Below are 72,089 nucleotides of genomic sequence, written 5' to 3' on the forward strand. Positions count from 1 at the left end.
CCTTAAGACATAGACGTTTTATAACAAAGTATCTGAATAAACAAAGTACTCTATGATTCAAGTAATTCTTTTCATCACCTCCTTTTAATTAAAGCTGATTTGCTTCTTAAAGGGAGACTCAGATTTCTGGTTTCCTATTTTTTATTTCTCAAAGAGGGAACTTATATTATTCTCTCCACATGTGCCACATTATAGAGGGTGATAAATATATGTTGAATAAAATGGTTAACAACTTGAATGTCATTTCATCATGATTGATTGAACCTCATTCAGCTTGTTACCCCCAAGAAGCTATCAAAATGATTTTTCTTGAGTTTTCAAGCTTATATCCTTTTTCCTCCTTCCTTTTAAAATCTATTTCCAAGGCACTGTTTTAGCAATGATTCTTATCCCTGACCCGAATTATTGCAAAAAGCATCCCAGCTACATTCTTTGCTTCTTAACCTTATTTTCTCCAACCACACCACCATGCCAATGTATCATATAACATTTCTTCATTCCAAATTAACTAAACGAACATTTACTGAGCATCTGTAGCCTGGTATTGTTCTATGCACTAAGGACTTAGAAGTGAACAAAACAAGTACTCCCCACGTCTCATAGAACTTACTTTCTCAAGGGAAGACAGACAACAAACAAAGAATAAATATAAATTGTATTGGCAGGTAAAATTAACTGCTACTAAGAAAATAAAGCAGGGACTTCCCTGGGGGCCCAGTGGTTAAGGCTCCACACTCCCAATGCAGGGGGCACAGTTTCGATCCCTGGTTGGGGAAATAAAATCCCTCATGACTCACAGTGAGGCCCAAGAAGGAAAGAAAGAAAATGAAAATAAAGCAACATGAGGGGATAGAGTGTCAAGTAAAGTTATTTTGGTTGGGATTTTTGAAAAGGCCAGTCTAAGGAGGTAATAATATTCAGGCAAAATTCTGAATGGACACAAGTCATGAAAATACCTAGGACAGAGGATTAGCAGCTGAGCAACAGCAAGTACAAGGCCTGAGTGAGTGCACACTTGGTGGTTTTGAAGGACAGTAAGGAGAGACCAGTGTGGATGAGGCATGGTTAGCTGGGGAGAGAGAGGAATTGATGTTGGAGCAACAGCCTGGAACTAGGTCGTGTATAGCTTAATAAGCCATCCAAGTACTTTCCATTTTATTCTAAGTATGATGGGCAACCAATGGAAGGTCAAGAGCAGGGCAGTTAGGTTTTGGTTTACATTGTACGGTAGTCACTCAAGCCTCTAAGTAGGGAAACTGGAAGGGAATTGCAGGGGTCCAAGTGAGGATAATGGTGGTGTGGACTAGGGTGAGGTAATGGAGGCAATGAGAAATGGTCATATTTGGGGACTATTTTGAATTTAGCTCCCAGATTTGCTGATGTTCTGGGGAATCAAGGGCTCCTCCTTTGTTCATTTTACCTGATGCCGTGAGGTGCTGTGAGATCAGTTTTTGGTATTTTTAGTTTGGGCTGTGCCTCTATGTTAGACGTACAGGTGGAGATGTTGCTTAGGGAATTGGATGCAGGAGTTTGGAGTTCAGGGGAAAGTTGGGGCTGGAGATATAAATTTGGAAATCACCAATATATAAATGGTATTTAAAACTAAGCCATCGGGTGAGATCATATAGAACAGTGCTTTCCAATCATTTTCATGTTGTAGCCCACATTGAAAATCATACTGTTTGTACACTCGAAGAGGCAAATAGACAAAACGGCCTGAAGCCAGAGGTGATGACCCAGAGCCTCCAGGAATCACATGTTGGGAGTACTCACAATTTGTGTGTTCACAATGGTTAGGACAAGAGTGAAACAGCATGCCATGGGCACTCCAACAATTACAGGTAAAGAAGTAGAAGAGTTTTTAGCAAAAGCGACTGACTAGGAGTTGCAGGTAAGGTAAGAGGGAAACCAGGACCATGTGTCATCCCAGAAGCCAAGTAAAGAAAGCAGTTCAAGAAGGAAGGAGAATCAACTAGTCAGCTGCTGCAATAAGACTGAGTAACATGGGGATCAAGAATTGACTATTACCCGTTTTAGAGATAACTGATGCTCAGAGACGTTGCCCAAGGTCTGGGATGGGACCCGAGAGTCTACATTTCTAATAAGATCCCAGGTAATGTAGGTGCTGCTTATTCATGGATTGTGCTGAGTAGCAAGGCTCTTCTAGACCAAACTCTCCTTCCAAGTTCTTTTTTCTTTACTTTTTAAATTGGAAATACATTTTTAAAAGAACTGACTCTTAGATCTGGCAAAATTGAGATTTTTGGGGACCTTAACAATTACTATTTTAGTCTAGTCAGGAAGACGAAAGCCTGATTGTAATGGGTTCAGAAGTGTATAGGAGCACTATTTATAGTAGCCAAGACGTGGAAGCACCCTAAATGTCCGTCAACAGATGAATGTATAAAGACGATGTGGTATATATGTACAATGGAATATTACTCAGCCATAAAGAAGAATGAAATAATGCCATTTTTCACTGGATGGACCTAGAGGTTATCATACAAAGTGAAGTAAGTCAGACAGAGAAAGACAAATACCGTATGGTATCATTTATATGTGAAATCTAAAAAAAGTGATACAAGTGAACTTATTTGCAAAGCAGAAATAAACTCACAGATAGAAAACAAACTTATGGTTAACAAAGGAGAAAGGGAGAGAGATAAATTAGGAATGTGGGATTAACAGATACATACTACTATATGGAAAATAGGTAACCAACAAGGCCCTACTGTACAGCACAGGGAACTGTATTCAATTTCTTGTAATAACCTGTAATGGAAAAGACTCTGAAGAAGAACATAAAGAAACAAATCACTTTGATGAACACCTGAACCCAACACAACATTGTAAATCAACATTGTACTTCAATAAAAAAAGAACGTAGGAGATGAAGGAGGAGTGGCAATGCATTTAAGGAAATTTCCTGAAGAGTTTTATTTTAAAGGGGAGCCGAGTGATGGGGCAATACCTGAATGGAAATGAGTGAGGTTTTTTGTTTTGCTGCATTTTCTAAGGGACTAACAAGAATAACCCAGTGTTAAGGAAAAAGTGATATTTCAGGAAAAAGAAGGGATAATTACAAGAGCTAAGTCCAAGGGTGAGAAGGGGAGAAGATCCTCACCTGCACAACTGGACTACTGGGTCCATGTACGACCAGGTTACTTGGCCTTACATAGGAGTCTGGACAATTCATCTGTTTCAACAGGTGGAAAGGCAGAAACTGTGAATACAGACATAACTTGATTTGTAGATTTGTTGGTGGGAAAAATAAGTTCTTAACTAATTACTTTTACATTTAGTGAAATAAATAAAGGTATCAACAATGAACGAGTGGAGTAGGAGTTTAATATTATATTTGAGGACAAAGGAAACAGGGTTTTTCATAAAGTAGTCTCAGAGAATAAGAAGGTGAATTGGCTAGACAAATGTTGGAGATCCCACTTAAGCTCTGAGGTCATAAAGTTAAGATGAGAGCATTCTGTATGATTGTGTGTTTAGCTGCACCAGAGCAGGAGCAGAGCAGATGGAGAATTGGACTTAAACATGGTTTGCGTTTCGCCACTGAGTACAACAGGGGGACAGAACGGCGAGAAGCTGAGATTAGATGGAAAGGAGTGATTATGATTATTAACAATGGAACGCAAGCTAGGTAAAAAGAGGTATGAGTATATAGAGCGGGTGATGAACTGAAAAAGTTGGTGAGGTCAATGAATCGAGAGTCCCTGTGGGCTCAAAGAATTGTTAAAATCTTAGTGTTTGAAGCACTGAGCTAAAAGGATAGTAAGTGGTCCTTTCTAGAGAGTAGGATGCTTGCTATTAGGAGTGCTACAGACTGAATATTTGTTTCCCCTCAAAATTCATATGCTGAAATCGTAACTCCCAATGTGATTGTATTAGGAGGTGGAGACTTTGGGAAGGAATTAGGTCATGAAGATGGAGCCCTCAGGAATGCATTGAGTGTTCTTATAAGAAGAGACTCCAGAGAGATAATTTTTCTCTCAGCCATGTGAGGATACAAGAGAAAGATGACTGTCTGCAAACCAGAAAGAGTGCCTTCACCAAACACTGGATCTACTGGTGCCTTGATCTCGGACTTCCCAGCCTCCAGACTGTGAGAAATAAATGTTTTTTGTTTATGCCACCCAGTCTATGGTATTCTGTTATAGAAGCCTGACCTGATTAAAACAGGGAATGGGTGATGGTGGTGGTTGTTTTCATTGTTTGGCAATGAGAAGTTCTATGGAAGTAGGTTGCCAGGGTGGAGTAAAGACAAGATCACAGGCGGGAAGGAGGTCAGGGAGGAACCAAAATTTCAGGGTTTGTGATGAAACAGTCAGGTGGAAACAGAAATGACCAAGAATGATGACAGTTCATTGAGTCACGTGCAGTCATCTGAAAAGAAGTAAGGGATGTGTTAAAATCTGCAGTGAATAAAGAAAAGTGACCAGAAGGATCGTGGATGCCTGCAGTGTGGAGTGAAGGTTGATAAACCAATATAATTCTTCAAAAGAAGGTTGATAAACCAATATAATTCTTCAAAAGAAGAGAAATATTTTAGGCAAGGAGGTAAGAACGATTGTTAGGAAACAACAGAAAGGAGTAAAAGGGCAACTATCCCACTTTCAGGTCCAGTGATTTTCAAGATGGAGGTGGAAGCAGCCATCACTTGAGAAGGCTTGTGTGATGCTCTGTTCTTAGGGAAGTACAAGATTTTGGTTAGAGCAAGGTGGCTGGAGCCTTCAGAGAAGGAATTTGAGGATGGAAGGGACTTTGCTGATGACAATGAAAAGTTCCAAAGGGCATAGTGGAAGGACTTGAGGGTTAAGGAGGGGTGGAATTTGGGTTAGATTATTGGATGTACAGTGACAGCAAGGGTCTAGGCAATGCAGGAAGATTTTAAGGGCTTAGACTTCTTGTGATGATTTCAGTGGGGGAAGTATGGCATAAAAGGGATTTGGTAGGGAATTTGGTTCCTACTTTTCCAGTCTGATCTCAAGCATACTTCCCTGAAATCCTCTACCTATTCAATTTAACATCTTCCACACACTGATATACCTGTTGCTCTACCCTGATCCTTCTACACAATATGGCTTTATCACTATTCTCTCCTGCTTCCTCTAGAAAATTTCCCCATATTCTTACCAAGTCAGGATTCATCCCTTCACATACCTCTATAATTGTCTAATGTAATCTGCCACTTACCTATTCATTTATGTATAATATTTCTCGCACGATAGACTATGAGCTCCTGAACTGCAAATATAGGGTGGCTCCTATTCTCCAGAGTACCCAGAACTGTTGTCAAAGGTCAATAGAAATGTAATTAATTAAATTCTCCCCTTTATTCACCCTGAGGCCTCCAGACTTCAGCACTATATCTATGACGGTGATAAATAACCTATGGAAGACCCATGTAGAGGTAGTCCTGCTGCCTCTACCTCATTCTCTTCAATCCCAAACAAGTCTGGCCAGTGCCTTTTGGGGTTAGACAGCATAGAGCAGTGAAGAGTCATTTTTGATGTGTAAAGCATGGAAATACCCACACGAGATGCGAAAATAAAATACTGCCCAAGTTGGGCTGGAAATTGGAAAAACTTAGCATTTACATGGTCTTGTTTCAATATAAAAATACAACTATGGAGTATGGAAGCTAAAAGGCTCTGGTCTCATAGTAATGATTAGGGCCAAGAGTAACTTAATTTCACAAAGCTATTTTGTTTACCAATTTTAAATATACACATGCACACACACGTATGCTTATAAAAACTAATTTTTTATGTAATTAAAACTACTTAAGGACATTTTAAATCAATTAACTGTATCTGTTATTATTACAACAGGTGATCAATAGGTATAAATGTTCTGTTATAATGCAGTTTAATAGTATTCGTGTAATTTATGTGTACTGTAAATGAGAATATGATTTCACAATTTTAAAACTTTTTTCCTGCATAAGCATATTCTATTCTAACTTTGCTGAAAAGGTTTATTTTAAGATGTACCCATTTTATTTTTAAAAGTGTCCTTGTATTTTGTATTTCCTTTTCTGCTTAGTGATATTTAATCATCTTATTATAAACCTTTTATGTGATTTGTATGCATATTACTGCTTTTCAAAGTTGATGAGCTGTTCTCACTTTCTTTCAAACACACATAATAGTTTGATTTTAAAATTCTCAAATGTTATAAATATTTCCAAAAAAGTTCTCTGTGAAATTAATTTTTTTCTGTGGAAAACAGATGAATTTTAGCTTATTTAAGCTTTTCAACGATTGTCAATTAATTGCTGTGAATACTGCAATAGAGTACTACAAAGACTTTGAGGGTGGCACTGAGAGTCAATGTATTCAGATAATTTTATGGGTTCTGGGTGGAGAATTAAGTTATAGTTAAAATATATTGCTTTAAAAGTCATATACTAGGCTAAGAATGTATAAGCTTTCAGAGTGTCGTCTCTCTGGAGTTGGGCTGCCTCAGTTCAAATCCCAGCTCTACCACTTACTAGAAGTGTGACCTTCTGTGAGTTACTTCAGCTGTCTATGGCAGACATTATTGTTCATTATACAAAATGCATTCTCTACCTATTCTCCTCTGCCTTTTTCTGGCTGACAGAGCCTTCACACCCCTATAGAGGCCCAAAATACCAGTGCTTCTTGTGGCTTCCCTTGAAGTTAGGTACTGGCCTGTGATCCAGTCCTATCCAATGGGATGTAAAGAAAGCCTGCCAGAGATATCCTAGGACAGGTTTCCCTCCCTGTCAAATGGAGAATAGGAGGCAATGCAATGCAGTTCTTCTTTGGCCAAATACTGTTCTGTCTCTGATGCCTGAAGCTGTGGCAGCCATCTTGTGAACTATGAAAGGATAAGCCAAAGAGCCAACCTGAGGGGAACAAAGGAGAAAGAGCCTGGGTCCTTGACAGCATCACGGAGCCACTGGGCAAGTCCAGGAGCTTTTTATCAGAGTTCCTGTTACATTCGATTTTAAAATTTTCTCATTATTTAATCCATATTTTATAGGGCATTAGGCCATTCTGTTACATGCACATAAGAATATCTTAGTATACTCTCCAGTTCAATACTGGATAGATACAATGGTAGCAGATACCCTTGTCTTGTTTTTTATTTCAAGGGAAGGCTTTCAACATTTCACCATCATCAAGTTTGATGGTATCTATAGGGGTTTTTAGAAACCCTTTATCAGTAAACCATTCCTAGTTTCCTAAAAGCATTTTTTAAATTATAAATGGAGGTTTAATTTTTCTGCATCTATTGAAATGATCATATGTTTCTCCTTTACTTTGTTAATGTGACAAATCATATTAATTCATTTGCAGATTGTATCTAACCTAGAATTTTTGGAAACCCAACTTGTTTATGACATAATTAAACTATTATCTACTTTGGATGTTATTGTTGAATTTGATTTGCTATGTTCATCCATGTTTATAAATTAGATTGACCTTTAATTTTCCTTTCTCATAATGTCCTTGTCAGATTTTTGGATTGAAGATATGCTAGCTTGTTAAAACAAGTTCACAGAAGTCTTTTTCAAATTTGCTGGAAGAGTTTTGCAAGAGAGGAAATATTTCTTTCTTAAATGTATTTTAGAAATTGCCAATTATACTATGTGGGCTTGGAGCTTTCTTTGTAGGAAAAATTTTAATTTCAAATTAATTTTTTTAATAACTGTAAGAATATCCAGATTTTCTGTTTCTTTTTGGGTTAGTATTGGACCAAATATATTTTTCAAGAATGTATCTATTTCACCTTATTTATTACAATACTGGTATAAAATTATTTTTAACATCCTTTTACTATCTTTTTAATATGTGCCTGATTTGTAAAAATGTGCTCTTTTTATTCTTAACATATTATTCATGTCTTCTACATTTTTTTTGTAATCAGTCTTATTGCTTTCTATTTCATTAGTTTCTGCTTTTATATTCATTATTTCCTGCTATTTGCTTTCTTTGAATTTATTTTGCTATTCTTTTTCTAACTCCTTGAGATATATACTTAGATCATTAATTTCAGACTTTTTTCAAGTATTTGCCTTTAAGGCGGTGTATTTTCTAAGCATTGCTTTTACTACAAGTTTTAAATTTGTATTATTTTCATTCTCAATTAATTAAAAATATTTTCTAATTTCCAGTGTAATTTCTTCTTTGACATATGGATTATTTACAAGTGTATTTTTCATTGCCTAATATGTTGAGATTTTCGAGTTATCTTTTTATCATTTTTTTTAGCTTACTTGTATTTTGGTGTGAAAACATCATTTGAAATTTGTTGACACTTTGTTTATGGCCCAGTATATGTTCAATCTTTGTAAATATTCTGTACACAATTAAAAATAATGTACATTCTGCAGTTGTTGGGCAGAGTGGTACATCTATTTCCATTATGTCTAGATTGTTAATTGTGTTGTTCAATTCTTCTATATCCTTGCTTTGTTTAGTTTTATGTTTGCTTTGCTTTTTTATAACACTTGTTATAATTGTGGCTTTGTCCTTTTTTCCTTGCTGTTTTGTCAATTTTTTTCTTTGTATATTTTGAGGTTACATTATTAGTTTCATACGCTTTTACAGTTATTTTATCTTCCTATAAAAATGAGCCTTTTCTACCCTTTTACCTGACATACATGCTTTAGATGAATCTCTTATAAAGATATATGGTTGTATGTTTTAATCCAGTCTGACAATCTTTGTCTTTTAATTAGGGTATTTAATCCATTACTATTTAATGTAAACATTGGTTTACTTGAATAAAAATATGCCATTTTACTAAGTTTTTAAAATTTATCTCTTCTATGTTCCTTCTTCTCTCCTTTCTTCCATTATTTTGGATCAATTGTTTTTTATTATCTCATAGTTTTCCTCAGTTAGCTTGGAAATTTGTTCTACTATCTTTTATCATTCTTTAGTGATTATTCAGAGATTTCAAAATGCATACTTAACTTATCAAAGTCTAATCTTAGTTGATGCTTTTACTCCCTTCTGAGACAATGAAATGATCTTGGAATACTTTAACACCATTAACTCTGTTCCCAATTTATATGCTATCATTGTCATATGTTTCAATTCTATATATATTTAAACTACATAAGTCATGATAACTATTGTTTTATACAGTTGATATTTATTTACATTTACCCAAATTTTTACCATTTCTATTATTCTTTTTCCCTTCCTTAATCTCTTTCTATTTACCATCATTTCCTTCTTCCTGAAGGAAGTTTCAGGTTTCATATACTATGGATCTGCTGGTAATGAGTTTTCTCCATTCTTTAAATTTTATCTTTACTCTGGAAGGATATTTTAATTGGGTACATAATTCTAGATTGGCATATTAGAGGTTTCATACAATTGCGTTCTGGCTTTCACTGCTACAATTGAGAGATCAACTCTCAGACAGTTATTACTTTAATGGTAATCTCTTTTTTCCCTGGGTGTTTTTCTTCTTTTTAATTGTTTATTTTTTTCAATTTTACTGTGATGTATCCAGTTGTGGATCTCATTTTATTTATCCTGAATGCAGTTATATAGTTTCTTTTTAAAAAAAAAAATAGTTCTTTATTATTTATTTGGCTGCTCCGGGTCTTAGTTGCAACATGCGAGATCTTTGTTGCCGCATGCGGGCTCTTAGTTGCAGCACATGAGATCTAGTTCCCTGACCAGGGATCAAACCCAGGCCCCCTGCATTGGGTGCACAAAGTCTTAACCACTAGACCACCAGGGAAGTCCCTATATAGTTTATTAAACTTGTGATTTGTTGTCTTGCAGCAATTTTTGGAAAAAGTCAGCCATTATCTCTTCAAATATTGTTTCTGTCCATTTTCTTTGTTATCTCTTTCTGGTACTGCAACTAAATATAGATTAGATATTTGCATGTAATTATCTATTAGAATTCTTACATTCTTTCCTTATGTTTCTTTTCTCCTTTCTCTTTTGCCTCATATTTTGCCTTATTTCTCCATCTGAAGTTTGGATATTTTCTTCTGAACTCTTTTTTCAGTTCACCAATTCTCTCTTCATTTGTTTCTAATATACTTTTTAATCAATCCATTAATTTCTTAACTTTGATTGCTGTGTTTTTTGCTTATAAAATTTATATTTGGATAAGGATATTTTGTAGGTGTCAAATGTGCCATGTCATTTTTTTTTTGTAGTTTCTAGCTCTCAACTGAATTTTTTAAATTTTATTTTTTATCTCCTTGAACTTGGCAACCAAGTTATTTTAAAACCAGTGTCTTATTAATTTAATATCTGAAGCTTCTGGGGTTCTGGGTTTTTTGTCTGTTGTTTCTACTGATTCTCTTTATGCTAACTAGTCTCCCTATGTGTCATGTTATCTTTCATTGTGTACCACACACTGTATATAAAAATTTGTTTGTGAAATGATTTGAGACCTAGGATAAAGTTACCTTTCTCCAAAGAGGACTTTCCATTGGCTTTTGCCAGGCACCTAAGGATTTTAGCAATCCAGAATTACCTTTAATCAACTTCAAGAATTGAGATTTTCTAGGGCAGATAGATGTGAGGACTAGATAGCTTATGGTTCAACTTTGTTAGTTAAGTGTATATCCCTTCAGGGTCCCAAGCCAAAGTGTTCACCTGAACCCTCAACCTTAACAGGTCCTTGACTCCAACTTTTGTTGCCCTAGCCCTGTGAACCAATCAGAAGCACTCCTCTCAGCCATCTTTTGCAAACTTTCAAGTTCCAACAGGGAGATGTTCCCCTCTTCCTGTACACCCTTTCCTCACATTTCTCTGTTTCTGTGTTCTTCTGGATTGGGGGCTGTAATTATTCATTACCTCATCAGCAATCTGGTATGTTCAAGCAAATGTTTTGGGGGTTCCCCCCACCTTTTCTAGTTGTCTGAGATAAGTCTAAATTGCCTTATCTTCCATTTCCTAAAGCCACTGATACGCTTTCTGGGCTTTGATCTCCTCAGTTATAAAATGAGGAGAACAATTACATCTCTATCTTATAAATGAAAGAATTAAATGAAGTTATATAGGTAAAGTGCTTAGCAAAGTACTTACATGTAATAAGAACTCAGTAAATGCTAGCAATACTACTACTAATAAAATAAGCATAATATTATCCTGATTAATATATTTAGGAAATGTGTTTCTTTTTAGCTGTGATCAGTCCAAAACCAAACTATTAAGGCAAACAGAACTTTAAAGAAATGCTTTGTACTGACCAAACCAGATAAAAACCCAAGTCCCCAACATGCTCCCCAGATGTCTGGCAGCGTTCAATTCAAAGTCTTATGCCAATAATTCTATATAGTTTGCCAATCAATGATTTTACCGTAGACCAGAGGGAGAATTTATCCAAATCATAAACACTCACAGGTTCAAACAATACTTAGTGATCAAAAACACATACCCAAAAGGAAAATTGCTGAGCATAAAAATTCCATCTGGGTTAAGCTGTCTCTTTTCCTTTGTGACCTTTTTTTTAAAATAGTTTAGTAAGTTTCTGCTAATCATATCAGAATCTCCATTTAAAAAAATTTTTTTCCTGTACTTCAGTCAGGTGTATCCATTAGGATTATTTCAGTTGTGTGTAACAGAGAAACCTAATACTGCTCAGGACTGGAAGCACAGCTCCATAAAGTTATCCAAGGCTCAGGATCCTTCCAGTTTACAATTCTGCCATCTTAGGATGTGATTCTAATCCTCAAGGTCCGTATGGCTGCTAGAGCTCCAACATCACATGTATATTCCAGGCAGTTGGATTTAGGGGTGAGCACAGGGGCTAGAGGGAGAGAACTCCTTCCTCTCAGAAGGACTTCTTGGAGGATCCACACAATACTTCTGTTTACCTTTTATTGGCTGGAACATAGTCACATCATCACACGTAGACACAGAAGACTGGGAAATGTAGTTCTTTACCTATGCATAAGTGTGTTCATTCACTAAAGAGAAAGGGGTGAGTCAGCATTAGGAGTTAACAGTCTGTGCCTCAAAATGGACTGAGAAAGGGAATTGTGATGAATTTCCTGAAAGACTAAATTAATTTGTGTGAAAAGGTAATATTTTCCAGGTTACTTTAATCCCTAGTGCAACCAAGAGCTGGGTGTGGGCATCATGAGGAAAGGAATCAACTATTGCGAACTTGGGTTAGGGAAAAAAAATATTTGAAAAAAAAGACTAAAAATTTATAGGCAAAAAGAAAGAGGGAAAGAGTGAATTTCTGGACATTTTGATATAACTTAGAAAACCTGTAAATTAAATGTCAAGGTGGAATATTTTTGTACTATACCATTGGATGTGCAGGAATTTAAATCAGAACACCCCTAAAAGTGTGTCTGTCACTTGCATGATGAATACTTTCAGGAAAGGTCCTTAAACACTTTATTCTACCTCTTAATTAAAACATGACAATTTGATTTCTCACTCATGAAGTGTTTTCTCCAGGCCATGTCCAAAACAGCCCCTTGGCTGGCTGGGTTTGTGAGGAGTTACGCACAGCACCTGCTTCTGCTGAATTACATGGGACTCCAGCAGATTTTACCCAGTGATGTCAAAGGAAAATACAAGTTATTTTTCAAAGTAGGTTAGCATCAATATTTCCAAATAACTACTTGGTTTGGGGACCATCTACTTAAACTGTTTTCTGGGAATTCCTATTTTTGGTAAGCTCTCCTCCTGAGCGTCCAATTGTAATACATATTTATTCTGTTAATTTTCCAGTGACTGTTGTAAAATACATTAGTGTTGATCATTGGATCTAAATTCTAAGTGCTGTCATGTTTTAAAATACAAACCTACATTGTACAATGCCCCTTGCCTTCTTTTTCCTTCAAGGCATTCTTACCTCTGGCCTGGGCTTTAAAATATTATAGCTTATTATAATCTGTCTTTGATGCTGGAAACCAAAGTTAAGAAAAACCCTTTAATTCAACAACAACAAAAAATTCTTGGAGGAAAATTTGTACTTCTGTCTTAGTCTGTTTAGAAGCAAATGAAAGTTTAGCTTTAAGGAGGGAAGAGAGATAGGTCAAACTGTTCCTTTTGCCTGCTTGCCAGATGATGCTAACACATCATTGTCTTTTCTCACTCAGGCATAAATGCCTGAAAACTCCTTTTTCTTCTGCTTACCATTGCCTTAACCAGTAATACTCTTCTCAGACAGCAAGATACCTGAATGTCTAAACATTTATCTATACTAATACAGGCTCATTTCATGTGAAAGCCTGCCAGGCAGGAACTAGGCTGTCAGCTTCATCCCATCAAAAAGACTTTCAGTCCCCAGGACTGATGGCAGGTTCCAATTGTTAAGTCATTCTTGCTTGAACTGAATTTTAAAGTCAGGCTCCGACTGTTAAAGAATGGAGCTCAAAGAGGGTATTTAGCCAGAAATGTTGCAATTCTAAATATAATTCTCCTGGCTATGGATTTTGTTCTTGTCGTCATTATTTTTTAAATTTGGGTACTGAGCGAAACTCCAGGGCAACAAATAATGTGTAAGGGCAACCAATACTGCATAATAGTTCTTGTTTTGGTACATTTGCTTTGTAGTGATTTATTAAGGGAGACTGAAAAAGCCTGATTAAAATGCATAAACAGCGCTGAACAGTAAACAACCATGTCTAAGGATGAAAAAATGGGACCCACATGCTGTGCATGGAAATTGCCCTTAACAACATGGCCTATTGTTGAACAGATAGGAAGCCAAAGGTTGCTTGTAATCAAATTTGAAGTTTCCCATCACTTATAAAAGCAACACTTCCTTGTGCAAACATTTCAATTTGTTGTAGTTAAAAACTGCTTCCTGACTTAATCCTTATAGAAACCAGGAGTTCTTTTGACTGTTAGGTAGATAGAAAAATGTTGACAGAGAGCCCACAAGACTCGAAAAGACTAAGTGAAACCAAGTTTTTGTGTTGAGGGAGAAATAAAAACTAAAGACTCAACAGGAGCAAATTAAATCAGCAATAGAACTCAAGATAATTTTTTTGGTATTTCTTTTAACCAAGGAAAAAAGAATTTGATGAGTTGGCTAGGTGCTCAAATCTCTTCTATTTTCTCATTTAAAAATAAGACAAATTTTAAAGGAAAAAAAAAAATTTTTTTTAAACTGTCTCACTATAGCCTGAATCGAGCATATGGAAAAAGACTCGAAGAGAAAAGATCATTAATAATATGACAAGACTTATCTGATGGGCTGAATTACATACGTACAAATACTTATTACATAATAATAATTCCTAAAATTTATGATTTGAAGAATATTCATTGCTAATTGAAGAGACAAAAAAATTAACTGCTAAACTTTTAAGCCATATTTATTCTTCCACTGTATGGATATAGTAGAGAAGAAAGAATAATAAGTTCAGGAAATTTAAATAATTTCTTTAAATTATAATACAAATTTAATAATACTTGTATTATGATCTGTAGTATCTTAGTTAACATGAAAAGCATTTTTAAACGTTTTAATACCTTTTCCAAAGACATATAAAGAATGAACAAAAAAGTCGTCACCTTCCAGTCTCCAATATCCTTGTAGCACAATTAAAAAAACAATTCTCAAATCTCTTATTGTTAAGCAATCAGGTCTTTTTCATTTTCCAGTACTAACATTGTAATGAACATCCTTATACGATAATCTTTGTATACATTTCTAATTATTTCTTTGGCACAAATTCCCTCACATATAATTTAGAAATTGTGGAGCACAAAAATTTCACTTACTGAAAAATGGCCTTCCAGAAAAGTCTTACCAGTTTTCATCCTACCAGTAGTACATAAGACTGTATCAAAACCATTTAGTGTTATTTCTTTTTAATCTTTACCAAATTCATAAGTGAAAATGGCATCTTTTAATGGCATCTTAATACAGTGCTAAGAAATCTTGTGTCCAATAATTGTTAATGAGTTTTAGTTATAATTATGGGTATTGATATGTTTTATCTCTTGTTACAGATACAAAGGTGGTCAATACAAAAACTCCTTAAATTAAGGTAGCATTACCGTTGCTCTGAAGATACATGCTTAATTGTAAAATAAAATTAATGCTTCTATAAAGAACCTGAAATCACAAATTTATGGAGGGAAGATGTTCTTGGAAAGTAACCTATCCATGCCTCTCCCATTCCCTGTAACCATCACAAGCACTTCCCTTTACTTGGGAACAGAGCAGTGAGTCCAGAGAGGTCCAGGAATATTTGTTATCCCAGGAACTGGCCTGTGGACCCCTTAGATGTGTAGGGGAACATTGCAGCCTGTGATCCACAGAGCTGCCAGCTACAGGGAGAGAAATGCTGGTCTGGGCCAAGTGTGACCTCAGAGGCCAGGATCAACAACAGAAGGGGCATTGAAGGGGCTCTTACCCCACTTCAAAAACCAGAAAGTAGGCTTTTCAGTACATTAAAGAGAGACTGGGTACTTTTTACTAAAATCATAATTCCTCATCCGACGATAATTGCAATCATCTTGCTAAGCTAACTCCCTGCCTCTAAACTCTTGCCTCACCAAACCATTATTACATTGCTATAGATTTCTTATCCGGAAGCACAGGATGGATTATGCTCTTCTCAATTTAGAGTAAATACTTAGGCTTCCTACACCTCCACACTCTTGCCGTGAAAGAAAAATCTTAACTGTTAGCATAAGTTTGAGAGCCTTCTTCATTCAGCCCTACCCTACGTTTTTCAGCATCAACTCCATCTCATTTCTTTGTACATTCTGCGCTATAGACACTGGTCCGTTCGCCACTTCTCAAACATGCACTATGACTATCCATTCCTCCAAGCTTTTGCTCTTATTTACTCTTCCCTTAGCCTGGAATACCCTTCCTCCCTTCTCTGTTCACAAAATCCTATACAGATTCTTTCTATCAAAGTTAATCATTCCTTCCTCTGAAGTCTTAATGCACTCTGTTTGGCACGTTTCCTTCTGCCTTGTAATATTGATGGTTATTCACACCCCTGCTTTCCCCCTTAGATTATAAGCATAGGAGAAACGGTCATCGTATTTTACTCATGTTTGATTTCCCCAAAGCCTACCTTGCACAATAAATACTTCATAAAAAGGAAGTGCCTGCTCAGTAATTGTTTCGTGAATTGAATTGGATCTTTTAATTACCAGTTTTAGTTGCTTTCTATATAAATATGACAAGTTTATGAGAAAAAGACACTCCCCATTAGTTCCAAAGTAGAGTTGCCAGGTAAAATGAGAACATTCAGTTAAATGTGAATTTGAATTTACAATTCACATTTAACTGAAGGTCCTATATTTTTATTTGCTACATCTGGCATCCCCAATCCAAAGACATGCCAGTTTCACCACTGTCAGGGTTAACTTCTGGGCAATAGGGAATTAGTGTGGGCATAAATCTGTTTGTATCCAACTCTACTGTAGCAATATGTATATAGCCACCATGAATCCCCTTCATGTAAGGGGAAGGTAATATTTTGGGAGAAAAAAGAGCAGAAGAACAAAGGTAGTCATTTATAATTTGATCCTTATCGTCTCACAATGATAGTGGCTATTTGAGGAACCCAGGGGAATAATTTCATGTATTAATATAAATTCTTCAAATAGCTAGTTGTTCTGATCAACAAGATAGCCAAGGTAAACATTTGAGGTCTTTGAGACATTCTGCTTTCTTATCCTCACCCAGGACATTTCTTCATGCTGCCCTTGGTCTCTTTCATTGTCTCTGTAGCATCCCAACCACAATGGGGTCATTGTATGGGCACTGCTTGTGCCAACCTTTCATGCTCGGCCCTGAGGGGCCATGTTTACCTCAAGTTATTTGATAACATCCTCTCACCTTATCCCTCTCCCACACTTTTCACCCCACCTCTTCTCTTTTCTGGTTTCCTAGGCAACAGTTCGTTAGTCTAATAATAAACCAATGCTTGCCATTGTACAATGAGATCAATAGAACCGTCAGGATTCTCCTTTGCTCCCAGATAACATCTGCAGTTTAACACTAACCTTCTGGGGACAATTTCTGGCTCTCCTTAAATTCTCTGATCAAAGAGGGTTGGAATTTCCTGTAGGGGTGGGCGATGTCCTCTGTGAGGAAATTATTTTTTGGAGAGAGAAACCTTGCAGTATCCTTCAAATCGAATTATGTGAGCAGCTGTCTGCTGATGAGTTAAGCAGAATTTCTTATTTGCCGAAGTGTAACTAGTATGTTCAGACCTCACCATTCCAACTACAAAGTAATTTCCTATTTATGCACATCACACCTAAGTTGAGCTCCCAGTTGCCCATAAGGAACTTATTGCTCCTCAGAAGTGTGCTGTCATCACCATCCTATAGGCCATTAGAGAAGAAACCCTTATGATCTTCAAGCCTGGCCACTGTCCAATCTCTGTTCCTCTACTTCTGCAGAAGAAAGCTCCCAGGAGCCCATGGCTTCACCGGAAAAACACTCCTACAGAACCCCAGACACATTTAAAGCAATACAAATTGTTTAATTGCAGAGAATAAGTTTCTGGCCGTGCAATACACTGAAAAGTAACTGTCATCAGGATAAAAGCCAGTGACTTTGGCCGCTTTAGCAACTGCAATCTAGTCAATCACACAAACTATTAAAAGATATGTGAAGGACCCTGTAGGGAAATTGTGACTGCTGAATTAAGCAGAACAAAGGCCACACTCAGATTTTCAGCGTGACTTCTGTTGCAAGAGTGAACAGCCTTCTACCTGTCAGCATATTTTTCCACACTTTAAAGCTGTGAAGGCCAAGATGTATGTCGTGTACTCCTCAGGACTCTGTTTGCTGATATCTGAAACCGATTGTAGCTAGCTTTTAAAAAACAAAAATAAAGGGGGATGTATTACAGAGGGATGTAATGATTCAAGGGACTTCAGGAGAATTCAAGGGAATTCTCAGAATTCAAGGGAAGACGGGGCTAATGGGTACTGAAAATAGGAATCTCAGGAATTCGAGAATCTCAGCTCTCCTTCTCTCTGTGTGTTGTTTCATTCATTTTTCTCTTTTGTCATTAGTTTCCTCTGCTCCCTTAATCTTCATGGCAGAATATGGCTTCCCACCATGTTGTGGTCAGCACCATAAAGAAAATAAAAGCTTTTCTTGAAGGATAGGGTCATAGTTCTCAGCATGGCCACCAGGGGCCCAGCCTCAGTGGAATGGGAGGGAAGTAAAGCAGTCATTGTAAGCTGGGCAGACACTACACAAGGGATAGACTCAAAGCAGACACAGCTACTATTTTCCCTAGTTTCCTGTGACCAACTTGGAAGAAGGAATGGCAGAAATGTTGGATATCTGGTTATATGCTGATGTTAGACTTGTGATAGAAGAAATTCAGAGTGATAAAAAATTGTAATTCTCAAAATGCCATGTACTTAGTAAATATCAGAAACTCCTATCCCATAAGCCTAACTGTTCATTTATTTGTCTTCTTTAATTGCTAAGCAGGACATCTCTTAGAAATAGAACTTAGTTGAATTGGTTTAAAATAACATCATTCTGTTTGGGCTTATAAAGGTTTTTTGCTCTAAAATTATTCATGATTCACCATTGGCAGAGTTCAGACCTCCTGCCTGAGTAAGTTTCCTCAGTGCAACCAGATTTCATTCATATACTCTCAAAAGAAATGAAAAGTAATCTGACAAAAAGTAACCTTTGAATGTCATTCAGCTTTGTGAGGACTAGCAGATAGGAATGAAGCCCTACTCAGTGCTACCTTCATTTTTACTCTTTTCTTTGATGCCCCTTTAACGCAACGGTCATACTTTCCAGTCACCTCTTACAGTCATTTCCAAGGCATTTTTGTTCACCCTTATCATTAAAAAATTAGTACATTCTTCCAATTTAAGTTTATTTATTTACTAAAATATTATATACATAATATTATAATAAATAATGAAACCTTTAAAATGCGATCGATACTAAATGTAAGTGGAAGTTATATTTTCTTCCCATACACCAATGATCACCTTGTGCACTGGTCTACTCTCACAGGACAGTCAGTTAGTCTGAGCTGAGTTGTTCTTAGTGCATCAGTTTGGGTGTCCTAAAGAGCAGTCCTGAACTTAAGTATAAGGTGTTCTTGATAATCATATCTTAAAGTGAATTCTCCAAGGCTCAACTTTCCATTGTGTAAGTGCCGTGAAAAATTATCTGTTAGTGCCAAAAAACACAGAATTAATATAAAAGCGAGCAGAATCAAACAAGCAAAGCGAATTTTCTACAAAATGAAAAATTTAGAAAAGACGTGCTGGCCCAGCTGGGCTTGACAGTAAGGCTACACACACTGAAGCAGTTAGAACAGGGCTTCAATCTGTGATTGACTGAGACACACAAAACCTAGCAGGGAAGAAGGGAAGCCAGTTGGATAATGCTGCTCTCCAATGATCAAGTTCTCTTGCTTTTTCTCTGCATTCCTTCCTTTGTCTTCTCTGCAAATACTGAGACCCTGAGGTGATATTGACCCTGGCAGAATGTTTCAGGCCAAAAGAAATCATAAGATATAGTAACATGTAATATAATAAACGAGCAGTCTTATTCTTGAGTAAAACCTCTCTCACAAAAAAGAACAACCAAAATTTAACAATAAACTGAAAATAATATTTATTAAGATAATGGCAGGTAAAGGATTCATATCTCTGATCTATAATAAATGCATATAAATTAATGAGAATAGTAAGGCCTTCCACCAAATAAATCAGGAAAGGCTAGTCACAAAAGAATAAATGATAGATTGGCAAATATGTGGGGAAATGTTGAATTTTTATTTATTTTATTTTATTTTTTTGCGGTACGTGGGCCTTTCACCGTTGTGGCCTCTCCCGTTGCGGAGCACAGGCTCCGGACGCAGACTCAGCGGCCATGGCTCACGGGCCCAGCTGCTCCACGGCATGTGGGATCTTCCCAGACCAGGGCATGAACCCGTGTCCCCTGCATTGGCAGGCGGACTCTCAACCACTGCGCCACCAGAGAAGCCCTGAATTTTTATTTTTTAAAAAGTCATCTTATTTGTTAAATACTTATTTTTTTTAAGTATTTAAACAAAATATTATTTACTAAATTAGCAAAGATTTTAAACTGTCATAAAGGTACTGGCCAAAGTGGTAAAATGAGCACTTGAATTCATCACAGGTAGAAGTACATATTAACCTTACCCTTTGGAAACCAGTTTTTCAAGACAGAGCAAAAGCCATAAGATATCTATTTCCTTTGATCTAGTAACTCCTTTTCTATTCATTTATCTTAGGGTAATCAAAAACCAAGATATAGAGACCAGCATGTTTACTGATACATTATATAAAGCATTGGAAAAATTTAAAACAGCAGATTATTAGACAATATGAAAGTAGATAAGCAAATTATGATATATCTGCATGATACGTCATTGTTCAGCTTTTAAATTTTTGTTTATTAGGGGAGTTTGGGGTATGCTGGCTGCTTATGTTAAACTCATCAGTGAAACAGTAGGATATGCAGTTGTCCTAAGTAACGACAACAACCAAAGGCTCTAGGTAGAAATGGACAAAAACTCTATGAGTTATTTTTCTTGGTCAGTGGATCTATGAATGATTTTAATTTCTTTCTGTCATTTAGTTTCTATATTTATATGTCTTTTCAAATTTATATTCATGTAACAAATATTTATTAAGGACCATGTTCCACATACTGTCCTAAGTGCTTGGGATAAAGCAATGACAAAAACAAATTTTCCACTCTCAACAGGGTTGCCAAATTTAACAAATAAAAAATACAAGACATCCAATTAAAATTGAACTTCAGCTAAACAAAGAATAATTTTTTAATATAAATATAGTATTTCATCTGGCAACTTTAACTCTCAAGGAATTTAATTTAGTTGGGGATAAATTTCCTATAAAGAGCATGAATTAATTTTTTAAATTTATTTTTTGTGGGAAAATAGACATAACATAAAAGTAACTTTTTAACCATTTTAAAGTGTACAATTCAGTGGTAGCAAGTTCATTCACAGTGTTGCACAACCATCACTGCTACCCAGTTCCAGAACTTCCTCATTGCCTCAAAGGGAAAATTCTGTACATATTAAGCATTCACGCCCCACACCCCCCTCTCCAGAGTGCCTGAAAACCACTAATCTGCCTTCTGTCCCTATAGACTTGCCAGTTCTGGACATTTCATATAAATGGAATCACACAAGATGTGGCCTTTTGTGTCTGATGTCTTTTAGTTAGCATGATGTTTTCAAGGTTTATCCATGTTGGAGCATGTATCAATATGTCATAACCTTTTTTAAAAAAAGATTTATTTTTGGCTGTGTCGGGTCTTAGTTGCGGCACATGGGATCTTCGTTGAGGCATTCGGGATCTTTTATTGCAGTGCGTGGGCTTCTCTCTAGTTGTGGTGGCGGATTTTCTCTTCTCTAGTTGTGGCACACAGACCCCAGGGCACATGGGCTCTGTAGTTGTGATGTATGGGTTCCAGAGTGCGTGGGCTCTGTAGTTTGCGGCAGGCAGGCTCTCAGTAGTTGTGGTGTGCAGGTTTAGTTGCCCCGTGGCATGTGGGATCTTAGTTCCCTGACCAGAGATCGAACCTGCATCCCCTGCATTGTAAGGCGGATTCTTTACCACTGGACTACCAGGGAAGTGCCTGTCATTCTTTTTTTTTTTTTTTTTTTTTCCGGTACGCAGGCCTCTCACTGTTGTGGCCTCTCCCGCCATGAAGCACAGGCTCCAGATGCGCAGGCTCAGCGGCCGTGGCTCACGGGCCCAGCCGCTCTGCGGCATGTGGGGTCCTCCCGGACCGGGGCACGAACCCATGTCCCCTGCATCGGCAGGCGGACTCTCAACCACTGCGCCACCAGGGAAACCCCATGCCTGTCATTCTTTTATGGCTGCATAATAATCCATTATATGTGCATACCACATTTTGTTTATCCATTCATCTGTTAATGGACAGATGGGTTGTTTCCACCTTTTGGCAATTGTAATGTATGCATTAATTTTATATTTTAAAAAAATAAGTTTTATCTAAACTATAAAAACCATTAAGGGATAATGAAAATCTGACTCAGAGCTTCCTCTATGTCAATGTTATATGTTTAGATAACTCTGAGTAAAGTAGAGGACCAGGCAATATTCAAACACAGAATCATGTCTTAAGCAAAGTAAAATAAAATGTGGCAGATACAAAGAAGCATAAAATAAAGATTTTGTCATCAGGAAGCTTATACCAAATTCTGGGAAACGAAAGTCAAAAGTCCAGCATTTAATCAAAGCACGGCTGCACTGCCTCTCAGTCAGAAATAGCTGAGTTTAGATTACCAATTCAGGGCTGCTCCTAGAACAATAAGTAGAGCACATCACATCTGCCTGATTAAAAAGCTTATCAAAAAAGAAGAAAACCAAAAAAAATGTGCTTCCCAGGAAAAAGAAACTGAGACCTTTATCCAAAGACAAATCACATTTTCCAACCATTAAAGCCACATAAGTTCAGAAATATTGGAGTCTCTCCTCCAGTACCTCCTCACAGCACATGTGAGATAACTAATTCCTGTCTTCCCATTTTTAGTGAGTGGTCTTTTGTTTTAGGTCCTTTGAGGTTTTCAGACTTACATCAGTAAATTCTTCCTTCCAACAGCTGGGGGAAGCTGGCTTACAAAACCTTGTGCCGGCATCAGCAAAGCATCATGAAACGTGAGAGATGGAAACAGACATGGGGGCACCTTCGCATTTTTCTCTCCTTTGGCAGGAACCCAGGCAGCCAATGCCTGACCCAAAGCCAAAGGAGACACAGAGGGGTGATCTGAGTAAGATGGGGAGGTAAAGAGGAGTCAGAGATTCAGAATTCCTCAAGTGTCTTCTCTGGCTCAATGGGTTCATTCCCTCTTCCAGAACTTGCCAGACTTTTCTTCCTTTGCCCTCACTCAAATTACCTGCCTTGTCTTATCTTCTACCACCCATGGACTAAAATGTGTTTTTCCTTTAAGACTCAATGCAAATCCTACCTTCTCCAAAGAAGCTTTTCAGATTGTCTTCCTTCCTGCAATAAAATCGATGTGATTTCTTCCTTCCTTGGACTTTACCTCGCCCTATGGATTACAATTGCTGAATATTCTAGTTATTCGTGTTTTTGTGTTGGCACTTGCTTCCATACATACGCCACCATCCAGCAGACGTCATACAGTCCCAAAAGGTTGTCTCCTCATGGTAGCAACTACAGTCCACTTGTTTCTAAACCCCGCCATCCTTTTGTTTACCCCGCCACACACCCATAACAGGTTGACCAGTGTCGTACACAGGTTTGATACTTTGGAAAAAGTATGAGTGGATGAATGGTTAATTATTTTTAGGCTCTAATTTCAAGGGCAAAGTCTCTTCAAATAAAAAATACCTGAAGAGCAGAGTAGTGATATTTACCTGCCCACTGCAAGCTACACGTAATTGATTGAATCTCTGTGTTATCTAGGTAGATGGAGCATCTTCCTTTTATTCTTAAAAGAATTTGTCTTTTAGGGTGTGAAAGAGAAAATTTAACTCACTGTTCTCTAGATACCTCCTAAAGAGTACCCTTCCTTCATTTCCATTTTTTCCTTAACCATTGTTTTCTACACTTAGCTTCTCAATTTAATTTTCTACATCAAATCATACAAGCTTTTCGCTGTTACTATTTTGATGATTTGATAATTATTCCAAATATTCCAAATGGTCATGCACTAGAATAATTTCCATCTTTATGTGAAAAGTGGAAAAATAGCATGCTCTTAGGAAGAAATTAACCAAAGCATTAATTTCTTTAACCAATGGTACCTGGCTATGTTGCTATTATTGTTGTTGATCGTGCTGCTGATTTTGTTTGTTTGTTTGTTTGCGGTACGTGGGATCTTCCTGGACCAGGGCACGAACCCGTGTCCCCTGCATCGGCAAGCGGACTCTCAACCACTGCGCCACCAGGGAAGCCCTCTGCTGCTGATTTTTTGTGTTGCTCCAATTGCAGTAGAGTTGTCAACACTTCACTTTATTAATTCATCCGTTCCTTCAACAAGTATTTATTGAGTATGATGTCTGAGATACTGAACTAAATAAGTACAGTACTATGTACTGGATCCTCTTTCTTCTCACTCTTGACAGTGCTTATTCTCTTTTGCCAGCACAAGTTTCCCACCATCCCTGAAGGACTGGTGTCCTTCGGGATGTTGTTCTTGAATCTCCTCCTTCAGTTACTGGGGATGGCTAACATCTGGCACGGGTGCAATCACTGCCGTCTCTGGAACCAATGATGATCCTGGTCATCGTTCATGGCACTCTCTCCCACCATATCTGAAGGTGACCTTAAATTGTTTCTCAACACAGCGCCTCAGAAAGCTCTGTCATTTCGATGATATGCAATAGGAAATCAACTTCCTTTTCACCTCTCTCCTGAATTACTTCATCTGCTCCTATGACTTCCACTTTCACACCTATGAAGATGGTTCCCAAACTCTACCTGACATTTTTCCTGAGTTCGAGTTTCATGTTTCCAGTAACCTAAAGTCCTTCGTCACTTAGTGTTTCAAACTCAGCTTCTTTAAAACCAAACTTATTATATTCTCCATGAAACCTGCTCTTGGGAATTACTTGGGAATCATCCAGTCTAGAGATTTTAGGCTTATCTCTTTTTCTTATCTCTCACTGCTCATTTCCATATGAGTTTGATCATTAAGTTATGTTAATTCTACTTCATAAATGTCTCTTAAATATGTGATTTCTTATCCTTTTCCACCTTCCTAGGTTAGCCCATCAGGGATTGCCTACTGGATTCTTACAATAACATCTAGCCATGAATGAATTACTCTCTTCTCCAAGTCATTTTCCTCCTTGTCATCAATTATCTTCCTAAAGCATGGATCTGACCATATGAGTGGTTTCCCTCATCTCCATCAATGGATCCTTAAAATCCTTCAATGTCATCAGCAGAAATAGCCTTTCATACTCTAGCCCCAAGTTACTTTTCCAAGGACATTTCTCATCACTTCCCCAATTCCCAGCTTTTTGCTTCAGGCATTGAGTATAAGCTACTCCCTAAATACACCATGAACCTTCATACCTGTGTGTTTTTCCTCATGCTGTGCAATCTGCTTATAATGCCTTTCCCCCCACGAACTGCCTAGGGAAATTCTCCTTTTTCAAAACTTAGTTCTCCCCTTCTCATTCTGTCCTTACCTCTCCCCTCCCCAGCCAAGCCTCCATCATTGGTGCATGTTGCTGTGTTGGGTGATGGTTAGTTGAGTCTGTCCCACCAGGCTGCTGAAACCTAGAGTGGTCTTATCCATTTTTGTACCTATAATATGAATAAGCTGAGTTTCTAACACATAGTAAAGGATTAGTGAATGTTCTAGGCATATGCCAAAGCAAAGCATACCCCATCTTCGGAGTCAGTTTCCTCTTGAAAGAGTATCTGGTTGGTAAAAGAAGATGATTCGTTTGGTTTATATTTGAGTCTTAGCACGTGGTCTTAAATTGGAAATTGTTGAGTTGCCAATACTTTTTCCAAGTCTCTAGTGAAATTTTCTTGGGAAGTTATGCAGTGAGGTGATTCATCCAGACTTTGTAAGACAAAATTGTCCCTTCTTTTCCTTGTTTTAGAAACAAAAACAAAACCATCAATGCTTGATTGACATCAGTGGAAAAAACCCTTTTGTTTCCTATAATCCAGTGTTTTCATTAAGTAATTTGCAATGTGGGGGGGGGAGGAGAAGAGTCTTTGTAGGGGGTTCCAGAGGCATTCTGCCTAAGAAAATCTGATTAATTTGAATAGTGGATTTGGAGTCTCCAACCATACCTCATAAAAGCCATCCCTAGAGAATGGACTTTGCAGTAACAAGCTGCTTCTACTTCTGGATAGAAATCCCATTTCGTTCTGCCTACAAGCCCGTGGAAGACATTTCATGACAGTTTCAGACTGAAATATATTTTAAAGAGGGAAACCTGCTTATGGTAGTGGTTTGGCATAATAATATGATATAATCAAATGTTGACATCTGTAATGACATAACTCTTTACTGTAAAATTAAAAATATTAGAAGGCATATCAGAGCGTTAATGCAACTAGACTGTAAAATTAAAGCTAAAGACCTGCACTGTGGATGGCAGGTCTCCCCTAAACCAATCTAATAATATTTTCCTGCATTATAAAACTGTGTTTAATAAGGCAAATGGTATTAATGAATTAAAATACAGTTTATGAGAGCATGAAGGCCTCCAGTCCACATATTGCTGTCAGCAGTTCACACTGGAATTCTTTCATGAACTGTGGGGTCCATTTTGCAATCCAAAATGTAAGTGGAAGCATTAAGAAATTGGATCAAGACAGAGAAAGATTCCCAAAAAATCCCACAAAGCTAGGATACCAGTAAGTGAATCTTTCCTACAAAGAAAAAACTGCCGGATTACAAATGAGTGCTCTCTTTAGTTAGCAGGCTAAATTAGTGTGCAGGCCTGGATAAAGGGAACAATGGACACCTTCTGACACCAGGCTGTGTGTCTGGTGAGCATCCCTCAGTGCAAATGTTAGTACTGTGTGAGTATTTATTGTGTTTCTATAAAGTCCTAATGAGCTCCTTGGGTGAGAGTGAAACCCTTTGCTTTTTCACACTGTGCTCAAGACCCCTAAACTTCATGGGGTCAAATCTAAAGAAAGGGTAATGGACCATGAGGTCCAGCTTAATAGACCTGATATTAACACAGCAGCAAGAATGTCACCAAATGCAAAGTTTAGGGCAAGCAATGAATGAAGTATTTGTTACACTTCAAGAATATACAAAGGTTATAACAGAGTAGCGGCACTCTATCAATGTCATCATTGCAGGACTTTGAAAATCTGCCATGTATGAAATAACCCTGCAACACATCTTTAGGTTGGTTACGACACATGAATTTGCTTTCCAGCAGCAAAGAATACATTAGAATAGAAAATTATGCAACTGCAGCAACTACCTATAATTACTTTCAGGTATTGACAATTTCTTGCCCATAGAAATAATCAGGATACTCTCAGTATCTAATATTCATAGAACGGAAATACAGTGTACTCTTCATGTTGCTTACACAGTTCATACAGTTTAGGGAAAGTACACTTTCCCTAAATGAAACAAAGATTTTTCTCCTCCAGTGGTCTGGTTTCTTTAAGATAGGACAGATATCCCTTGGTTCGAAATGAGTAAAACATAACAACACCGAGTATGATGTCATGAAGCAGAGCCACTTGTGTAAATATAGGACTCTTTAACCAGATTTGTTAGTCCATGTAGTTGCTGGCTCATCACAGTCCTGGTCTGTTATTACAGTGAATTTCCGTTCAAATGATGCCGTGTAAGCCACAGACCTGGGATCTGAAAGCACCGTACTCCATGGTTTTGTTCGTAAATTAACATTAAAAGCTCCATCGCTCTCTCCCAATGGTAAGAATGGGAAGATCTGAGGGTAGGAACCAGTAAAAATATTTATGTGATTATGCACCTTCCATGTTTTCATTTTCTGCTGGGTTAAATAGTTTTCTTCGGCATTGACTCAAGCAGGCTGAAAATTATTGGAGGACAGGACTCTATCTCTACTTCTGTTGTTTTGTGTTTCTATTCCCAACACCAACGATAAAGCCACGATATTGTCCACATATCCTACACCTGATAGATACAGACAAGAAATGTTGTTCATTACTTACCAACTCCTCTTTTCTCCATGACTTGATCACCACAAAAGTGGAGAATTGTATTTACTCAGGAAATTCAGGCAGTATATTGTCAAATTAGCTAGCTAACATATACCATCATGAACTTTCAGCAGATTATTAATTGCTGATTCTCCATTTCACTTTACATTATTGATTTGATTTTCAGTCATCTCCCCTATCCACTAATTTTCAGAGGTTACTTGAATGTCACTTTCATATTTGTAAAATTAGACCAGGTTCAAATAAATGAAAAACCTCATAGGTTTCAGGTAACTAGTTTCAGTGTTCAAGGCCATAAAGCAGGGAAATTTACAAACCAGAAATGCTCCTGGACTCTTTAAGTTCCACAATTAACTGCTGTCATATCTCTTTGAGTATTCTCTTTGACTAATAGGAAGGGAAAGAATGACATAATCATTTTACTTTGATGTTGCTATTTTTAAGGGAAATGCAGAGAAATGTAGAAGTGCAAGCCAGTTAATTTTTATTAATAAGGAAAAAGCCAGAAACATTTATCCGTTGATGGGTTTGACCCTAAAGAAGGGATATTACAAGCCAGCTGAATGTGTGTGATACAGGAACATCAAAACTCTGACCTAACTAAAAATACCACTTCCAAATTCTAGCCTGCCAGAAGATCTAGAATTTCTATCATTGGATTCATTGCTGTGCATAAAACATTATTCACAGAAGGCCCATTAAAATGCAGACACAGTATATTTACCCAATAATATCCATTCCCTCTCTGGTATATATTAGCCAAAAACAGGACATAGTCCAGAGCAGATTGTCTGAACTGAAAGAGTGCAAACTCGAATAAAGTAGGATGTGAAAGGAATTCTGGGGTTCTAAGGCACCCCCTGCAACTACAGAATGGTAAGAAGTCACCCCGGGGTGGAGGGATATTAAGACTGCCTTTTATGAAACTAGGCATAAAGCCTAGTTATGTCTATTAGTGAACTGTTTCTAAAAGTTTCTCTAAAATTAGCAGCTCTTAAACAAATTTACATTTATACTCCCTGGCTTAAACATACAAAGGTGTAATTTTTACACCAAAAGTAAGTGTAATTTGTTTCTTCTGATCTAATTTTAGAAGTGAGACCAACACAGATGCTGGAAAAGAGATACTTCCACTTCCAGCTAACAGGAAGTAACAGGGGCCAGATTTACCCTCCCATCATAAATATATATGATTGAAACAATGGTTTTCTAGACACTGAACATTAGGGAGTCAAGGACAGTGATACTTCAAATTATGATTTTTTAAAATAGACTTTATTTTTAGAGCAGTTTTAGGTCCACAGCAAAACGGAGTGGAAAGTACAAAGGTCCCAAATACCATTGCCTTCTTCCATACACACAGCCTCCCCAACTATGAACATCCCACCCCAGAGTGGTACGACTGTTACAATTGATGAGCCTACTTGGATGCATCGTTATCAACCAAACTCCATTTCTTACATTAGGGTTCACTCGGTGTTGTACGTTCTGTGGGTTTTAAACAGTGTATGATGACATGTATCCACCATAATAGTATCATACAAAATAGTTTCACTACCATTAAAATCCTCTGTGCTTTGCCTCTTCCTCTCTCCCTTCCTGTTAACCCCTGAAAACCACTGATTTTTCACTGTCTCCACAGTTTGCTTTTTCCACAATGTCATACAGTTGGAATCATACAGTATGTCGCCTTTTCAGATTGGCTTGTTACTTAATAATATTCACTTAAGATTCCTCCATGTCTTTTCATGGCTTGATAGCTCATTCCTGCTTAGCACTGAATTATATTCTATTGTCACCATGTACCACAATTTATTTATCCATTCACCTACAGAAGGACCTCTTAGTTACTTCCAAGTTTTGGCAATTATTAATAAAGCTGCCATGAACATCCATGTCTAGGTCTTTGTGTGAACGTAAGTTTTCAATTCATTTGGATAATCACCAAAGAACATAATTGCTGGATCGTATGGTGACAGTATGTTTAGTTTTGTGAGAAGCTGCCACACTGTCTTGCAAAGCGGCTGTAACATTTTGTATTTCTACCAACGATCAGTGAGAGTTCCTGTTGCTCTACATCCTCACCAGCATTTGGTGTTGTCAGCGTTTTGGATTTGCACCATTCTAATAGGTGTGTAGTGGTACCTCGTTGTTATTTTAATTATACATTTCCATAACGACATATGATGTTGAACATCTTTTCATATGCTTATTTGCTATCTATATATCTTCTTTGGTGAAGTGTCTGTTTAGGTCTTCTGCCTACTTTTTTTTTTAACATCTTTATTGGAGTATAATTGCTTTACAGTGGTGTGTTAGTTTCTGCTGTATAACAAACTGAATCAGCTATACATATATCCCCATATCTCCTCCCTCTTGCGTCTCCCTCCCACCCTCCCAATCCCACCCCTCTAGGTGGTCACAAAGCACCGAGCTGATCTCCCTGTGCTATGCGGCTGCTTCCCACTAGCTATCTCTTTTACGTTTGGTAGTGTATATATGTCCATGCCACTCTTTCACTTCGTCCCAGGTTACCCTTCCCCCTCCCCATGTCCTCAAGTCCATTCTCTATGTCTGTGTTTTTATTCCTGTCCTGCCCCTAAGTTCTTCAGAACTTTTTTTTTTTTGAGTCCATATATATGTTAGCATACAGTATTTGTTTTTCTTTTTCTGATTTACTTCACTCTATATAACAGACTCTGGGTCCATCCACCTCACTACAAATAACTCAATTTCGTTTCTTTTTATGGTTGAGGAATATTCCATTATATATATGTGCCACACCTTCTTCATCCATTCATCGGTCGATGGACACTTCTGCCCACTTTTTAATCAGGTTGTTTGTTTTCTTCCTGTTGAGTTCTTTGTATATTTTGGATAACAATCCTTTACCTAATACGGCTTTTGCCAATATTTTCTCACAGTCGTTGGCTTGACTTCTCATTCTCTTGAAATTGTTTTTCACAAAGCAGGTGTTTTTAATTTTAGTGAAATCTAGCTTGTCTACTATTACTTCATAGATCAAGCCTCTGTCGTTGTAGCTAAAAAGTTATCACCTTGCACAAGGCCATTGAGATTTTTTCCTATGTTATCTTCCAGGAGTTTTATAGTTTGGTGCTTTGCATTTAATTCTACACTCCATTTTTTTTTTTTACATCTTTATTGGAGTATAATTGCTTTACAATGGTGTGTTAGTTTCTGCTTTATAACAAAGTGAATCAGTTATACATATACATACGTTCCCATATCTCTTCCCTCTTGCGTCACCCTCCCTCCCACCCCTCCAGGCGGTCACAAAGCACCGAGCTGATCTCCCTGTGCTATGCGGCTGCTTCCCACTAGCTATCTACCTTACATTTGGTACTATATATATATATATCCATGCCACTCTCTCGCTTTGTCACAGCTTACCCTTCCGCCTCCCCATATCCTCAAGTCCATTCTCTAGTAGGTCTGTGTCTTTATTCCTGTCTTACCCCTAGGTTCTTCATGACATTTTTTTCCCTAAAATTCCATATATATGTGTTAGCATACGGTATTTGTCTATCTCTTTCTGACTTACTTCACTCTGTATGACAGACTCTAGGTCTATCCACCTCCTTACAAATAGCTCAATTTTGTTTCTTTTTATGGCTGAGTAATATTCCATTATATATATGTGCCACATCTTCTTTATCCATTCATCTGATGATGGACACTTACGTTGTTTCCATCTCCGGGCTATTGTAAATAGAGCTGCAACGAACATTTTGGTACATGACTCTTTTGGAATTATGGTTTTCTCAGGGTATATGCCCAGTAGTGGGATTGCTGGGTCATATGGTAGTTCTATTTGTAGTTTTTTAAGGAACATCCATACTGTTCTCCATAGTGGCTGTACCAATTCACATTCCCACCAGCAGTACAAGAGTGTTCCCTTTTCTCCACACCCTCTCCAGCATTTATTGTTTCTAGATTTTTTGATGATGGCCATTCTGACCGGTGTGAGATGATATCTCATTCTGGTTTTGATTTGCATTTCTCTGATGATTAATGATGTTGAGCATTCTTTCATGTGTTTGTTGGCAGTCTGTATATCTTCTTTGGAGAAATGTCTATTTAGGTCTTCTGCCCATTTTTGGATTGGGTTGTTTGTTTTTTTGTTATTGAGCTGCATGAGCTGATTATAAATTTTGGAGATTAATCCTTTGTCAGTTGCTTCATTTGCAAATATTTTCTCCCATTCTGAGGGTTGTCTTTTGGTCTTATGGTTTTCCTTGCTGTGCAAAAGCTTTGAAGTTTCATTAGGTCTCATTTGTTTATTTTTGTTTTTATTTCCATTTCTGTAGGAGGTGGGTCAAAAAGGATCTTCCTGTGATTTATGTCATAGAGTGTTCTGCCTATGTTTTCCTCTAAGGGTTTGATAGTTTCTGGCCTTACATTTAGGTCTTTAATCCATTTTGAGCTTTTTTTTGTGTATGGTGTTAGGGAGTGATCTAATCTCATACTTTTACATGTACCTGTCCAGTTTTCCCAGCACCACTTATTGAAGGGGCTGTCCTTTCTCTACTGTACATTCCTGCCTCCTTTTTCAAAGATAAGGTGACTATATGTGCGTGGGTTTATCTCTGGACTTTCTATCCTGTTCCATTGATCTATCTTTCTGTTTTTGTGCCAGTACCATACTGTCTTGATTACTGTAGCTTTGTAGTATATTCTGAAGTCAGGGAGCCTGATTCCTCCAGCTCCGTTTTTCTTTCTCAAGATTGCTTTGGCTATTCGGGGTCTTCTGTGTTTCCATACAAATTCTGAAAGTTTTTGTTCTAGTTCTGTGAAAAATGCCAGTGGTAGTTTGATAGGGATTGCATTGAAACAGTAGATTGCTTTGGGTAGTAGAGTCATTTTCACAATGTTGATTCTTCCAATTCAAGAACATGGTATATCTCTCCATCTATTTGTATCATCTTTAATTTCTTTCATCAGTGTCTTATAATTTTCTACATACAGGTCTTTTGTCTCCTTATGTAGGTTTATTCCTAGATATTTTATTCTTTTTGTTGCAGTGGTAAATGGGAGTGTTTTCTTGATTTCACTTTCAGATTTTTCATCATTAGTGTATAGGCATGCCAGAGATTTCCATGCATTAATTTTGTATCCTGCTACTTTACCAAATTCATTGATTAGCTCTAGTAGTTTTCTGGTATCATCTTTAGGATTCTCTATGTATAGTATCATGTCATCTGCAAACAGTAACAGCTTTACTTCTTCTTTTCTGATTTGGATTCCTTTTATTTCCTTTTCTTCTCTGATTGCTGTGGCTAAAACTTCCAAAACTATGTTGAATAAGAGTGGTGAGAGTGGGCAACCTTGTCTTCTTCCTGATCTTACTGGAAATGCTTTCAGTTTTTCACCATTGAGGACGATGTTGACTGTCGGTTTGTCATATATGGCCTTTATTATGTTGAGGAAAGTTCCCTCTATGCCTACTTTCTGCAGGGCTTTTATCATAAATGGGTGTTGAATTTTGTCGAAACCTTTCTCTGCATCTATTGAGATGATCATATGGTTTTTCTCCTTCAGTTTGTTAATATGGTGTATCACGTTGATTGATTTGCGTATACTGAAGAATCCTTGCATTCCTGGAATAAACCCCACTTGATCATGGTGTATGATCCTTTTAATGTGCTGCTGGATTCTGTTTGCTAGTATTTTGTTGAGGATTTTTGCATCTATGTTCATCAGTGATATTGGCCTGTAGTTTTCTTTCCTTGTGACATTCTTGTCTGGTTTTGGTATCAAGGTGATGGTGGCCTCGTAGAATGAGTTTGGGAACGTTCCTCCCTCTGCTATATTTTGGAAGAGTTTGAGAAGGATAGGTGTTATCTCTTCTCTAAATGTTTGTTAGAATTCGCCTGTGAAGCCATCTGGTCCTGGGGTTTTGTTTGTTGGAATATTTTTAATCACAATTTCAATGCTTGTGATTGGCCTGTTCATATTTTCTATTTCTTCCTGATTCAGTCTTGGCAGGTTGTGCATTTCTAAGAATTTGTCCATTTCTTCCAGGTTGTCCATTTTATTGGCATAGAGTTTCTTGTAGTAATCTCTCATAATCTTTTGTATTTCTGCAGTGTCAGTTGTTACTTCTCCTTTTTCATTTCTAATTCTATTGATTTGAGTCTTCTCCCTTTTTTTCTTGATGAGTCTGGCTAATGGTTTATCTATTTTGTTTATCTTCTCAAAGAACCAGCTTTTAGTTTTATTGATCTTTGCTATCATTTCCTTCATTTCTTTTTCACTTATTTCTGATTGGATTTTTATGATTTCTTTCCTTCTGATAACTTTGGGGTGGTTTTGTTCTTCCTCTAATTGCTTTAGGTGCAAGGTTACGTTGTTTATTTGAGATGTTTCCTGTTTCTTAAGGTAAGATTGTATTGCTATAAACTTCCCTCTTAGAACTGCTTTTGCTGCATCCCATAGGTTTCCGGTCGTCGTGTCTCCATTGTCATTTGTTTCTAGGTATTGTTTGATTTCCTCTTTGATTTCTTCAGTGATCACTTCGTTATTAAGTAGTGTATTGTTTAGCCTCCATGTGTATTTGTATTTTTTACAGATCTTTTCCTGTAATTGATATCTAGTCTCATAGCGTTGTGGTCAGAAAAGATACTTGATACAATTTCGATTTTCTTAAATTTACCAAGGCTTGATTTGTGACCCAAGATATGATCTCTCCTGGAGAATGTTCCATGAGCACTTGAGAAAAATGTGTATTCTGTTGTTTTTGGATGGAGTGTCCTATAAATATCAATTAAGTCCATCTTGTTTCATGTATCATTTAAAGCTTGTGTTTCCTTATTTATTTTCATTTTGGATGATCTGTCCATTGGTGAAAGTGGGGTGTTAAAGTCCCCTACTATGAATGTGTTACTGTCGATTTCCCCTTTTATGGCTGTTAGTATTTGCCTTATGTATTGAGATGCTCCTATGTTGGGTGCATAAATATTTACAATTGTTATATCTTCTTCTTGGATCGATCCCTTGATCATTATGTAGTGTCCTTCTTTGTCTCTTTTAATAGTCTTTATTTTAAAGTCTATTTTGTCTGATATGAGAATTGCTACTCCAGCTTTCTTTTGGTTTCCATTTGCATGGAATATCTTTTTCCATCTCCTCACTTTCAGTCTGTATGTGTCTCTAGGTCTGCAGTGGGTCTCTTGTAGACAGCATATATATGGGTCTTGTTTTTGTATCCATTCAGCCAATCTGTGTCTTTTGGTGGGAGCATTTAGTCCATTTACATTTAAGGTAATTATCGATATGTATGTTCCTATTCCCATTTTCTTAATAGTTTTGGGTTCTTATTGTAGGTCTTTTCCTTCTCTTGTGTTTCTTCCCTAGAGAAGTTCCTTTAGCATTTGTTGTAAAGCTGGTTTGGTGGTGCTGAGCTCTCGCAGCTTTTGCTTGTCTCTAAAGGTTTTAATTTCTCCATCAAATCTGAATGAGATCCTTGCTGGGTAGAGTAATCTTGGTTGCAGGTTTTACTCCTTCATCACTTTAAATATGTCCGGCCAGTCCCTTCTGGCTTGCAGAGTTTCTGCTAAAAGATCAGCTGTTAACCTTATGGGGATTCCCTTGTGTGTTATTTGTTGTTTTTCCCTTGCTGCTTTTAATGTGTTTTCTTTGTATTTAATTTTTGACAGTTTGATTAATATGTGTCTTGGCATGTTTCTCCTTGGATTTATCCTGTATGGGACTCTGTGTGCTTCGTGTACTTGATTAACTATTTTCTTTCCCATGTTAGGAAAGTTTTCAACTATAATCTCTTCAAATATTTTCTCAGTCCCTTTCTTTTTCTCTTCTTCTTCTGGAACCCCTATAATTCGAATGTTGGTGCATTTAATGTTGTCGCAGAGGTCTCTGAGAGTGTCCTCAGTTCTTTTCATTCTTTTTTCTTTATTGTGCTCTGAAGTAGTTATTTCCACTATTTTATCTTTCAGGTCACTTATCCATTCTTCTGCCTCAGTTATTCTGCTATTGCTCCCATCTAGAGTATTTTTCATTTCATTTATTGTGTTGTTCATCATTGCTTGTTTCATCTTTATTTCTTCTGTGTCCTTGTTAAATATTTCTTGCATTTTGTCTATTCTATTTCCAAGATTTGGGATCATCTTTAGTGTCATTATTCTGAATTCTTTTTCAGGTAGACTGCCTATTTCCTCTTCATTTGTTAGGTCTGTTGGATTTTTATCTTGCTCCTTCATCTGCTGTGTGTTTTTCTCTCTTCTCATTTTGCTTATCTTACTGTGTTTGGGGTCTCCTTTTTGCAGGCTGCAAGTTCGTAGTTCCCATTGTTTTTGGTGTCTGTCCCCAGTGGCTCAGGTTGGTTCAGTGGGTTGTGTAGGCTTCCTGGTGGAGGGGACTAGTGCCTGTGTTCTGGTGGATGAGGCTGGATCTTGTCTTTCTGGTGGGCAGGTCCACGTCTGGTGGTGTGTTTTGGGGTGTCTGTGGCCTTATTATGATTTTAGGCAGCCTCTCTGCTAATGGGGGGGTTGTGTTCCTGTCTTGCTAGTTGTTTGGCATAGGATGTTCAGCACTGTAGCTTGCTGGTCATTGAGTGAAGCTGGGTGCTGTTGTTGAGATGGTGATCTCTGGGAGATTTTCGCCATTTGATATTATGTGGAGCTGGGAGGTCTCTTGTGGACCAGTGTCCTGAAGTTGGCCTTCCCACCTCAGAGGCACGACACTGACTCCTGGCTGCAGCAGCAAGAGCCTTTCATCCACACGGCTCAGAATAAAAGGGAGAAAAAGTAGAAAGAAAGAATTAGTAGAAGTAGAAAGAAAGAAAGAAAGGGAGGGAGGGAGGAAGGAAGGAAGGAGAGCAAGGAAGAAAAAAGAAAGAAAGAAAGAAGATAAAGTAAAATAAAATAAAGTAAGATAAAATAAAGTTATTAAAATAAAAAATAATTATTAAGAAAAAAATTTAAAAAAACGGACGGACAGAACAATAGGACAGATGGTGGAAGCAAAGCTATACAGACAAAATCTCACACAGAAGCGTACACATACCCACTCATAAAAAGAAGAAAAGGGGAAAAAATCATAAATCTTGCTCTCAAAGTCCACCTCCTCAATTTGGCATGATTCGTTGTCTAAAGGAGGGAAGGAAGGAAAGAAAGTAAAGTAAAGTAAAATAAAGTAAGACAAAATAAAATAAAGTTATTAAAATAAAAAATAATTATTAAGAGGAAAATTTAAGAATTAAAAAAAAAAAGGACGGATAGAACCCTAGGACAAATGGTGGAAGCAAAGCTATACAGACAAATTCTCACACAGAAGCATACACATACACGCTCACAAAAAGAGGAAAAGGGGAAAAAATCATAAATCTTGCTCTCAAAGTCCACCTCCTCAATTTGGGATGATTGGTTGTCTATTCATGTATTCCACAGATGCAGGGTACATCATGTTGATTGTGGAGTTTTAATCCGCTGCTCCTGAGGCTGCTGGGAGAGATTTCCCTTTCTCTTCTTTGTTCTCACAGCTCCCGGGGCTCAGCTTTGGATTTGGCCCCGCCTCTGCGTGTAGGTCGCCCTCTGTTCTTCGCTCAGACAGGACGGGGTTAAAGGAGCAGCTGATTCAGGGACTCTGGCTCACTCAGGCCTGGGGGAGGGAGGGGCACGGAGTGCGGAGCGAGCCTGCGGCGGCAGAGGCTGGCGTGACATTGCACCGCCGTGCGTTCTTCCGGGGGAGTTGTCCCTGGAACCCGGGACCCTGGCAGTGGCGGGCTGCACAGGCTCCCCGGAAGGGGGTTGTGGATAGTGACCTGTGCTCGCACACAGGCTTCTTGGTGGCTGCAGCAGCAGCCTTAGCGTCTCATGCCCGTCTCTGGGGTCTGCGCTTTTAGCCGCGGCTCGCGCCCGTCTCTGGAACTCTCGCGCCCGTCTTTGGAGTTCCTTTAATCAGCGCTCTTAATCCCCTCTCCTCGCGCACCAGGAAACAAAGAGGGGAGAAAAAGTCTCTTGCCTCTTCAGCAGGTCCGGACTTTTCCCCAGACTCCCTCCCAGCTAGCCGTGATGCAGTAACCCCCTGCAGGCTGTGTTCTCGCCGCCAACCCCAGTCCTCTCCCTGCGTTCGACCTAAGCCCGAGCCTCAGCTCGCAGCCCCGCCCGCCCCGGCGGGTGAGCAGACAAGCCTCTCGGGCTGGTAAGTGCCGGTCGGCACCGATCCTGTCTGCAGGAATCTCTCCGCTTTGCCTTTCGCACCCCTGTTGGCTGCGCTCTCCTCCGCGGCCCCGAAGCTTCCCCGCTCCGCCACACGCAGTCTCCGCCCCCGAAGGGGCTTCTAGTGTGTGGAAATCTTTGCTCCTTCACGGCTCCCTCCCACTGGTGCATGTCCCGTCCCTATTCTTTTGTCTCTGTTTATTCTTTTTTCTTTTGCCCTACCCAGGTACGTGGGGAGTTTATTGCCTTTTGGGAGGTCTGAGGTCTTCTGCCAGCATTCAGTAGGTGTTCTGTAGGAGTTGTTCCACGTGTAGATGTATTTCTGATGTATCTGTGGGGGCGAAGGTGATCTCCGCGTCTTACTCTTCTGCCATCTTCCCTCATCCCCTCTACAATCCATTTTGAGTTAATTTCTATGAAGGATGTAAGGTGTGTGTCTAGGTTCATTTTTGGGCATGTGGATGTCCAGTTGTTTTAGCACCATTTCTTGAAAACTATCTTCTCCATTGTATTGCCTTTGGTCCTATGTCAAATATCAGTTGACTAAATGTCTGTGGGGCTTCTTCTGGGCTATCTGTTCTGTTACATTGATTTATCTTTTGTCAGTACCACCCTGTCTTGATTTCTGTAGCCTTATAGTAAGTCTCAAAGTCAGGTAGCATAGGTCCTCCAACTTTGTTCTTCTCCCTCAATATTGTGTTGTCTATTTGGGATTTTTTGCTTCACCATATAAACTTTAGAATCAGTTTGTCAATATCCACAAAATAACTTGTTGGGATTTTGATTGGGATTACATTGAATCTATAGATCAAGTTGGGAAAAACTGATGTTGTGACAGTATTGAATCTTCCTATCTGTGAACATGGCTGAGATGATGGAATTTTTAATGTTTTGCATGTATATTTATCTAAAGATAAATAAGAGATCCTTTAGTTGGGAAATTTACTGATATCACTATTAGAAAATAATAGAAAATAATATTTAGAAATAATATTTTATTATAATAATATTATAAAATTTAAAATAATATTTTTTAAATAGAAACTTTTTAAAAAGAAAAGTTTTTGATGCCCTTAATTATAAAAATTAAATATTTCAAAATTTTCATACAAATCCCAAAACAATAAGTATACTTAATTTTTTTACAAATGCTAAAACAATTTATTTATTCAATAAATTTTTTTTTTTTTTTTTTTTTTGGCTGTACGCGGGCCTCTCACTGTTGTGGCCTCTCCCGTTGCGGAGCACAGGCTCCAGATGCTCAGGCTCAGCGACCATGGCTCACGGGCCCAGCCGCTCCGCGGCATGTGGGATCTTCCCGGACCGGGGCACGAACCCGTGTCCCCTGCATCGGAAGGCGGACTGTCAACCACTGCGCCACCAGTGAAGCCCTATTCAATAAATATTTATTGAACACTAGTATGTGCCAAATACTACACAAGGTGCTGGTGATACAACAGCAGGCAAGACAAGGTTTCTCTCCTCTAGAAGCTCACAGTCTGGAGGGGGACTTTCAATGGATGCATGCAAATAATACAGGGTGTAAATAACCCAGGGTGATTTGAGATCAGCTAAGAAGGACAAAACTTAGCTTGAAGGGTCAGGGAAGCCTTCCTGCAGAGGGTAGCAAGTAAGGTGAGACTCCTCCCCCTCTTCCCAGCTTTTAAATATTGAAGGACTCCAGTCTTCTCCTCTACCTACATCCAGTCCCGAGACAATTGCATCCATTCTGAGACTTTAAATAACATCTTCAGCTCCTGAGTCCCAACATTGATTCTCCAGCATCCTCCAACATTGATTCTCCAGCATCCTTGACTTCTTTTGAACTCTAAACTCAGATATCCAACTGCCTACTAGACATCTACGTTTGGATGTCTAAGAAGTATTTCAAATTTAATATGAGAATGTTCTTGATTTCCTTCTCCAAACCCAGTCTTCCCATCTTAGTAACTTGGGTCCTTCATCCAAAAACCTTGGAGTCACCCATGACTTCCCTCTTTCTCTCACATTCCACAGTCAACTCATCAGTAAGTCCCTTTGATTCTAATTTCACAATAAATCCCAATGCCAATGACCTCTAACCACCTTTCTCTCTATCTCCCTAGTTCAAGCCAGCATCATCTCTTTTCTGAACTATTGTAATAAACCACCGGCTCCACTCCTATTTCCAGTATTGCCTCTCCACAGCAGCTTGCATAGTTTTTTTAAAAAAACGTACTTTGTCAGTTTCCTGCTCTCAATTCTCCAAAGGCTCCTATTAGCCCTAGACTAAAATCCAAATTTCTCACATTGGCATTATATGTCCCCTGCCTACCTCTCTTGTTTCCTGCTGCTCTACCTTTTGCTCATCTCACTCTAACTAAAACTGGCCTTTTGGCTGATCCTCAGATATATATGGTTGTTTTCACATTAAGGCCTTTGCACTTGCTCTTGCCTCAGCCTGGAACATTCTTTCCTTAGCTCTTCACAGGGTTCTAAACCTGCCCCTCACATTTCAAGGGCCTAGGGCACAATAGAGGCTCTATATCTTATTTTTAAAATGATAAGACAACAAACTGTCAAATAAAATTTATTCTGTCCTCTTGCCTTGACAAATAGACTTTCCTGGTCACAATTTTTTTTAGGAGTCATTATATGATATAGCAGGCAAAAATAACAAAGATTATTAAACTTAAAAATATTTAGGTGTTCTCTTGATGGGACAGCAATGTTTAGATGAGTAATAAAATATTTACATAATTCATAAATTGTTACGTTTTAATCTAGTAAACTTAATTAAAATCACTTTTTTTTTTTTTTTTTTGCGGTACATGGGCCTCTCACTTTTGTGGCCTCTCCCGTTGCGGAGCACAGGCTCCGGACGCGCAGGCTCAGCGGCCATGGCTCACGGGCCTAGCTGCTCCGCGGCATGGAAAATCACTTTTTATAATCAAGATTTTTATGTGTGTTGTGTTGACAATATTGACCTAAAGATTAAAAATAAAATGAGCTGTATTCAAAATGCACAAAATTTGAACATGCTTTAATGAAAAAGTTATATGTAAAAAAATTAAAATTATTTTTCAGGTTTTCAAAGAAGTTATAAATATTTCAAAATTGTGTATTAAAACTAAAGGCCCAAATACAAATATAACTAAAGACTATCAAAATTATAATAAAAGTATTTAAATGAAGAGGAAATTTTATTTCTTTTTGGAAAGTTTACTTAAATTGTACTGAAAATTTTTATACATATAGAATGAGCCACAATTCTAGGGTTCAATTCTCATCTGATTTTTTCAGTGTAAAAAATTGAAGAAATTCATATATTCAAAAACCAAAAATCACAACATGAGGAGAAAGAAGTAGATGGACATTTAGCACTAAAGGGGAAATATTTTTCGTTATGCAAGAATCTATTCCTTTCTGAGAAGAATTTTACAATTCATTTAATATTTCCTTCATTTCAGCACCTCTGTGATTCATATCCTACATGAAAAGCAGCCCAGATCACCCACCCTGACAGCGTTAGGATGGATGCAGTAGCCTTTTGTGTTGAGGTCACAGCACGAGAGATTTTTGACAAGAGTTTCCCGGGGGCCTGAGCAGTTTTATTCACAAGAAGAGATGTTTAGGGTCACTAGCTGTGCTGGGCCAGCACTGAGTGCCAGACCCTGTGTAAGAGAAGCATCCATGTGTTCTTTAATGGATTTGTTTTGTATGGGGGGATATGTGACTCCCTCTAACGAGCAGAGCCCAGGGAAGCTGCTGTCTTGCCGGAGTTTCAGGGTGGTATTACAGACCGCCCTCCTTTAATTCTTTCAGGTTTTGATTCAAATGTCCCCTTATTAGATACTGCCAACATGCACATACACAAATACACATGTGTACACACATAGCTGCCCATACCTACTTGCATGTGCCCTCATGATTCTCTAGTCCCTCTTCCAGATTTAATTGTCTTCGGAGGACTTATTCCTACCTAACATATGTTAGGTACTAAGTTTTTATTGCCTATCTCCCCAACAAGAATGCAAGCTCTGTAGATAAAGACTCCTTTCCCCTTTCCTCTCTAGGTCACTGCTGGGAAATGTGTGATGTGTGTGTTGGAGTGGGAAGGGGAACCTAAGCTAGGAAGAATGCAGGAAGGAATGCAGGAAAATTATCCAATTTGCTGTTACCCAGGGGTCTGTCTGACAAATACCACAAAATACAAGTGTTTCCCAGATTCATATGTATACATTTAAAATGAAGAGAGTCTTCTGATTGGCTTTTAGTTTGGGAGCAGAGAAATTGACTGTTTGCCGAAGGTCCCCTTCAGTTTTCTGTAATGAGAACATGAGAGAATCCTCTGAAGGCCTTTCTCACCCTCTGTGCTTCCCCTCAGCTTGTTTCCTTGAATGAGATCATGTACACATTACCAAAATCAGGTTCTTACCCTTACAAATATGTTTACATGATAATATCATTTGCTAAATAATAAAATGTAAAAATTTAAAGGTAAGCTTATTGTCCTAGCCCAATAAGACTAAAATGGAAAAACAATTGGCAAGACAGCTACAGTCTAAATGCAAACCAAAAAAAAAAAATGGCTTTCTTGATGAAGAATTCTCATAAATATAAGGCTATTGTGTTTCCTGGGCTTTTCTTTTTTCTTGCTCTTTTCCTTTTCCATTCCGTTGGTATCTTTCTCTCAAACCATCACTTGTAGATTATACCAGTAAAAAAAAGTACATAAAGGAAGTCATTGTAAAAATAAAGTTACTATATCATGACTGAAGCCAAAAATATCTAGTTTCTTTATAATAGCAGTGAAGGAGAAGAAATGTAGGACTCATCCCACTAAAAGGGTGATTAATTACACTTCACTAATACCATCGACCTCACTAGGTCAGCAGTTTAGCTGAAACAGGCCCTGACAGTGATCAACCTCATCAAAGTTTGGCTCCTTTTCTCTATTGAAATGTTTCTTCACTAAATTGTTTGTATGTCCCATGACAATGGCTTCAAAGCATTTCTTTTCTCTTTTTTTAAACTTTAAAATGTATACTCTCCCTACAGAAATTTCATCCAGTCTTTTAAGCAGTTGGAAATTAAATCTTTTAATGGCAGTAATGATGATCAGTTAACTGATGTAAATATTCAGTAGTTATGAAAAGTGTCTGCATCAAACGTTAAGTACAAATATGAGATTGCAAGTTTTATTCTAAAGGCATAGAATCCTCTGTAAACAGACATCAAGCATTAACAGTGATTTGTGGTTTCCTGGGAATATTCTGTCACCTTGCATTTAAATATGGGAAACTACAGTTACAAAAATGAAATAGGCCTGATAGTTTTAGGGAAAATACATGTTGTACAATTCTGTGTACGATTACCTATGGAGAAAAGGAGAAAGAAGGAAAGGAGATCAGGATTTAGGACACAAATTATGTAAAGTTCACAAAGCAACTTCAAGTTTGAATAGTTCTCAGGGTACAAACTGCATACGGTTAGTAATCATAGCTCTAGATCTTTCTTAGATACAACCTCCAGTTATCTGTGGGGTATGCTTTGCTTAATAAGCCTTTATTGAAGTACTATGTGTCAGGAAATATGCTGTCCACTGAAGATGCAAAATTTAGTTCACATTCTAGTGGGGAAGAGCTACCTTTAAAATATATATATTTTTCAACTATAGTTACTTTGACTATATCTTGACTGAGAGTTTGCAGTGCAAAGCCAGGCCAGTGTCATGCATTACTTACAATAAAAGGGATCATTTATAAAATATATATATATATGTATATATTTAATGCCCAGAAGAATTAAAAGCAGGGTCTCAAAGAGATGGTTGCACATATCCGTATCCATAGCAGCAATGTTCACAATACCTAAAACATGGAAGCAACTCAAATGTCCACAGACAGATGAATGGATAAGCAAAATGTGGTATATCCATTGAAATGGAATATTATTCAGCCTCAAAAAAGAAGGAAATTCTGACACATGCTACAACATGGATGAAACTTGAATACATTATGCTAAGTGAAATAAGCCAATCACACCAAAAAACTAATAGTGCATGATTCCACTTAGATGAGGTATCTAGAGTACTCAAAATCCTAGAGACAGAAGGTAGAATGGTGGTTGCCATGGTCTAGGGAAAGAAGAAATGGGAAGTTTTTGCTGAATGGGTACAGAGTTTCAGTTTTGCAAGATGAAAAAAGTTCTGGAGATGGATAGTGGTGGTGGCTGCATAACAAAATGAACATACTTAATGCCATTGAACTTAAAAATGGTTAAAATGGTAAATTTATGCTACATGTATTTTATAACAATAAACAATTGAAAAAACTACATTTAAAAACTATGAGTATATAATGGAAACATAAACAGTGTACTGTAGTCACAGAAGAAGAAGTGATCACTTCTGTGTTTGGTGGGGAGATGCCCAGAGAAGGCTTGCAGTGGAGGGAATAGTTAAGTGAGGCCTCAGCAGACACAGAACACGTTAACATTTGCTCAATCAACTCCACTTCACTGACACTCCCTCCCATCCCCTCTGTAAGCATACTGCGTGATGGTCATGGCTACTGGTTGCTGGTTGTAGTAACCACGTTCTGGAGTGCCTTCCCCTCTCACCTGATGACTTGTGTGCTTATCAAGAGTCAGGGGGCGGTTTCCCTGGTGGCGCAGTGGTTGAGGGTCCGCCTACCGATGCAGGGGACGCGGGTTCGTGCCCCAGTCCGGGAGGATCCCACATGCCACGGAGCGGCTGGGCCCGTGAGGCATGGCCGCTGAGCCTGAGCGTCCGGAGCCTGTGCTCCGCAACGGGAGAGGCCACAACAGTGAGAGGCCCGTGTACCGCAAAAAAAAAAAAAAAAAGAGGGGCGTTTATTCCCCAGTGTTTATGCCAATTGTACTTATTATTGTAATTACTCAATCGAATTAAATATTATGTAAACAAATTCTGTTTCTTCATGAAAAGGAAGAGAATGGTTGGTCTATAAAAATGAATGCTTTGGAAAGGTTTCATAAATTAGTCACTATAAAAAAGTGAAATTGTTGCATTAGGTGTAAGTAAGACACCTATAAATCACTAGAAGAACATTGTAAACATCTAGATGGATTTTGAACCCAGATTACTTCGCAAGCGCACTTAAATTTCTTTTCCTCTTTAAAGAAATCAAAACCAGAAATTATAGAACAATGCAAAAAGGACAGAGTAATGCAAGGTGAACCATAAGAAACTTCAATCAGCAGCCTCGTTCTCACAGAAAAAGTCTTGGCCCCATACTAAAGTTTGACAATTAAAAGAAACAGTCATATGTTTTCATTTTAAACTGATAGGTAGATAGATAGATAGATAGAAATAGATGGGACGAATCTGTTATTAATTCCCTTTTTCTACCGCATTAGCAATTACAGGTATGATACTCTTGGTAAAGACATAGTGGTGCAGAGCACAGACTCTGGAACCAGATTGCCTGGGTTGAATTATGGCTCTGTCACTTATGAGTTATGTGACCTCAGGCAAATTAATCTCATTGTCCTTTGGTTTTATCATCTATTTTAAATGAGGCTAATAATAGTACCTATCTAAGAGATTTGTTCTAAGGGTTAAGTCATTTAGCACAGGTAAAGCACTTAGGACAGTACCAGAAACAATAAATGCTGTGTGTTAGCTATTACCAGTACTGGTAATGATACTGATATTACTACTACCAACTGTTTTTTTGCCAAGGAGAGAAGAGACAAAAGAAGGGTGGGAAGAAGAGAATACATTCTGAGGAGGAAATGCAAACCACCGAGCTGTGGAGCTGTGATCATGCCAACTGGAAGCGAAGTACATGTGAAAAGTGAATCATGAGGTGGTCTCAGGCCCAGATGGTGAAGGCACTCCTCGGCGGTCCCATTGTTAACCCACCCTGTATCTTTAATTCCCTCTGCTCTCGTGACAGTTTTTGAGATGCTAATAAACGTAGAGATCAAGTGGGCTCAAACCCTAATGAATTTGTAATTTAGCAAGAGATTCGGATACATAAATAGCACAAGAGAATACATGTTGTTAAGAACACATTATATATTCTGTATCTAAAATGTGTTACTAGTGCAAAGAGGAGGGTACAGCAAATTGACCTGAGAGAGTATGACAGAAAGTGATAATTGAGCTGGATGTTAAGGGTGGATTAAGAGTTTCTCTGTAAATGATACAATAAAATAATAAGCACCCAAGCATGGATAATTGCTATCACTAGAATTGACAGACAAGGTAATCAAAGTGCCTTTTCCGAGCAGTTAGAGCAACAAAGAAACCCTACCCTAAAAGATTTGGAAAGTATAACATCTGTATCACAAGGTCACAGTTGTTTTCTCCTTGACTTATCCTTAATAAAACTCTGAAATACGTCATTGAGCCAAACCACATATCAATTATTGTCTTATAATTTCTGAAATATTCCTTTCTTCCATCTTCCTTTATTTCAGCTCTATAGCTTAGACAACTGGCAAGATAAAAATGAACATGAAATGTTGAGAACAACCGAGAAAAGGCCATAACCATTGTTCATTGTCTTTCCCTTCAAGACAATACAATAAAAGGAGATGCCATAAAATCATTCCACTTTGGTATCATTTATTATAGGCAATGTCAATCTGGCATTTTTATTCTGTGCTTCATGTTGACGTTTTAGAGATGTGAAGGGGAGAACTAACTTTTTCCTGAATGCTCACTAAAGATTTGAAATGGACAAGGAAGAGATCAAGCCCTCAGCAGTGGGATTGAGCACAGAAAAGCAGCTGCTCCCCAGGCACTGAATGCAGCCAGACTCCTACCCACAATTTATTCACTGTGTGACACTGGAAAAGTTACGGAGCCTCTGTAAAATGTGGACACTAGTTCTTCTCCTCTATCACTTCTGGAAGATTAAGTGAAAGAATTAATATGGAATACCTAGCACATTATAGGTATTTAATAAATGTTTCTTGAATGAATAAACTTTTTATTCCTTGCCTTTTCAAAAATACTGTGTTGGGTTTTTTTTGGTTTTTTTGTGGTACGCGGGCCTCTCACTGTTGTGGCCTCTCCCGTTGCGGAGCACAGGCTCCGGACACGCAGGCTCAGCGGCCATGGCTCACGGGCCCAGCCGCTCCGCGGCATGTGGGATCCTCCCGGACCGGGGAACAAACCCATGTCCCCTGCATCGGCAGGCAGACTCTCAACCACTGCACCACCAGGGAAGCCCCCTGTGTTGGTTTTTAATTTCCACAGTAATTATATTCATTTGCTAGGGCTGCCATAACAACATACCACAAAACAGGCATCTTAAACCACAGAAATTTGTTGTCTCATAAGTCTGGATGCTAGAAGTTCAAGATCAAGGTGTTGGCAGCAACAGTTAGCTCTTTCTGAGGCTATGAGGGAAGGATGGCTTTCAAGCCTCACTCCCCGGCTTGAAGATGACCATCTCCTCCCTGTGTCTCTTCGTGCTGTCTTTTCTCTTTTACGTGGTTGACTCTGTATCTAAATTTCCCCTTTTTATAAGGACAGCAGTGATAAGGACACCTACTCCAATATGATCTCATCTTAGCTTAACTAATTACATCTGTAACTAATTCCAAATCAGGTCACACTCTGAGGTACTGGAGGTTATGACTTCAACTTATAAATTTGGAGTGGGGACACAATTCAACCCATAAGAGTCACGAAGGCATGTGTAATCATTCAAGCAACATAAAAATATAAAACTTTAAGGTTCTCCTCCCGTAATACAATTCCATTGCTCTGCTTTTAACATTTTATAATGTTTCCTTCCATAAGTCTTTTGATGCCTGCACACACACACACACACACACACACACACACACACACACTTACCCACACCACATATTAGTCTTATATTTAGACACACACACGTAGTCTTTTTCTGTTATAAAAATTCAATGATATTACACATATTATTTAGCCCCTTGCTTTTTTCATTTCACAATATACAATGGACATTTTTCTAAATCATAAACCTATGTAAATATTTGCATAATATTCTGTAGTATGTGTAAATAATAATCTATTCAATACTTGTCCTATTGGTGGATATTCAGAGTATTTCCAGGGTTTGGAGATATCCATTTTTTAAATACAGTTATATGCAGTTTCACTCAGCTTTTTCTTTAAAACTTCTGCTTTGATTTATGTAAGTTAGATTCCTAGAAATGCATTTCTAGGTCAGAGATATGCACATTTATATTTAATTTTACCAGATGACTCTCAAAAATGTTTCAGCAATTCACACATTCATCAAGAGTGCCTAAGAGGTATCAATTTTCCCCACACTTTTGCCAAAGTAGATTTGATCAGTGTTCTTTTAAATTTCTGCCTCTCTGATACATGAAAAGTGATGTATCTCTTATTTCTTTAATATGCATATCATTCACTACCACTGAGGTACAGCATCTTTTCAAATGTTTTTTTGGCTATTTGTATCCTTCTGAGAATTGCTAGATCATCTTTTACCTACTTTTCAATTATATTTCTTGTCTTTTACCCATTCGCAGGAGTCCTTGTATATAAGGGAAATTAACACCTTGTCATATATGCTGTAAATATTCTTTCCCAGTCTATCATTTGTCTTTCAATTTTGTAATAGTGCCTTTTGCCATTCAGAAATTTTAGGCTTTTATAGAGTCAAGTCTGTCCATTTTTTTTTCTGATTTGTGAATTTTTCTGTCTTGCCCATAAATGCTTCAACCGTACCCCAAAGATTCGTAATCACCTTCATTATATTCTTATATTCTCTCTATATTTGTTGTAAGATACAAATCTATTATTTCCTTTTCCTTCCAGGTGAATATTCCATTAACACTATTTATAAGGTAATTCTTCCTTTTCTCACTAAGTTGAAATGTAAGGATCACCATATACTAAGTTCTTATTTTAAAGAATACTTGAATCAGTTTCTGTGCTCGCTCTTCTGTTTCATTGATCAATTTGTTCATTCCTGAGCCAATATTCATATTATTCTGATTGTAGTAGCTATATAAGAAGTTTTGCTATCTGGTATAGCAACTTCCCCTTCACTGTTTTTTTTAATCAATATTTGCACATTTTTTCTTCCATATTAACTTTAGAACTATTTTGATTAGTTAAAAACAACAACAATGGCACTCTGACCCAAACTGCTTGAAATTCATACACATATTTGGGAATATGAACAATTTTCCCTATTCAGGAGGCACACACGTTGACTACATGTGTTTAATATGAAAGCTGCGGGTTAGCAAGGTTCTGTAGCCGGCCCAAGGCCATGCGGTTGGCAAAAGACAGAAACTGCCTTTAACATCTCCTGGTGCAAATTCCAGAATGTTAATCACCTCCTTCGTTCGTATCAGAGAAAGAAGGTGATAAATTAAATTACTGATATTCTCTTGACTAAACTACAAGGCAGCTTAACCGTTTACAAGGCTGTCAGGCCCAAGCAGAAGTTGACCAGGCATAGCACCGGTTTATAAGCAACTCACTAGCTTTTATCCCAATAAACTGTTTCTCATTCTTTAAAACATCTGGATAGAATAAGAATGAGAATAAACTTCCACTTAATAAGTACCTGGAAGATTCCTGGCTTAAACATGTCTTTACTGATATGAAGTTCTGTCATTCTAGCTTTATTTTTGGGTTTAAAAACTTATTCTTCTAAAATGTTAATACCCTTATAAAGGTTACTGTACATATGGATATGAATGTGTTTAATTGCTACTCCTTTAACAACCAGCTAGCAAAGTCTCTGTTGAAATAAAATTTTGATCTTGGGTGGTGGGACATGGAGATGGGAATGGTTTTGGAAAATGGGACACCACTTCAGAGTGGCCAAGGTTAAGTAGAATGCGAGAGGCCAGGAGAAGCCTGGAAAGGTGGACAGATGGACAAACAGACGGCTCAAGAACTGGGAGACAGGGCACAGCAAGAGGCGAGGGGCCACATCAGTCACACTTTCCTTTGGGTTAATAACTTCTACCCAGACACCAGGTGACAAAAGAAGCAAATCACCTGGTAGAAACCGGCAGGCTGGCCTTGGTGTACTCTGCCTTCCTACAGTGATGCCGCTGATACACCTCCTAGTCCCAGAGCAGCTACTATTTTTCTTAACAGGAAATCCGGTCACAGTTGCCATCTCTGCTGCTCAAAAATAAAGCTCTTTTTTAGGACATTTTAAAATACTGAAACAATTAGAAGGTTTGTTTCAAGGGAAAAGCCTAGCCTGAAGCTAGTTGATAAGAGATGGACCAACCAGGCAGCAAATAGGAAAACAGATAATGACTAAACCAGCCAAATCAATACCCTATCAAAGTCAGCTAACTGACCAATCAGTACTGTTGAGCTCCAGCTATGGGCAAAGCACTGGTTACATAGAATTTTTTAAAAGCACTCAGTTTTTAACAACTGATATTGGAGACACATCACCTGAGTGTGCAGTGCTTTTGCACGTCTCCACCCCCTTTTTTTCTTGACAGAATAAGATTAGCCGCTGCCCCTCTTATAAAATCAAAGTGGTGACGTTGAGCACAAATTTTCTGCTCATTCTGCTTGTGTGTTATACTTATTTCGTTAAACTGTTGGATCAAAGTCACGCTTATATTATTTCCTCAAAAGAAATCAATGGGCATGGCATAAACTGATGAGTGAATCATTTTCGTTACACAGAGAAATAATGTCAAATTATTACTCCAGAATGTAGGATAAAATCTTAGTAAAATGTTCACTAACTTTTTAAGAAGATTGGCATCTATCCTAAATTTACCATATGTGGATATAATAGATTTGCTTAAAACATTTTCACATAAAAGGGAAATAACTTTAAAATGTGCTGCAAAATGTCCATTATTTAGGAGTTCAAATACATATCTCAATATTCTGCACTAAATGCACAATATTTTAATGCAGCCAGGTGGTCAAAACAGTTTTATGTTATTTTCAATCGACATATGCCTCCACTAAAAAAAACTAAGAGACAAAAAAACCAAAATAACACCTTTGTAGGAATGGAGTTTTGTGAAAGGGGTGCTGAATTAGAAGCTACAGGTTCTATACTAGGTTGTGTTTCCTGTGCTGCAGAATATTACACATAGTCGGTAGAAGAAGTAAATGAGATGAGGCCTAGTCATAGGCTCTGAGAACCGCGAAAACCTATCAAATGCAAAATATTTTATTATCATACAAAATAATTGTCATACAAAATATTCTATTATCGTACAGTACTTTCCTGTGGTGTGCGTAAGTAAAAATTTTAAATGCCTATATCAAAAGGTAAATTTAATAGAAAAGCTCATTACTTGAAGAATTTTGCAGTTCTTTGTAATGTATATATGTCATCCCTAAATCTATTTTTTTTGTGAATTTATTTGGTTTTCTTAAAATGAAGTTGCTTTACTGTGCATATATGATAGTTTCATTTCTGTTCATCTGATTCATTCAAAACATTCTGTACTCAAAGTTCCCCTAAATGCTCAATTTAGTGTGATTGCTTTCAATTCAGGCCCTCCTTGTACTGGACACAGAAAGCAAAGGCAGTGCTGCCACCACCAGGAAAATGCAAATCCCAGTATCTCCACTTAAACCATAATTCTCCATTTTCTCTACACAGAATTCTTATTAAATAAACTACGGCATAATATGGGCAACAAGAAAAAAGTGGAAAAGAGCTCCTTAGATGAATGAAACTTAAATTTAAAACTAAACAAAACTGCATCTTATAACAACCAAAAAAAAGAAGAAGAGGCATCCTGGAATAATAGACACAAAGGCGTGTGCTCTGGGTGTAAGGTGCAGTATGGGCATCACTGGTAGTGATTAGTCTCTATTAAATACTTAGTAAGGCGTCTCCATGAGAAAGTATTCTTCCTTATCTACATGACTGAAATACAAAGAAAAAAGCCAAAGAAAATACTAGCATGCATTTAGTAAAGAATTGGGTTGGCATAATATAATTTTATACTGTTGTATAAGAGTACAGATAATAATTTACACTCCACTTGCTGCAAAGTTTTCCTTTTATTGCAAAAATGAAGGCTTCCTGTTTCAAAAATATCACTCAGAATGACCAGGAAAAATGAAATACTAATATTTTAAAAGTATATAATGTGATTTTTCTTAAAACTAAAAGGTTTATATAATTATAAATTATAATTACATAGTGATATATGTATAGATTATAATTTGTGTATTAAAATTTGGACACAGGACTTACCTGGTGGCACAGTGGTTAAGAATCTGTCTGCCAATGCAGGGGACACGGGTGTGATCCCTGATCCGAGATGATCCCACATTCTGCGGAGCAACTAAGCCTGTGCGCCACAACTACTGAGACTGCGCGCCAAGAGCCCGTGCTCTGCAGCAAGAGAAGCCACAGCAATGAGAAGCCCGCACACTGTAATGAAGAGTAGCCTCCGCTCGCCGCCACTAGAGAAAGGCCACACGCAGCAACGAAGACCCAGTGCAGCCAAAAACAAACAAACAAAGTAAATAAATAAATATTAATTTAAAAAAAAAAAGAAAAAACAATTTGGACGCAATGAAAAGGTGGGGGGTATGTATCCATAAAAGTCTTTTCCAGCTCTTACATTCAACGGCTCTCACAGTCCTTGATCTAGAATCATCTCTGTGAGCATTAGAGAAAATTAGAAAATGTTCTTTCTGTAGTCACAGCCATGAGAAGGAAATTGTGGGGCACACTTAAATCCCCAGCTCCTCCAATCCATTTTTTAAACTATTCAACCCATGTCATTTCAAATAGCTCAAAATTACAAAAGACCAAATTCCTCACTCAGTTACACCCACTCAATTTCCACTGCTTTTTCGTAAACTGTATTAAACACATCTGAAGCTACATTCATCACCAATGAATATGGTATTTATTTATTTTACTTTCAATTAATATTAGTTTGATGTTAAAGAAGTTTCTTAGAATTTTCATGAAAACCATCAAAGGTCCTAGAAAAGCAATTCTAGTCAATGTGTTGTTTGTTTTTTTTTAAAGGAATTTTGCCTTTTTTTTTTTTAATTTAATTTAATTTATTTATTTATTTATTTTTGGCTGTGTTGGCTCTTCGTTTCTGTGCGAGGGCTTTCTCTAGTTGCGGCAAGTGGGGGCCACTCCTCATCGTGGTGCGCGGGCCTCTCACTATCGCGGCCTCTCCCGTTGCGGAGCACAGGCTCCAGACGCGCAGGCTCAGTAATTGTGACTCACAGGGCTAGTTGCTCCGCCGCATGTGGGATCTTTCCAGACCAGGACTCGAACCCGTGTCTTCTGCATTGGCAGGCGGATTCTTAACCACTGCGCCACCAGGGAAGCCCAGTCAATGTGTTTTTTTTTTTTTTTTTTTTTTTCTGTACATGGGCCTCTCACTGTTGTGGCCTCTCCCGTTGCGGAGCACAGGCTCTGGACACACAGGCTCAGCGGCCATGGCTCATGGGCCTAACCACTCCACGGCATGTGGGATCTTCCCGGACCGGGGCACGAACCCATGTCCCCTGCATCGGCAGGTGGACTCCCAACCACTGCGCCACCAGGGAAGCCCCAATGTGTTTTTAATTCTTGACTTTCAACCAAGAAAGTATTAAGCACTTACTATATGGCAGTCCCTGTCTGAGGTACTGGGTGTGCCAAAGTGAACAGGATACAGTCTTCTTGATTCCAACACTAAGAATTAATAAAGGAATGATTTTTTAGCTCTAACCTATGAATATATGTACTTCATGGAGATTACTCCATGTGGAATTCATAAGATAAACATGAAAAGATATAAGAGCAATTGTCAGTGAAATTTGACAACTCTGATAATTTTCCTACCTTGTTTCATCCATCTTTTATGTATTCAGGGGTCAGTACTCAGTGTTTTGGTGTTGAGTATCATGACTTTTTCCCTCGATCAAATTGCATTATTTAGACCACAGCATTCTGAGTGATTCTTTAAAAATGAATATGACAGGGCTTCCCTGGTGGCGCAGTGGTTGAGAATCTGCCTGCTAATGCAGGGGACACGGGTTCGAGCCCTGGTCTGGGAAGATCCCACATGCCGCGGAGCAACTAGGCCCGTGAGCCACAACTACTGAGCCTGTGCGTCTGGAGCCTGTGCTCGGCAACAAGAGAGGCTGTGATAGTGAGAGGCCCGCGCATCGCGATGAAGAGTGGCCCCCGCTTGCTGCAACTGGAGAAAGCCCTCGCACAGAAACGAAGACCCAACACAGCCCAAAAATAAATAAATTAAAAAAAAATGAATATGACATGATTTAACAATTCTTAAAAGGGTGGAGAACATAGATGTGTTCCAGATTCCTCCACCCATATCTGGTCTTTCTCAGCAAACATTCAATCTACAGCATACAGCTGTAAGAAGGTGAGCCATGTTGGGGATTTGAGTTGGGGCCAGCCCACCATGCTTCCTCAGCTTGCATTTTCACAATAGCCTCTTAGCTACAATCCTTGCTTCCAGACTCACCTGCATGTCAGTCCATTCTCTGTATACTCAATCATCTTATGTCTATTTAAAACCTTTCAATGTTGTCTCTTTTTTTTAATGTTTTATTTTAAATTGGAAAATAGTTGATTAACAATGTTGTGTTAGTTTCACGTGTACAGCAAAGTGATTCAGTTATACATGTGTCTCTTATTCAAATTCTTTTCCCATTTAGGTTATTACAGAATACTGAGCAGCATTCCCTGTGCTATACAGTAGGTCCTTATTGATTATCTATTTTAAATAGAGCAGTGTGTACATGTCAATCCCAAATTTGTAATCTATCCCTCCCCCCAACCCTCCCCCCCGGTAACCATAAATTCATCTCTAAGCCTGTGAGTCTTTTTCTGTTTTGTAAATGGGTTCATTTGTATCATTTTTTTTATTAGATTCCTCATATAAGCAATAACCATCAGCATAAAATCCAAACTTCTTGGAATGGCATTTGAGGACCTTCATGATCTGGCCCTTCCTTAGCTCCAGCTTATACCAACTTCTTGCTGCCCCCAAAACTATCCTGCTCTCTTTTGTGTCCTGACCTTTGCATATTTTAGCCCCTCTCTCTGGATTCCCTTCTTCTCTTCTGTTCCCTTATTGTGGCTAACCTTCATGTGTTCTTCAATGCTCTGCTTAGTTATCTTCTTTCCCAGAACTTTCTCTGATGCACAAAAGGGTCAAGTGACTATCACAGAGTAGATTAGGAGTCTATCAAAAATTGTCCTGTAGAACTTTGTGCTCACCTCATTCTGTTTTAGTGCGTATCATTTTTTGGTGATCATCTGTTTCACCAATTATAAAAGCAGAGAGTCGAGTAAAAAATCATCTTTGAATTGTCAGTCCATAAAGGTACTCAGGGCTTCCCTGGTGGCACAGTGGTTAAGAATCTGCCTGCCAATGCAGGGGACACAGTTTCGAGCCCTGGTCCGGGAAGATCCCACATGCTGCAGAGCCGCTAAGCCCATGCGCCACAACTACTGAAGCCCACATGCCTAGAGCCCGTGCTCCGCAACAAGAGAAGCCACTGCAATGAGAAGCCCGCGCGCCGCAAGGAAGAGTAGCCCCCGCTCACAGCTAGAGAAAGCCCACGCGCAGCAACGTAGACCCAATGCAGTCAAAAATAAATAAATAAAATATTTTTTTTTAAAAAAGGTGCTCAATAAAAATATACTGACTAAAGAATTAAGAAGTAAATTTGTTCTCCCTAAACTGAAGCCTATAGCCTTGTCTGCTGACATTAGCATGAGGTCTAATATACCAAACTGAGCACTCACGGAGGATGGATAACTCAAAGGAGAAGATTCTCTTGCTATGAAATATGCAAATGGGAATCTGCATGAGGATAACTGCTGAAACCATTTTCTTTTGGCTAAGCATTAAGAATCAACTTGCATCTGATTTTCAATTTATTGATGAGCGGGGAGATATATCAGAAGAGATGAAAAGCTGAATGCAGATTGAGGGGTCATAAGCCATGTCTATTTGTCCCAAAGGACTGCTCAGGGAGGGGTGATTAATAAGTCATAATCAGTTGTCTTATCACCTTTTGGGCTTCGTCAAATGGCCAGCTGTCTTCCCCAGGTGACACCCTTGTCATCTCCCAACTGAAAGACATCCCTCTACACATGAGTATCCAGATTTAGATTCATTATCACATAATAAAAGATAGGTTAATACAGGCTGACTAAAGCCCCAGTCATGAAAGTAGACCTGGTCATGACGTATTCCCACAGCTGCCACTGATACCAAATTTTCTTCATCGCCCAGATGAAGGTACATCTAGACCAGGTAATCATTCCCAGCACCAGTGCCTAGGATTCCATTGTTCTTCTTAACATTTCTGTTTTTCTTCATTCTTGGGCTGCTACTGCTTTTAATTAGTAACTGCTTGCATTTTAAAAAGAAACCAAATTCAGCAAATGTCAAAAAACACTTCACAGTGATTAAAACCAAGAAGATTAATAACCTGTTCCCAGAAACCATTTCTGATGCTGGTAACATGTCTTTTCTTCACCCGTTAGAGCAAATTCCTTTGGCTATCCAGGATTTTCACTTTGAACACAGAAAATAAAGCTGGAAAAAAATACTAAAAATATAAAAAAAAATTAAGAGCTCAAAACAACAACACACAAAATTTCATATTAGGGCTAAGATTTGCCACCAAAATAAACAGTATAGGTATCTTGATAACATCTTTTTCATTCTCATGTTTAAGCAAAATGTCTGTATAAGATTTTTTTTTTTTCTATTAGGTTAAATAGCATCACTGGTAAAAGCAATATATTGGAATTTACTGCAGGTTAGTCTCACTCTTCCAGGATTTGATTAACATTTTTCCAACTGTGGTTTTCGTTAGCTACAGGGTGATAAATGGCATACATAAAAGTTAGCCTAAGGCACGGTAAGATCATGTAACTTGTGAATTATCAAAGAGTAATTAAATAATGGCTGATCCTGGTCTAATACTTGAGTGTGTTTTATGGTGTTCGATAGCTGCAAAGTTGTAAGAAGGTACTGAGCTCTGAGTCTCAGTCCTGCCCGTGCAACTCTAGGTTTATAATTTGGGGCAAGTCCATTCATCATCCCTCCCTTCCTTCCTTCCTTCATTCACTGGGCAAGGCAGTGAAAATACAAAGATGACTTAGTAAAGGTCTCACAAGACGTCTCTGATTCTCAGTTTCCTAATCTATAAAATGGGACCTTTTAAAAATTTTATTTTATTGAAGTATTGTTGGTTACAATGTTGGGTTAATTTCTACTGTTACTGTTGCAGTGATTCAGTTATACACATATATACATTCCTTTCCATATTCTTTTCCATTATGGTTTATCACAGGGTACTGAATGTAGTTCCCTATGCTATACAGTAGGACTTTGTTGTTTATCCATCCTATATATTATAGTTTGCATTTGCTAATCCCAAACTCCAACCCAGCACTCCTCCACCCCCACCCCCTTGGCAACCACAAGTCTGTTCTCTATGCTTGTGTGATGGATAAACAACAGTCATTCATTTGTGTCATATTTTAGATTCCACATGTACGTGATATCATATGGTATTTGTCTTTCTCTTTCTGACTTCACTTAGTATGATAATCTCTAGTTGCATCTATGTTGCTGCAAATGGCATTTAAAATGGAGCTTGCTTTTTTTTAATATTTATTTATTTATTTTTGGCTGCGTTGGGTCTTCATTGCGGCACTCGGGCTTTCTCTAGTTGAGGCGAGCGGGGGCTACTCTTCGTTGTGGTGCGCAGGCTTCTCATTGCGGTGGATTCTCTTGTTGTGGAGCACGGGTTCTAGGCGCGTGGGCTTCAGTAGTTGTGGCACGCAGGCTCAGTAGTCGTGGCTCGTGAGCTCTAGAGCGCAGGCTCAGTAGTTGTGGCCCATGGGCTTAGTTGCTCCACGGCATGTGGGATCTTCCTGGACCAGGGATTGAACCCGTGTCCCCTGCATTGGCAGGCAGATTCTTAACCACTGCGCCACCAGGGAAGCCCCTAGAATGGAGCTTTCTTAATGAGGATTAAATAAATAAAATGTGTGAAAGTACTCTGTAAATGGTTAGGAGCCATGCAGATGTTTAGTTATTGTAATAACTAAAAATAATGATGAGAATGAATAGAGGACCTCATTAAAATATTTGTTTCACTTTTAAAAATTTTTCTTAACTTGGAAATAAATTCAAACTTACAGAAAAGTTGCACAAATAAGAATAGCATAGAGAATATACATATACCTTACACTCAGATTACCTATTTATACCATTTTACCCCACTTGCTCACTCTCTCTTTCTCTCTCCCTCTCTCTCAATATATTTTTTTCCCTGAACCATTTAGGGATAAGTTACACCCATCATGGCTCATAACTCCTAAATATTTCAGTGTTTCCTAAGAATAGGGATGTTTGCTTACATAAACATAGTACAGTTTCAACTTTAGTCAATTTAGCATTGACATAGTACTTTTAACTCATTTGCTATCCATATTCCAATTTTGTCAATTGACCAAATAATGTTTTATAGCATTGTTGTTTCTCCTCTGGTATGGGATTCAGCCTAGATTGGGTGTTTTAGTTTGTTGTCATGTCTCTTCAGCCTCCTTTAATCTGGAACATTCTCACACCTTTTCTTTGTGGGTTTTTTTTTTTTTTTTTTTTTGATGTTGATAGTTTTTAAGAATACAGTCCTAGTCTTTTTTGTTTAATAGAACATTCCTCATTCTTTAGTCATTTTACTTTTTTAATGATTAATTTATACTCATCTATTGAAGTTTCTATTCCTACCACTGGGAACCCAGAAGCCATCCTTGTGTGTAAAAAGATAGCATACACATCATGACTTGCCACAAGTGATAATGTAGTGTTAATTACATTCTCCTCCTTTCCTGTTCTATTTCTTCTCCTCATTCTGCTGTTGGTCTATTGATCCTTAGACTGTGACATCCAGCTTACTCTCCCTTCCTGTTACCTGCACTAGATGGATCGTGAGCACAAGATCATGTATGTTCCCATCATTCCCACAAGGAGGAGGGAGGGACCAGGAAAAGCTGATGGTTCTGACAGTCCCAAAAGAAGATAGCGTCAGTTTTTGCTTCTTGTTCTAAATTATCCCTGATTCTTCTATTGTATTCCCAACCTTCCTAACCTCCTTAGTTTCTTCCTACAACATGACAGATTCCCATCAGAGCTGCCCTTCCAAGTTTTCACCATCCTACCCCAAACCTTATTTCACTTGAACCTTAAAACAACCAGATGTGTTCAGCCAGATTTATTATCACTATTTTGCAGATAAGGAAACAGAGGCTCTGACACATTAAGTGATTTTGCCCATAATCAGGTGCTTAGAGGGATGAAATCCAAGTCTTCTGGCTGCTTTTCCACCGCTTCCCCACTACATTTTGATGCCTCTTTACAGTAACTTTATAACTACAGATCCTGTGTGATCCCCTGGCATGGTGGCCCAAGGCACAGCACACTGAGATTAATCTGCCTTTTTTTATGGAAAATGGCAGAGATGTTTTTAGATGACACATTTAGGGCATATAATGCTTAAACTCTTAATTAAACTTGAAATTTGGCAAAAATATAGAAATACATTTGTTGTAATATGCGTTTAGCAAATTTGAAAGAAATATATAGTTCTGAGAAATTTTCCAGAAGTATTCATCAAAATTAATCTGAGAGCTCAAGAATAATAGCTTTTACGTGAGAAGTTCAAATTGTGGGGATACTAACTTGCAAATATGATTGTATAATCATGGAAAACATCAAATAAGAGACAGAGAAGGAAGCTAAGTGATCCTATTCAGCTTCCTTATTAACAGTATAACGCAAGCTCAATAAAGAAAATTTAGAAACACACAAAGTTTTAAAAGGAAACCACCTAACAAATGTGGAAACTAAGAGTGACTGTGCCTTGTATGTGGCCACACTGTTAGTAACAGACCTGGGATCGCTCCTCTGATCTCCTGGCTGTTGGTCCAATGCACTTGCCTACATTTTATGAGTCATTTATGATACAAAATTTCAAAAATTTTCCAATCCTCTCATACAGAACAAAATATGCTCTAAGTGGGCTTCCCTGGTGGCGCAGTGGTTGAGAGTCCGCCTGCCGATGCAGGGGACGTGGGTTCGTGACCCGGTCTGGAAAGATCCCACATGCCGCGGAGCGGCTGGGCCCGTGAGCCATGCCCGCTGAGCCTGCGCGTCCGGAGCCAGTGCTCTGCAACGGGAGAGGCCACAACAGTGAGAGGCCCGCGTACCAAAAAAAAAAAAAAAAAAAAAAAAATGCTCTAAGTTATATAGAGCCAAGATAAACTTTTAGAAAAATTAAATATTAAATATGGCAAATTCGTTTTTAAAGAAAGAAAATTCATTATTTGGGGCTCTGCTGAAGAAAATACAGGTGAGAGATCTTTAGCCTCAGGTGAGTAGGAGAAAGTAAGATGTATTAGAGTTGTCTTGTTTCTTCAAGGATTTTCTCAAATTGGGCAGCCAGTTGAGGCTTGAGGTATCTGTGATAATCATATCCCTTTCAAGTTAATTTTTGTATATGTGGCAGGGTAAGAGTTGAGGTTCATTTTTTTTGTATACGGATGTCCAGTTGTTCCAGCACCACTTATTGGATGTTCTGAACAATGAGATAGGTTAACTCCAGAAAATCTCAAACATCAAAACTACACATAGGCAACGTGTATCAGTTAGGGACTGATTTCTTATTTAGGGTTTCATGATTCTTAAACGTGTGGTCATACCCTTTAAGTACACCTCTTTAGGAAATAGAATTAACCTTTTAAAAGTTCACCCAAAGGTAATGAAGAATGGATTTTCTCCCAAAATATAGTAAAATAAAAGGTAAGTACCCATGATATTGTATGTCACAATGCTTTCATTAGGAATTTTCTTAAAGAAATCAAGTAGGAGTTAAAGAGAATAAAATTTCAAGAAGTTGAGTGAAGCAGTTATTAGAATTCCTCAAACATCCAAGGTATAGGAATGCAGAGTATAAAATTTGCAATTCTGTAAAGGAGCTGGCCACACATCCTCCAGCTCCAAATTGATTTGCCAATTCACGATGAGTTGAATTGTTCAAAAACTGTCCACTTGGTGGCACAGTCGTGCTGCTGCAGGAATGAGCCTGTTGATTTGGGTAAAGGTTCATTTAGGGACTGATTTCTTACGTAGGGTTTCATGATTCTTAAACATGTGGTCATACCACAATGTGTGCCAACAGCAGACAATTGCCCTAGTCATTTGTGCAAGGGAAGAAAAAGAAAAGAGCATTTGTAGGTTGTTCAAGCAAAGAGAATGGGCAGGATTTAAGAGGACTTGTAGGGCAAGTTGAACGAGTGGATGGATGAGAGCCAACCCAACCTGCCTTTTATCTATGTTCTCAGACAGAAAGGCCTCTGCAGGTTTCTTCTCTCTCCCTCTCTCTCCTTATGACTTGATGCTGAACAGAAAAATTGATACTAACATCTTCAGCCCAAATGAAAGCTGAAGTTGAGTTTCACTTGCTCTTTAATAAATATTTATTGAGTACCTGCTCTGCTATCATTATTGAGCACCGAAAGTCATGTGGTAGAAGTAGAAACATGGCTTTTACCCTTGACGGCGTTGCAGTCAACCTGAGAAGACAAGATGTATGTGTGAAACGGTAATGGCCGGATTGTGTGTTGAAGAGAGCACCAACTGGAAGCCATAACTATGAAAGCCTTGAGCGAGCAGGTTGGACTCTAGCTGGTCTTAAAGAATGGCTTCATTGTGGCAGGCAGCCTGTTGCTGCACAGCTGAGTAGACAGCACAGGAGGGAGCAGAGCTCTCACGGACAGTCGTTCTGGTGGCATAGCTTGGGAAAGGAGGTGACGGCCTCCTGCTCTGCAGCAGTCAGTTGGGCAGTAGCCATTCCAGCAAATTTCCCTGCCTCTCCATCTAAAGGAGCTGTTACTCAATGGATCCGTTGACCCACTGATCCATTTTTTTAAATTATGTGGACTTTTTTCCTTACAGATATTGAGGTGAACACAGCCTATTGATTCATTTAAATTGTTTTATATAGTTGAGTTAGCAATCTGAACACCAAATGTGTGGGATGTTTATGAAATAATTTGGTGAATCATGAACCTAGAGAATAAGACCCATACTTCCTAGAGGAGTGTTGATGACATTTAACAACTTGACTTCAATCCATACTGAAGTATGTAAGGGTGAAATGACATGAAGCCTGGGGTTTAACATATTTCAGCAAAGAAAAAGCAATATATATAGCAGTGTTGTATAATTTCAATATTTGTTGATTCTGAATGATGGATATATAGGGATTTATTTTACTATTCCATCTTTGTGTGTGTTTGAAATGTTTTATGATACGTTTTTCTTAAAAGATCAATTGATGGTTTGGAAAGATAATTCTGAGACTGGGCAAGATGCAGCCTGAAGTTAAGGGAGGTGGGTCCAGTTGAGGGGGTAGATGATGAGGAAATGAAGCAGAAGTTAGTGCTAAGACCCTCCAGCTGAGAAGAGCACTATTTACCAATTTATTCTACCCAACGCATGATGGAAATCATATCTGTCTTCCCAGAGAGATTTACCGGTTAAAAAAAGAATCTTTAGGAAATGGACTGTGCTACTTGCTCCAACCCACTTGTCCAAATGTGACACGTGGGAGTTAAAGAGAGAATCAGTCAAATGTGGAGTATCAGGGATTGTGCATTGGGAAGATAGTAGCACTGACTAAACAAGGAATGTGTACACACTTAATTGTTAAAGTACTTTTATACAGATTGTCTCAAACACGTAAGAGAAGCCATTCTCATGTATGTCTGTCCTCTAGAATTACTCTGGCATTCTCTTCTCTTATCTGCAGGCTAAAGAGAAAGAGGTTAGCAAATCAAGAAACACTGAAAAAGGAAAAGAAACACTTTTTTAAAGTGAGCCACTGTATTATAGCAGACAGAGCAAAGGAGCAAAAGTAAGAAAACTTAGCTTAGAATTCTTAGTTCTTCCACTTTGGAGTTGTGGGGTTGAGGACAAGTTATTTTTCTAAAATTCAGTTTTTGCCTCTATAAAATAGGGGTGCTAATAACTTCACAAGTCTGCTGGAAGGAATACACAGTGTAGTGAAGAGATTTTTCAAGTGTTTACTTGTGGCCATTATTTACACTGTAGATACTCTCTCCTCTAACTTCCCTTGTATGTACCACACAAGTCCTCAAGTCCAAGAAGAGGAGGATAAATACACAAGATTACAAATTATGAGTTCTATAGAGACCCAACCAGATATGAGATGAGAGCCACATGGGAATGATAGGAAAATTAGAAGACCCTGGTTGGTGTCCCCCAAATGGAAGACAGCATACTAGAACAAGCCAGAAGGTTGGAGAGAGAAGAAGGAAGGTGTGGGAAACAGCCTCAAAAAGGAGAATGATATAAGGAAAAGCACTTCTTACTCCCAATGTTTCCTGTCCTGTGGAGGGAGTTTTTCTAAAGTAACACTCCTGGCCTCTCTCTGCCCTCTTACTTAGCTCCTCCACCAGATTACTAGAGGATGTATCTGATTAATGACTTTGGAATAAGACACAGGACAAACAACCTAGCCCTTTCCTCTTCCTTTCTCTTGTGACATCTGCCTACCTGCTGAGAGCGTGAGTTCTGGTCTGCTTATTACTGATAGCACTGCTGTAAATACAGCATGGGGACATGACAAAAATGGGCTTTCCAATACTGAAATCCAAGATTAGATAGAATTACCCCCATATTCCATAGATGCTAGAAAATTGTAGGCCTACCCCATAGAGGGCAAATCTCCATTCACAGCTAAGCTTACTAGATGCACCCCCCCAATCTGCCATGAAATATATTTATACCATTGTAATATTATAAATGATGTTGATTGGTTGCAATATTCAAATCAACCTATAGACAAAGCACAGGTGATATATCCAGTTATAGCATAGAACATAAGTGCTATAAATCTTGATGATGTAAAAATAATGGTGTTACTGACCTATAGTGGGATGTAGAGGAGAGAGATAGTATTGTGTGCTGGATGTTTTTATTCCTCCAAATTCATATGTTGAATTCCTACCCCCCAATGTGAAGGTATTATGAGGTAGGGTCTTTGGGAGGGTCCACTACACTACAACTCTGCTTCTGTCCTGACATGATTTGAGGGACATCACAGATGGAGTCCCCAGACAAGCAGCTTAGCCCACATTCTAATTGCTCAACTGTCTCATCTTCCCTTACCTCCCCATATAAACCACCTTCCATAAATTATAAAGCTCTGGTAGATGTCATAGCTCTTTTTTTGGCTTACTTTTACAGTCTGGGTAATCTACCACAGTCCCTATTTCCTTTTACATACAGAGTATGGCACAAGTTCCCAATAACATATGGAGCAAATGTTGCCAGATCTTGGTGGTTGTTTTTTTTTCAATCTGAGAGTATCTGAACTATCATCAGTTCAAGCCATTTATATTTATTTTAATTTGTGCTATGTTAGAACTTATGTTATCTTATTTTATACTTTTTATTTACTGTATTTTATTTTTGATATTCTATCTTCCACTCAGTAGGTAAAATTTTATTTGTCTGATGTGAAAATTGTACATTCTATTCTTATTCTTCTTGTTAGTACTCATTCTTATATTTATTTTTCCTTAAATTTCTTAAACTTGTGAATGATCTATTTTTCCCTGAATAAGACAAGTTCTGTAACATACTCTAACTTTCCTTTGATCTCCCCTACCACATCCTGAATTTTCATGATAATATCACCTAGAATTTTTGACTTCATTAAGGGTTGTTAGACACTTTTTAAAAATCTGGTTTTGTATGTAAAAAATACTTAACTAAATTATTAAATCACTTATTATTCAAATATTTCTGTATCAAAATAAATGAATGTGGAAGAGTTGTGCATTATATGTTTGAATTTGAATTTGATGGAGACTTCTAATTTACTTGCCAGTCTACAAGGGCAATAAGCTAAGGATCTGAGGTATCAAAATAAAGGAAAATTTTATTAAAAGTGCTGAGTATGCAGATTTAAAAGGCACTATATCCCAGACAGAATAAATGAAATTAACCATCAACTATTCTGACAAATTCCTGAACATCAAGGATAATGAAAAATTTCTATAGCCTTTCAGACAAAAAATTTAGTTTCCTACTGAGGAACAAAGGCTTCACTTCAAAGTTTCACTTCAAAGTTCCACTTCAAAATTTTCTTGGGTACCACTAATGCCAGAAGACAATGAATCAAAGATCACAAGTTACATAGGTGAGAATGTGAGACTCAAGAATGTAATAACCTGATTAACTGCTGATCATTTACTTAGGCCACAGATATGTTCTCTCAGATATGTAAGAACTTATACACAGAGAAAATAATCAAAATTTAGAAGAGGAAATATGTGATATTTTAAAATGTGGTTATAATTTTAAAATAAATTTAAAATGGTATTCATTCTAAATAATAATTGAAAATATAGTTGCAAAATCAAATGCATATACTAAAAATAATTCAAAAGAGAAGGTTTGTAAAAATCACAATTTAATAAATGTAATCTGGACCCCAGATTATAGCAACAACATAGGTAGATGTGGAAGGGAGAGAGAAATCTATGCATATGGGACTGGTTCTTTGCCCTTTCTGACGTGAAATTTAAGGCAATTTGCATGATTTTTCTCATTACCTTAAGGTGGTAATTAATATGTCAAATAATAATCAAAATTTAAATGCTATTTAAAGATAACCCCCTTTCCCAACTCAGGCCTTTTACAAATTAACCCTCTGTGAGAAAAGTCTGTTTTGGCACTGCTATTGCTCCTCCCCATCTTCTAATATAGTTTTTTTAACTCAATTTTGTTGGAACTTAGAGGAGAAAAAGAAATCAGCACAAGAAAGAACTAACTCCATGAATAAATTTGAAGGGATGCCGATAAATAAAAATAAAGTTGCTTAGTGATTACATTCCATGGGTCATAGTTGTTCAATGTATGTAATGGTCCCACAATTACTCCCTTTGTTTTGTTTCCTGTTATCTCTCCAGTATCAAGAACTGCCTGGCACACCATAGGAACAGGGCAAATATTTGTAATAAATGAGGAAGTATATGATGCAAATAAGAAATACCCTAAAACAAAATGACCAAGGTTAAAATACAAGGATGGGCCAAGATTTTCCAGCCAAGGGAAAATTAAAACAAAGCAGAGGAAGCAAGATAAACTGTATAGATTCGAAGTAAAAAAGAAATAAATAGTATAAAAGGCATCAGTCCACAATAAAAACGTATCGTTAAACTGCAAGCACTAAATAAAATATCTTTCAAATATAGAAAGTAATGAGGGGAATTCCCTGGTGGTCCAGTGGTTAGGACTCAGCGCTTTCACTGTGGAGGGCACCGTTTCAATCCCTGGTCGGGGAATTAAGGTCCCACAAGGGAACTAAGATCCCACAAGCCGTGAGGTGCAACCAAAGAAAAAAAAAGAAAGTAACTATTATTAAAAACAAAAGCAGAGGGCTTCCCTGGTGGCGCAGTGGTTGAGAGTCTGCCTGCCAATGCAGGGGACACGGGTTCGAGCCCTGGTCTGGGAAGATCCCACATGCTGCGGAGCGACTAGGCCCGTGAGCCACAACTACTGAGCCTGCGCGTCTGGAGCTTGTGCTCCGCAACAAGAGAGGCCGCGACAGTGAGAGGCCCGCGCACCGCGATGAAGAGTGGCCCCCGCTCGCCGCAACTAGAGAAAGCCCACGCACAGAAAAGACCCAGCACAGCCAAAAATAAATAAATAAATGAAATTTAAAAAAAATAAAAGCAGAAACAAAAAACATGCTATTCTAGAAGACCATTTTTAGCCTTTGACAGATCAAGTATGCAAAAATAAACCGTGACATAAAGCACTTGAAATACAGGAAAAAAAGGAACCCTATAAAAAATACATAGTTCCTTGTTGTCATTTGCAGCAGCATAGATGGACCTAGAGATTAGCATACTAAGTGAAGTAAATCAGGCAGAGAAAAGCAAATAACATATGATATCACTTACGAGTGGAATCTAAAAAAACGATCCAAATGAACTTATTTACAAAACAAATAGACTCACAGACATGCAAAACAAATTTATGGTTACCAAAGGGGAAAGGGGGAGGGATAAATTAGGAGTTTAGGATGAACATATACCACTACTACATATAAAATAGGTAAATAATAAAGACTGCTGTATAGCTCAGGGAACTGTACTCAGTATCTTCTAATAATCTATAATGGAAAAGAATCTGAAAAAGAATATATATATATTTTTTAATAAATTTATTTATTTTATTTATTTATTTTTGGCTGCATTGGGTCTTTTTTGCCGTGCACAAGCTTTCTCTAGTTTCAGCAAACGGGGGCTACTCTTTGTTGAGGTGTGCGGGCTTCTCATTGTGGTGGCTTTTCTTGCTGCAGAGCACGGACTGTAGGTGCACAGGCTTCAGTAGTTGTGGCATGTGGGCTCAGTAGTTGCGGCTCATGGGCTCTAGAGCGCAGGCTCAGTAGTTGCGGCACACGGGCTTAGTTGCTCCGTGGCATGTGGGATCTTCCCGGACCAGGGCTCAAACCCGTGTCCCCTGCATTGGCAGGCGGATTCTTAGCCACTGCGCCACCCGGGAAACCCTGAAAAAGAAATATTTTTAAATCAATTTTTATTGGAAGATAGTTGATTTATAATGTTGTGTTAGTTGCTGCTATACAACAAAGTGAATCAGTTATACATATACATATATCCACTCCTTTTTAGATTCTATTCCCATATAGGTCATTACAGAGTACTGAGTAGGGTTCCCTGTGCTATACAGTAGGCTCTTATTAGTTATCTGTTTTATATATAGTAGTGTGTATGTGTCAATCCCAATCTCCCAATTTATCTCTCCCCTCCCTTTTCCTCCTTGGTAACTGAAGTTTGTTTTCTACATCTGTGACTCTATTTCTGTTTTGTCACAGATAGGTTCATTTGTACCATTTTTTTAGATTCCACATGTAAGTGATATCATATATATATATAACTGAATCACTTTCCTGTACAACTGAGACTAACACAACATTGTAAATTAACTATACTTCAATTAAAAAAAGATTTAGCTGGAAAAAATATATAGTTCCTTGGGGTTTTGATACATTTATAAAAATTGATAGTGTGCTATATTCACTAGGTTGGCATACCCAACAATCATTCTGAACTTTATTCCCTATCATAGTAGAGACCGGAAAACTGAAAAGGAACCTATCTGTAGGCTCTCCTGTGGCTGGGGGTGCCCTTGTGTTTCAGTTCTGGCCAAAGACACAGCATGAATCTCCTAGTGCTGCCTTGTTGCCTCCCTCTTCTTTCCTGCCGAGACCATACACAGAATGCCCAAGATGCTGCACCATCTCTACATATCAGCAGAGCAGGAGAAGAGAAAGAGCCTTGTTCCTTCATGGTTGTCCTGGACTTCCTACTGTGGACTTGTTCTAGGACACAAGTCAGCCCCTTACTCATTCAAGCCCATTGATTGGGTTTTCTGGCACTCACTGCTAAATATGATGCTAACTTACACAGCTACAAAGGAAACATTAACAAATACACCAACACAAAAACTTTCTGTACACAACCTCTTACTAAAATTCAAGAAAACTAGAAATAAGTAATAAGAGCTTTTAAATCAATTATAAAATTGAAAGCATTCTTCTCATTAATGACTGGCAAAGGAAGAAATAAGAATGCAAATATATATTTGGACTAAAATAAAATTAAGGTATTAAATTGAGAATTCTCAAGATATAATAAATTACCAATTCTGCTCCTTAGAATTCCTTTTCCACCCTTTCTGCTTTATTTTTTCCCTAAAATTTATCACTTTCTTGTATACTACATAATTTATTTTTAATTTATATCTTTTACTTAATTTCCACCTTCTCCTACTAAAATGTAGGCTTCATGAAGCCAGGAATTTTTGTCTGTTTTATTCAGTGTTGTATTCACAGCACTTGAAATATCACCTGGCTCACAGCAGACATTCAATAAAATTGTTGAATGAATTAATAATCCCTCTGAAGGGAAATGCTTAATCTTAATTGTTATTATTAAAATTATAAATGAAAATAAATAATCCAACTCAAGTTTAAAGAGATAAATTACAGTCAATTATCTAATAAATAAAATATCTAAAGCAGAGAAAAATAATAAAGATAAGAGAAATTAATGAATTTTGAAAAGTAAGTTGTATAATTAAATGAAGAACTTCTTGGCAAAAAGATATAATAGACACATTTCTAGTAAATCTAATCAAGAAAAGTAGAAAATCAAAATGAAAAAAAACTCGGGACAAAAAAAAGCTATTATAACAGCTAGAAAAAAGAGTAATTAATGATGGTAGAGGTCTATTTATAAATCCCTGCCTATAAAATTTAGTCTTAAAAAATAATTTTCTGTGAAAATATAAATTTAATAAAATTGACTTAATAAAATCAACAAACTCTGAATAGAGCAATAATCACTCATAACCAAGAAATGGAAGGTTATCAAATCATTATTTTAAAAAATTAAAAGATTTCAGAAGGATTTTTTCAGTCAGTTCTTTCAAACTTTCAAGGAAATATGTCTCTTGTGCATAGAAAACTATTAAAGACCGTAGTAAAACATGAAATTGGTGTTAAATTTTATCAAGTGCCATTTCACCATCCATTGATGTTATTTTTCTCTGAGCCTATTGATTTGATTTATAGTGTTAATAAAAATTCTAATAATCATTGTTGTAGTGGGGAAATCTTTTTCTATACTGTTGAATTCAGTTTGCTGGTCCAACGACACAATAGAAAATTAAACAGCCAATTAAAGGGCAGGGTCTAAGAAAGTTTTATGAAATGAGAAAATGCTTATGAAATAATGTTTTCTCCATTTTGCTTTGTTTTTTAAATTTATTTATTTGTTTATTTTTGTCTGTGTCAGGTCTTTTTGTGTTTTACATCTTTATTGGAGTATAATTGCTTTACAATGGTGTGTTAGTTTCTGCTTTATAACAAAGTGAATCAGTTATACATATACATATGTTCCCATATCTCTTCCCTCTTGCGTCTCCCTCCCTCCCACCCTCCCTATCCCACCGCTCTAGGTGGTCACATAGCACCGAGCTGATCTCCCTGTGCTATGCGGCTGCTTCCCACTAGCTATCTGTTTTATGTTTGGTAGTGTATATGTGTCCCTGCCACTCTCTCACTTTGTCCCAGCTTACCCTTCCCCCTCCCCCTATCCTCAAGTCCATTCTCTAGTAGGTCTGTGTCTTTATTCCTGTCTTACCCCTAGGTTCTTCATGACATTTTTTTTTCTTAGATTCCATATATATGTGTTAGCATACGGTATTTGTCTTTCTCTTTCTGACTTACTTCACTCTGTATGACAGACTCTAGGTCCATCCACCTCATTACAAATAGCTCAATTTCGTTTCTTTTTATGGCTGAGTAATATTCCATTGCATATATGTGCCACATCTTCTTTATCCATTCATCCGATGATGGCTGCGTCAGGTCTTAATTGCAGCACTCAGGATATTTCGTTGCGGTGTGTGGGCTTCTCTATAGTTGTGGGGCACGGGCTTAGTTGTCCTGCAGCATGTGGGATCTGAGTTTGCCGACCAAGGATCGAGCCAGCGTCCTGTGTATTGGACGGTGGATTCTTAACTACTGGACCACCAGGGTAGTCCCTGAAATAATGTTTTCTTTAATCATTTTATTTCATCTAATTGTTTGAAAATTGTGTCTTTATTCTTCCAGTACAGCATTTCTCAACCTTAAATTCCACCTTGTCTGGAATTCCACTGTCATGTTGACTTTTAATATTTCTTACAGTGTGGTTTATTGATAACTGGTGGTCTCCAGGAGTCTATTAAATGGTCTGCCAGTAGTTTGACAGTTTTAGAGGAAAAAGTGATGAAACCATTTGTTCACATACATTTCCCCACTTTGAAATATTAGATTAATAATGATTTTCACAGAAATTTCATCCCTATCTAGTAACTGTTGTGTTTTTTAAAGGTCATGTCAGTTCATCTCAGCTAATATTAATAGCTTGAAATTCTTCTCAGTTAACTCATTTTGACATTATTTGCATATTTGCACATTTTCATTAATTAAAGGACCTAATCCAAAGGAGCTGGACAAGTTAGACCCCTTTCCTCTCTCCCTACTCAGCAGCTGGTAGGAAGCCCATTTGCCTCCAGATTAAAGTCGTGACATCATCTACCCATCTTCTCTCTGTGCACTCTACGTGTGGAAGTTAGCATTTTTCTGCATTATTTGCATGACATTCACATATTTGCATTATTTGCATGTTGTTTACATTTGGTATATATGCATTTTACTTTTTATGTTAGAGCTCAAGTTCAGCAAAATGGATCAGTGAGTCAAGAGTATTATATTAAATGGTAAGAGGGGTAAGAGTAGGAATGACAAGCTGATTCAAAGATGCGTCTGGAAATACTAAGGATCTAGAGGAGCCCAAACTATCTCAGTAAAGAATGGGATTTATTTTATGAATTTCAAAATATTTTTTATGATTTTGAATGACGTGCAGTATAGGTATCTTGAATAGCCTGAACCTGACACTTTAGGACTGAAATACGTAGAAAATAAGATACCAGAATTTTTAATATGATAAAGCAAATAGCACAAAATGGTAGAGCATTGGACCCTTTCCCATTACTTGAGCATTTTCTTCCCTTGTCCAAAAAGAGATTGACAATATTGGTCTGTTTAAAAACATACATCCAAATGCTACAACTTTTCACCTCATCTGAGAGGAAGAGGGGTCCAGCTTCCAATATGGCAGGGTGTACTGGTGGCTAGTCCACTGGAAGGGAGAGTTCCCTGCCCTTCTTTTGTGCTAACATCTGGCTGTGTGTCCCTCCTGTCAGAGTGCCTACTGAACTCTATTATGATTTTATGCTAGGAGAACATACTGAAGTCTCTTCTTCCCTTTCCTCTTTCCTGCCCCTAATCATCAAGTTCCAAATGACTGCAACTCTCTCTGGACCCACAGCTCATGCTAGACCAGTACCAAGAATTACATTCACTTTGTTTAAGAAGAAATTGTTAGAACTTTAATCTGGAAGGCAACCAGCTTCCTTGCTACCTACTGCTCAGTATGGGGGAGAGAAAAGAGAGCCAGCTCCATCAGCTATAATTAATTATCCTGATCATTGCCCCAAACACCCTCCCCCTTTACGCTCTTTGTAGTGGTTGGGTCTGAGCTGGAGCTTGTC

The sequence above is a fragment of the Pseudorca crassidens genome, chromosome 11 (assembly GCF_039906515.1).
Source record: "Pseudorca crassidens isolate mPseCra1 chromosome 11, mPseCra1.hap1, whole genome shotgun sequence".
In the NCBI taxonomy this organism is placed as follows: Eukaryota; Metazoa; Chordata; class Mammalia; order Artiodactyla; family Delphinidae; genus Pseudorca; species Pseudorca crassidens.